This window comes from Papaver somniferum, unplaced genomic scaffold (genome assembly GCF_003573695.1).
Source record: "Papaver somniferum cultivar HN1 unplaced genomic scaffold, ASM357369v1 unplaced-scaffold_163, whole genome shotgun sequence".
Lineage (NCBI taxonomy): Eukaryota > Viridiplantae > Streptophyta > Magnoliopsida > Ranunculales > Papaveraceae > Papaver > Papaver somniferum.
The window spans coordinates 1-59058 of record NW_020625820.1 but is presented as its reverse complement, the minus strand read 5'-3'; the positions used below and the strand labels follow the sequence as shown (position 1 = coordinate 59058).

The 59058-nt window shown below is 35.7% G+C and overlaps 3 protein-coding genes, 1 long non-coding RNA gene and 1 pseudogene across 37 annotated transcripts; 1 reads left to right on the top strand and 4 right to left on the bottom strand.

Annotated features, from left to right (window-relative positions):
- Positions 1 to 73: 73 nt before the first annotated feature.
- On the bottom strand, positions 74 to 533 carry LOC113337618. Its single transcript, XR_003354309.1, has 2 exons — positions 338 to 533; positions 74 to 198 (listed from the first exon to the last, which is right to left on the bottom strand). It is a non-coding gene; the product is annotated as an uncharacterized LOC113337618 (long non-coding RNA).
- A 4037-nt stretch (positions 534 to 4570) lies between these two features.
- Positions 4571 to 4783, bottom strand: LOC113337620 (annotated as a pseudogene).
- A 13762-nt stretch (positions 4784 to 18545) lies between these two features.
- On the top strand, positions 18546 to 21475 carry LOC113337621. Of its 32 annotated transcripts, none has more exons than XR_003354331.1 (5): positions 18546 to 18863; positions 19125 to 19204; positions 19356 to 19442; positions 19608 to 19722; positions 20467 to 21475. XR_003354331.1 is itself a non-coding variant. In XM_026583252.1 (4 exons), the coding sequence occupies exons 2-4, from the start codon at positions 19127 to 19129 to the stop codon at positions 21185 to 21187; spliced, it is 339 nt and encodes a 112-aa protein (XP_026439037.1). In that variant the 5' UTR covers positions 18546 to 18863; positions 19125 to 19126; the 3' UTR covers positions 21188 to 21475. The 32 variants fall into 32 exon arrangements, 1 of the variants encoding a protein (XP_026439037.1); XR_003354329.1 differs by having other exon boundaries at positions 19125 to 19213; XR_003354326.1 differs by having other exon boundaries at positions 19125 to 19236.
- Positions 21476 to 41258: 19783 nt separating this feature from the next.
- Positions 41259 to 46246, bottom strand: LOC113337616. Of its 3 annotated transcripts, none has more exons than XM_026583249.1 (8): positions 46071 to 46246; positions 45818 to 45925; positions 45669 to 45727; positions 44534 to 44677; positions 43637 to 43839; positions 42601 to 43300; positions 42359 to 42523; positions 41259 to 41623 (listed from the first exon to the last, which is right to left on the bottom strand). In XM_026583249.1, exons 2-5 carry the CDS (start codon positions 45900 to 45902, stop codon positions 43645 to 43647), a joined length of 483 nt encoding a protein of 160 aa, XP_026439034.1. In that variant the 5' UTR covers positions 45903 to 45925; positions 46071 to 46246; the 3' UTR covers positions 41259 to 41623; positions 42359 to 42523; positions 42601 to 43300; positions 43637 to 43644. The 3 variants fall into 3 exon arrangements, with proteins under 3 accessions (XP_026439034.1, XP_026439035.1, XP_026439033.1); XM_026583250.1 differs by having other exon boundaries at positions 46077 to 46246; XM_026583248.1 differs by having other exon boundaries at positions 46086 to 46245.
- Positions 46247 to 55298: 9052 nt separating this feature from the next.
- LOC113337619 (putative F-box protein At1g50870) lies at positions 55299 to 59052 on the bottom strand. Its single transcript, XM_026583251.1, has 2 exons — positions 57693 to 59052; positions 55299 to 55732 (listed from the first exon to the last, which is right to left on the bottom strand). Exons 1-2 carry the CDS (start codon positions 58694 to 58696, stop codon positions 55696 to 55698), a joined length of 1041 nt encoding a protein of 346 aa, XP_026439036.1. The 5' UTR covers positions 58697 to 59052; the 3' UTR covers positions 55299 to 55695.
- Between the last annotated feature and the right edge of the window lie 6 nt (positions 59053 to 59058).

Genomic DNA, 59058 nt, shown 5'->3' with positions numbered 1-59058 from the left:
TTTCTGACTATGACCATGGGGTTTCAATTGAAACCTAGAAGTAGCTGTTTTAATATCAACCTCCGATTCATTCTTCTTTTTCTGACTATGACCATGAGTTTGAAACCTAGAAATATTACTAGATAAGTTGTTTCCTTTCACAACCTTCTTCTTGCTGTGTGGACGTCGGCGACGCCTACCACCAATTAGTTGTGCTCCCTGTTAAGACAACTTAACAAATTAACAACTGAAAAACAAATTCAAAAGACAAGCTCAAACAAATTTTGGGGGAAAACCCAAAACGAACTTATTTGATTTCAATTGAAATTGAAAGAGAAAGGAAATTGAGATTACTTACTAAACCCAGTGGAGACGAGAATGCCATTGTTGATCTTCAATACATTAACTTATTATAAATAAATTCGAATTACAGAGTGAACCTAGGGTTTGAGGAAGAGGAACGAGAAATAAGAAGAAGAACGTGATGAGTCTAGGTTTACTGAAGAAGTAGATTGGGGATAGATAAGGTCTAGTCAAAATTAGACCAGGACAGGACTGGTGCGGTGTGGGAGGCTCGTGAAAAACAATTTGGGTTTATTTAGTAAAAGAGGGAGAAAAAAAGAGGGTGCGGTGCGTAGGGCTTGAGAAAGAAAAAAATGGATTTGAAAAAGAAACAATTCGAGAAGGTTTAATTGTCTTTAGGTCCACGTATTTGTTAACACGCACATAAAGTTAATAAAAACCAAATTCTTGTTGATCGATGTAATTATGTATGGTTCTAGATACACTTTTAAAATATTGGATTTTCCGTTATTTAAATCGCGTAATGCAGTACATTTCAATAAGATTATGAAACATTTCGACTTATTTATCTCTTATTTTACATATAATGGATTTAATTGGACCAATACATAATTTTCTTTTAGTTTTTTTTGGATTGGGTCTTATAGTAGGAGGTCTAGGAGTGGCTTGCCCACTAGTATATGTCTAGTCTATAATCCCAGGGATAAACCTTTTTACACTCAAGTAATCCAACCGTGGAAAAAAGGATATGGTGGAGAACTGAACCAAGAATTCTCTTTCTTCATCATCAATCGAATCACTGTTCGCGACCCAAGATTCTATTTTATCATCAATCCAATCAACGTTCACGTTTTTTCTTTTTCTTATCAATGAATAAAGCTTGAGTCCACCGGGTTGGGTTCTAATAAATAATGAAAGATGTTATCATATTCACACAATTCTATTAGATGTGAAATATAGAAACCTCTTTTCTTGGTTGTATAGAACGGGTTTTTCTTCGAATCCTTGAGGATGGTACACTGGAATTGTATTACTTAAGTGCTTATTGTTTGCCAAAAATCATACTTCTACAATTGGTAGGTCGCCGGGTTATTCAAATAAGTCGTGTTTTCTATGGTTTTCCTATGTTGCAACTTCTGTACCAATTCGATCGATCCGGAATGGATCGGATAAACATTCACTAACTGAGATTTGTTTTTTCTAACCTGAAGCACTTGATGAAACTGGCATAACTGACTAACCTGCTTTTATACGCTTTTACCTAGAAGAAGCTAATCCAGCAGCTAAACCAAGCTCGAGAGTACTCTGCCAAGTTACTAGTCCGTTGGTCGTGCTACTCCCTCGTCCCTATCCAGATTAGTCCTTCAAGGAGCAAGAGATTTGCTACCAACTGATCAAGGTTAAAAATGCGGATAATGGTCATGAAGGTGGCTTGGATGAATGAGTATCAAGGGTTCGACTTCCAAACCTAATCCTATTTACTTCTTGGCCCTTCATGCTATTGGTTTTGTTCCCCAATTACAGTGGGAAGCAAGATCGTAAGGCGGAGCGAATCCAGAAAGATTACGGTTATGAAAATCCACGAGAGGTGACTGGGCGTATTGTCTGTGCCAATTGTCAGTTAGATAATAAGCCTGTGGATATTGAGGTTCCACAAGATGGCTTTCGGGAGTCTCTTTGTAGGATACTTGTCCAAAGTGTGACCCGTTAGCCCATAAGTCAGTACTGTGACGAAGCAGCTCTTGCTCACCCGACACGATCGTACGAGGTCACAATTCACCCAGATCATCCACGGTGAACAAGAATTGGGGATCGGATGCGGGCGAAATTCCTTACAATGGCTCCCTCGCTAGTCCCATGTCCTTTTTTGCGATAGCCAACCCTTACCGCAAGCCTCTCCCTCTTTCCAGCGAGTTCATTCCCCCCTCATATGTCCTTCAGTCGATTACCCGCTATCATGTGATCTCAGTTCAAAAAGAGGGCATAGGATAGAAGAGTGATAATATTCAGAAGCAAGGTCCAAAAATTCAGAAGTGGTAGAATGACTGAATGAATACAAGCTTTGGCTTGAAATATTCCTTTCTAGGAGCATTACGATCTGCAGCCAAAATGGTCTCTTATGAAGTCTCTATTGGTCTGATTCTGATTACTTGTTTATTGCTAAAAGCTTTTTCATTAGCAAAATCTCTTTCTACCGGGAAGTCAAAAAGTTTTTTGTGCAACAAACTAATAAACAAGTATTGGAATAATTTAAATCGATATGCCTCGATGAATTTGCTAATTAAATTGATAAGAGGAACGATGCCTTCTAAGCAATGAAAACAATACGTCATCAAAACCTTTCTGACTCGGCCTGGCTTCAGGTGCCTACCATAGTCAACAAGGTTGAAACTTCCAGGAACAAGTAGAGTATACTAGGGCGTTTGAGAGAACCATGTCGAAGGAACACGGAAAAATGGCCCCGTAACTTCGGGAGAAGGGGTGCTCTCCTATGAATTAGGAAACCGGGACTTACTATCTCGATAAGTAAAAAATTGGATTTCTCCAGGAAGGTCTGGAAATGAAAAACAATCGATATAGAATTGGTAAGACTAGTCCTTGTCATGAGGCCACTATCTATGCATTTCTTTTCCGCCTGGACTCTCAATATTTTACTTCTCGGGAATGCTGATTTCGGGAGATGCCCACCCAAATACCATGGACGACCGTTAGGTATTTGTAAAGGAAAAGAGTCATTATCGTAAGCTTCAAGGCACGTACCTTTCACTCATGCTTTGGTCTTCCTGTTCTGAGCCTGGTTGTGTCGTTGAAGCAGCTGTCATCGGCCGATCTCCTTGTGGCGAAAGCAATTTATTCGGCTACATTCATGTTAAGTCTGGTCGCTCGGGTCGTTCTACCTTTTGATTATGGTATGGTATTGTCAGATACGAACAAGGAGTAGCAAACGGGTCTGCAGGTTCGCCAATCATTGACGGTTCTAGAACTGAACCCATCATCTGAAGGATTTTCGCTTTCTTCATTGACAAGCCATGACTTTCTTGACTTTTCTTATTGCATTTCTTCTCTTGACTTGTCTTATTGTATTTCTTCTCTTTTTCTTTCCTTTAGTACTAGATGGTTGAACACCTCACGATGCTTGCACCTCTCGCCTTTGCTAAATACTTTATAAAGAGATTGGAGCTGTTACCTCCACAGAACGTGGCCATTCGTGACTATTTGGAAAATCTCACCTCTTCTTTTCTTCTTGTTCTTTGCGATTCTTCCTCTTTTAGGACTTGTTGGCAGATGAATTTCTGTTATTTTGCTTACAGTTGCGCGCTCAAGAGAACTAATATCCCTTCCCAGACGTGCCAACAAGCAACGACTCCTACCTATAAAGCCGTTGCGCGTTAGCACGTGCATCCGTTTTCTTGGCCCTCTCTGATTCGATCCATCCACAGGTTCCCCTACGGCTACCTTGTTACGACCTCACCCCAGTCGAAGACCGGTGCTTTTTAACCGTAGGCATCTTGCCAGGAAGTTGGTGGGCCCATCATGAATTAGGCATCCTTTGTCTTACCGCGGCTGCTGGCACAGAGTTAGCCGATGCTTATTCCCAAGATACCGTCATTGCTTCTTCTTCGGGAAAAGAAGTTCATGACCCGTGGGCCTTCTATCTCCATGCGGCATTGCTCCTTCAGGCTTTCGACCATTATGGAAAGGGATATAACTCAGCAGTAGAGTGTCACCTTGATGTGGTGGAAGTCATCAGTTCGAGCCTGATTATACCTAAAACCAATGTGAGTTTTTCTATTTTGGCTTTCCTTCCCACCCAAATCTCTATGGAATAAAGTAGATTGTTGCTAGGATTTCATGCATATAGTTGTAGAATTTCAGTATAAATGCAAAACTCTGAGATTTTTTCGTCCTTACTAGAGCGGTACAAGATATTGTTTGAATTCTTGGAGCGTGAAAAAAGAAATTCACGGATGGGCTAAACCGAAGTAACCGCGGAGCTAGAAGCGAGGGCCACGGTGAAAGGTGTTGTTACAGAGAAGTGGATTCCTTCTTGAAGAAAGGGCCAGCGTCACGTGCTTAGCAAGCAAAGTGGGATTCAATTTCAAAGTAAAAGAGTATATGAGAGATTACGCTATTGTTATTATCTTATACCCAATCTAGGTGCTTCAATCCTCTCATCAAGTAGTGAAAGCTGCGAGTCTTGTTCGGTTACCACTTTCCACTATGGGAACTAACTATGAACCTTCTATCTTCTCTCTTTATACATCAACTAGGAGCCCCTACTCTCTAGTTAGCATCTGGCACGAGATGACAAAGAGAGAGTTTCATCTATAGATGAACAGCGGAATGACGTAGCTATTGTTGGAATTGCTTTGTTTTTCTCTCCTTTCCTATTAGCGAGTTCTGATCCTTTAGTTCTCAATTTCTTCGTTCATACCGAACCGCTTGCAGAATCAAATCCTGTATTACAATATCATATATTAATTATACATCCTCCTTGCATATATGCCGGTGACAGTTATATGATTCCAGAAGATGATTCAGAATTGGGTCAATCACGTTTATTAGAAGTGGACAATAGAGTGGTAGTGCCGGCCATAATGGGTCGTTTCGAATTTTGAGATTTGTTTAAAATAGTCACTAACTTCATTGAGAATAATGGTTTAAATGCTTAGTCTATTTGTGGAGGAGCGGGCCGGGAGACAAGACCTAGCTTTAGGTCAATGCGCGGTGCTGCTCATAGAAGGGCGCACGTAACAAATCCTTATTAATTTATGGTCTTTTAAGGGCTTACGGGCCAAGCGTCTCTCTGACCTGATAACTGGGTCAGTTTCTTTTTTTTTCAACCCAAGACGAATGGTCATTCCTAAAAGAGACGATTTGAACCACTGACACGTAATCTTCGGCACAAGGGTCAACCAGTAACATCCAGAACTGAAAGCAGAATGTAATAGCTCGACAGAATGGAATTATGAGATGTTTGTCTTCGACTATGTCTACTGTAAGTAACTATACCAACCATCCTTACTAGTGTATAATCCTTTTTTATAGAGTTCGTTCGCTGGGTGATGCTAGTCAGAATTGGCTAGGTATAATGAAGAAAGCACTATGTCATATTGGTCAGTAGATGCTGAATTGAATGATCATAGTTCAGAAAACTTCGTTAGTATATTAGCTCCAAGACCATATTCTGAAGTCAAAAGTGTAGGAACTCATTAAAGTATAGATTCTTATGGTGAAAGTTAGTGGAGAGGAAAGATCTCCAGAAATTTTTATCTCATTCCATTCCAGCGGCACGCAGAAGGACGCTTTTAGCTTCTCTATTCGATTCATAAAAGGAACTTTGCCCCGCTTCGATCTGTTTGTTTCCCCGCTTATTTACCAATTTATTTTGAAAGGCCTGTCTTCTCGGCTATTACTAGAAAGGTAATTGTTCGCTCGCCGCTACTACGGGAATCGCTTTTGCTTTCTTTTCCTATGGCTACTAAGATGTTTCAGTTTTCCCGACACTTCTAAAGAGAGGAGTGATTCAATCTTGAGTTCAAGGTTTGGTCGATGAAGGATTTGATGATAGCGTTATCAGAAGTGCAAGTGGAGGCCCATTATTCATAGTTCTCGCATTGACAGGTCTGGAATTAGGAGTATCTATTTCACAAGCTTATGTTTCTACGATCTTGATTTGTATCTACTTGAATGATGTTGTACCCTAGCAGCCTATTCTATATCAGCAGATTCAAGACCAGCCGATTAAATTGCAGCTACTTCAAAAAAACTGGTGTGAAAACACAGAGTGATCCAGAACAGTATGAAATCTATGGTGTCACCCAATAGCGCTTACGTAAGAAAGCAATTCTTTCGATTGCCGAGATGAATTTCTTTCTTGTCCCACAAGGAAGGTCTGAAAGAACTCATATGTCCTACATGTGAGGGAGTCGACTGAACATCTCATCCATTGGCGGGAATTTCGCCCGCCCCTAAAAACGAGCTCACTAAATTTACCCTCATTGATATATTATTTCATCGAAATCCAATTCAAATTACGATGTCATTTTCTGCTCTTGGTTCACCACCAAGCCCTGCTGATGCACCTAGCGTTGAACCCATTCCACTAATACAGAGTACCTATCAAGCAAAGAGGAATACTTCCAGTAGTATAGGCCATTTACCCCACTTTCCTTTACATTTCATCAAGTGGTTATGCTAGAGACATAAACAGCCAAGGATAATTTTGAGATGAGATCCTTCCAAGTGGGATATAGAGAATTCACACTATTCTCTCTCTGGGAACAACGGTAGGGGTCAGATTTATCCCGATGGGAGTAAGAGTAACAATACAGTCTATAATGCTACATCAGCAGGTATAGTAAGTAAAATTGTACGTAAAGAAAAAGGGGGATATGAAATAAGCATAACAGATACGTCAGACGGTCACCCTCAGTGTGGTCAGCACCTAAGACTGTCGGGAAGCTAAGCTTACACTTGTTCACTTAACAGTTCATCAGGTCCTCTTTCCTCCTCCCTTTTCTGCTCACTCGTACCCCATAGGGAGGAACTGACTTTCTTTCTTGTCCCACAAGGAAGGTCTGAAAGAACTCATATGTCCTACATGTGAGGGAGTCGACTGAACATCTCAGCCATTGGTGGGAATTTAGTCATTTTAGCCCTTATAAAAATAAAACTTATTCTTGAACCTCTTTCACGCTCATGTCACGTTGAGGTACTGCAGAAGGGGGTGATAGTGGAAAAGTTGACAGATAAGTCACCCTTACTGTCACTCTACAGAACCGTACATAAGATTTTCACTTCATACGACTCCTCGTACCTGTCACTATTTCGTCCTGAAGACTGATGCGACGGGAAGAAATGGAATTGAGAAGCGTTGCTGACTTAACAGTTAGGTTTCTCAATGGAAGAAATCAACTTTTATCATAATATAATAATCTTTCTTTGTTCGAACGAACCCATTCTTAAACAGAACTCGACTCAAGATAAGAACGCGAATAAACTCGTATAGAAAGAGAGGAGAGATTGGGTTCATGCCTAAAAGTGAAAGAAGAAGGTCCATAAGAATGGAATTATCCAGAGTTACCATCCTATTTATTACGATAAATGGAAGAAACAATAGCTGGTCCAACAGCTGCTTCAGCAGCTGCAATAGCTATAACAAAAATGGAAAAAAAAAATGTCTCATTTTAATTGACGACTATCAAATAAATCAGAAAATGTTACGTGGTCAGCAGGTGCAAGTGGAAAAGTGGGATCCGGAGCAGAGCTCACCAATCACCGAAAAAAGTTCTAATTAAGCCTGCTATAACGCGCTTGCCCGGGTGATTAGGTCCAGGTAACGGTATTGATACTACTGAAAGGTGTTCTATTTGCTCGCAGTTCCCGTTTGATACCTGATAAAGAAAATATGGGTTTTCGAATCATTATAAATAATTCATCAAATTGGTTAAATATAAAAGCGTCTGCTTCATAGAACATGAAGAAATAAAGGAGCCATTGCAATTGCCGGGAAAACTAGGCCCACTAAAGGCACAAAAATAGAGGGTAAATCAAAAGTTGTTATAGAATGGATACCTCGCACAATCCTAGTTTGAATCTTGAGAGCCCCGGTTGAAAAAGGAATGCCCAAATAACGTAGATAATCCTTCTCTATTAATAGTAGGTAAGGTCGCTAATGACTTGCTTTGGAAGAGAAAGAAAAGAAAGAATCTTTCCCGGGGAGGCTTACTTGTCTTATAGTTTAGCTGCTTTATCTTTCTTTGGTTTCATCGCTTGTTGTTTTGTATGGTTCAATAATACTGCTTATCATAGTGAATTTTACCGACCCACTGGGCCAGAAGCTTCTCAAGCGCAAGCATTCACCTTTCTAGTTCGATACCAACGTCTTGGGTCTAACTCAAGAGAGGTAGGAAGTCACTCGACCAGGGAAGAGGAATGACACGTGTTGCACTAGTTATACAAGTGGAAGAAAGTAAGTAACGTATACACAATTCCTTTTCGATTAATATCCGAGAAGACATGCCTTTCAAAAAGAAATGGTCTGGGCTTTCAGTTTAATGTTTCTATTCAGCGGCCGCGGCTATTGGCAAGAACTTATTGAATCCATCGTTTGGGCTCATAAAAAAATTAAAAGTTGCTCCTGCTACTCAGCCTAGAGCCTTGAGCATTGTACAAGGACGTGATGTAGGACCCCTGGGCTTTCGCCACATCCCTGTACTCACCTTGGTACGGTTCTTCGCTTGGTGCTTAGCTCATTTTTTTACCCCAGATATCAAACCTTAGGGCATTACTCAGAGAAAGAGAAAAGCAAACTAAACAAACAAGCTCGGCTGGATAATCAATGGTTCGCATGAGGAGTAGAGTGATTAGCGGGAATTGGAGATTTCTCGTTCGCTAAAGTCCTGTCTATATTCAAAATCATTCCAGTCAGAATCCACTGCTTTATCAAAGCGTCGGGCTTCTCTTTCGTCCTGGTCGGAGGAGAAATTAACAAACGTCTAGCATTCCCTCACGCTTGGCTCCAATGAGTTTTTTATTTGAGAGAAAAAAGAAGACTATGCCTTCGCCAGATAAAATATGAATAATAAAGTAATAATAGCATGGCACTCGAACCTGAAAGAATTAGGGGCGACTAATAAGAAAAAAAATAGTTATCCAAATCTAAAATGAAGTCATCTCTTATATATGATATTTCGAAATGCTAAATGTACTCTCAATAATCGGTAAAACTACAATTGATAGTTTATTTATGTAATCAGTAGATGTTAGGATACTCGGTCAGGTAAACTGTACATATGTGGTTTGAAAGTTTTGTTGTGATGTAGTAACCAACAATCGGAGGGTAATTATTTATCATGTCGGCCGATTATAAAGTCGCCACAAAATTGAAAGTTGAAAAATTCTCAAGTTTTTCGAATTTGGGAACTAACATGATCGGTAGATTAAGAGTTAACATGTCTCTCGATTATGAAGTTACCCCAAAATTAAGATTTGAAAAAATCTCAACTTTTTCGAATTTGGGAACCAACATAAGGGAAAATAATCGTTTGGTCCTTTTTTAGGTGGGTCCATGCCAGTTTAGTCCTTTGGTTAAACGCCTTTACTGTTTGGTCCATAATTATTTTAAAAATATTAAAGGGACCAAAGTACCCTTCCGTGTCAACTTTACTTATTTTATTGTAGCAGTTCATTCTTCAAAATGAACTCTTGTTAATTTCTACATATTTATTTTTCAGAAATCACCTATATAAACCAGAGTTCATTCCAGAAATGAACTCCATATAAAAACCTAAAAATTCAGAGTTCATTCCAAAAATGAACTCCATATAAAAACCTAAAAAAACAGAGTTCATTTTCAAGAATGAACTCCATATAAAAAGCTAAGAAAACAGAGTTCATTCCATAAATGAATTCCATATGAAAGCTAAGAAAACAGAGTTCATTCCAGAAATGAACTCCATATAAAAACCTAAGAAAAACAACGTTCATTTCAGAAATGAACTCCATATAAAAACCTAGGAAAACAGAGTTCAGAAATGAACTCCATAAAAAAACCTAAGAAAACAGAGTTCATTCCAGAAATGAACTCCACATAAAAGCCTAAAAAAACAGAGTTCATTCCAGAAATGAACTCCATATAAAACCTAAGAAAAACAGAGTTCATTCCAGAAATGAACTCCATATAAAAACCTAAATAAACATAGTTCATTCCAGAATGAACTCCATATAAAAACCTTAAAAAAATAGAGTTAATTTATGGAATGAACTGCAACATCATCATCTCCATCATCTTCGTTGTCTTCAACAGCTGCAGAAAATGGTGAAGATGATGAACTCTGTAATCAAAACAGCAGCAGTGGTTCATTTTTCTTCGTCATCTTTATTGCAGCAGCGACAACACGATGAACTATATCATCATCAACAACAACAGTTCATTCAAAAATCATTATCTTCTTCTTCTTTATCGTCGTCGTCGTCGTCTTCAAGAAAACATTTGTATTCATCATCACCAACGTGAGCGCAACAACGTATTCAACAGTAACAACATCAACAGATCTAGATTTTCAAAACAAATCAAGAAAACAGAGAAAAAGAAGAGAGAAAAGAAAACAGATCAACAGTAGCAACATCATCGTCTACAAATCAAAGAAAACATTTGTATTAATCATCACCAACATGCGTTCATATTCATCTTCATCAACACACCATTGCTGCAGCAGCAGGAAGAAAAAAAAGAGAGAGAGAAATTCTAGATCTGAAAATATAGGAGAGAAAGTAAATTTGAGAATGATTTCTTCTCTCTTACTTTTCCACTATTTATATGGTCCTTATCCAAAAGGGTATTTCTGCCACTACATGATGACAATTACATCATCCATGACATCACCCTAGGACCAAACTATAATTTCTAGGACCAAACTATAATTTGTATTTCCAAAAAGGACCAAACAGACATTTGACTGGGTCAACTGGACTAGAATCTCTCTAATATATTATTCCTAGAACCTAATGGTATTTCCTACCCAACATAATTGGTAGCTTATGAAATTCACCTTACCTACAGATTTTAAACCCTAAGTCAATCGATAGACAAAGAGAAAATGATATGTCCCATTATTAGGGTTTTTTGTACAAAAGAACTTTGATATAAAACCACGATGATCGTTAGGAAATGTTATAAATTTCACTTCCGATTGTGGACCAGTTTGACAAATTTTTGGAAAATTCAACAGAATCGGTATAGTTCAGGTTCATAATTTTTCTACCGCATAAATTTGAAATTTTTTTGAAAATTTAACACAATCGGCAGGTAAGGTTGATAGTTATCCTCCGATTATTGTGAAAAAATCAGCAGTTTCAGGTAATGAAGTAATAGACATTACTCAAAATGCATTCATAACCCATAAACTTAAGAACATATAATCCAAACACAAGTATCTAAAACAACATAATCCGAAAGAGACTGTTAAAACCACATAATATAGAACATCGAACAACACATTAAGATCTAGTTTTCTTCTGAGCATTCTTCGCTAAAGTTTTGGAACGCTTAACACGACCCGCATTATCACCAGCATCACCTTCATCTTCCTCAATATTTTCTTCAGGAACAGAACTTGAAGAAGCCTGAGATCTTTTGTTCATCTTCGATGTTTTTTCTTGGGATGGTTCTTCGCCACTTTCTCCACAAACTTAACTACATACTCTTCATTATCAACATTATCAATCAGCTCTCTATGCATTTTTATCTTCTCAATTGGCAAAAGCACTCCATCCATTGTGCAATTAGCGCACCATTTCGACAAAGACTTGAACTTTTTCACCTGTTTTTTAATGACAAAACATCAAATGGAGAGTAAAAAAATGAGTCGTAATATTAAAGTGAAAAGATATAATAATATGCACCAGTCTATCATAACCTTCTGGTTTTTCTTTGATGATACAATAGTAAACGGAAGTCGACGAGGTCGTCTTTGCTTTAAGTTCACGGATAACACGAAGATGAGACTGCTCTCGGTACCACTCCATGTATCCTGGAGCATTTTCATCACCTCGGTTGACATGTCTCCCAGTGTTCACCAAGAAGTTCATCCTATCATCCCAATGGTCAATATCATTATATTAAATGGTGTACTAGAGTAAACTACCTTGATGGTGTCAGTATTATACTCAATATGCTACATGTCCGACTTGAACTTCCAGTTACGTCATGTCATGGTACTCCTTTTCCAAAATCGCGTTGTCACATTACCATTGAGACATTGTACATCATATAACCTGTGGGGTGCCACAATGGTTCAAAATTGAGGGAAAACTCGGAACGATCCGCTATATGTCCACTAGCTCGGTCTTCCTTGTATGGATCAAGACATACCTATGAGGACTTCATCGCGTCTAATTTCTCCCTCAAGTTAATCAATTGCTGCTCCTTTTTCCTTGAAAAGTTGTCTTTGAACATGTACTTTTTTTCCCTCGGTGTACCTTTCTCCCAATCTGGCTTCTCTACGGCCAATTCCTGACGAGGATAGTGGTCATAGATCCATGTTTACATAGATGTCAAACCAACTAGTATAAATTGATTCTTGAATTAGATAAAGAAAAAAACATAACGATCAAAGGATTAATAGAGTTGATGAAATACCTAGAATAGACTCATTTTACTGGAAATTTGGATAGTTTTAAGACTCAACGCCTTCTCAAGTCTTCCATAAATAATGCATGGCATGCGCATGCCGTGCCCCAGGAGTAGTATGCGACCTTATTGAGATGATGCAATATTTGTAGAAGGATGGCGGCTGCTCGGTTTCCACTAGCATTGGGGAATATAACACATCCCAATACACATAGGAGATATGCGGTGGCGGAGGCATCCAGTTCGGCATCAATTAACGTTCATTTCTCTTCTTTCTCCAAAGTGCCTGCGAACATCTTCACCAACTGAGTCATGTTGAACTATCTACTTTTGTAACTAAAGCACTTATTGAACTCGATGTCCGATGTCTCTTTATCCCAACCAAAACACTTGACACAAATCATAAAGTTGTGCCTAACTTAACTGCTTTGTGTAGTTATACTTGACTGTTACAGTATGGACATTGAGATTAAGAATCTGCTTCACATCATCCAGAGTAATGGTCATATCCCCAAACGGCATATGAAAGGTGTCAGGCTTGGGATAAAATCTCTCTAAAAAACCCGATATCGTGACCTGGTCATGTTCCAACATTGTATTCTCGACAGCAGTAGATAATTAACCCCGAGTTGGTTATAATTGTCTTGAACCTTTCACATTCTTTGTGTAAAGGCCATTCTTTCATTTTTCCTGGTATGCCTGTGGGTTAGAGTATATGAGCCGTATCAACATGGTACTATTAAACACACAACACATTATAAAATAAATAAAGTATTATTATGAATAAAATGAAAATACGTTAGTAAAAAAGAATATGATTGTTACCTTGGGTTCTTAGATTTCTATGGACCATGAGTCTTTGTAGCCAAATAAAAATGCTCCTCCATCTTTAAGTAGCATCGGTATTTCTTCTTCATCAAAATCCGTGTTATTCAAATGAATGGGGACAAGGTGTTATGCTTTCTTAGCGATTGGCTTCCTTGTATCTCCTACTTCTCCTTGTGTACCACTTGGTTATCCTTCTTCTTGTACTCTAATTTCTGGAGCGCTTGGTTGTATTTCTCCTTTATTTACTTGTAGAGCGTTTGGTTCTTCTGCTTCTTCATTTACTTGTGGAGCGCTTGGTTCTACTCCTTCTTGAGTTCTATCATTGCTAGAATTTCTTTTATGACTCCTTTTTCTCAATGCAATAACGCTTATTTTCTTACCCCCTTGTCGACGAGGCCCCGTAACAGCTGTACCCTTTTCATTCTTACCTCGCCTTTACTTAAAAAATAAAACTGTATTGTAAGAATTACACTACAAACTACACAATCAGACGCAAAAGAACACAAATAAAACCGATTGTACATAATCCGAAGTTAAACAAACTCTAAACAAGCGATTATACACAATCGGAAGTACGGGTTAAAGATTGTCTTTAGATTACTCACAATCATAAGTCATATTCTAGTTTTATTTCCAGAATATGCATCAATTTGGGCTCAGGAATTGATAAGTTGATGAGACAAATATAATCATAAGAAAAAAAAAAACAAACATATCCATCGATTAACTTGAGGAGCCCCAAAACTATTTCAAATTTAAAATCATATAATCAGAAGTAAAGAAATAACGTTTGACTTCTGATTAAAACATAGCCCCGAAATCGGATTTTGCCAAAATCACAAATTTTTCAAATTTTTCAATTACATAATCGGTAGTAATGTGAATTCGTTGTACTAACTATTACTATGTCTCTACAACTTCTAATCCTCTATTATAATCGGAAGATATGACAAAAGTTTACTAATGATTATGTCAATTTCAGGACACGGAAGAATTATCTCATTTATAATCGGAAGTAACCTATAAACATTAACTCCCGATTCTGGTCGATGTTACTGAGGAATGAAGAAAATGGACACAATCGGGATATAAAATGAAATCGAAACCACCGATTCTATGAAATAACCGAAATTCCTAGAAGTTATTCCATGGATTCGTTAAATTGAAGTAACACAAACCCATTAAATGATAGAAACTTACCTAATTGGGGCCACTTGCTGGAGAGTTTGATCATCAGAATCACCACCACCTAAATGAGTAGTTTCATCTTCTTCGTGTTCTACATCATTTGCAACAGTTACAATCACATTGTTCTTTGATTTTTCTCCGATTTTTGGATCGTCCCCATGGTAGACGACGTTTACTCGAACTCTTATGGGTTCATTAGTTATAGTCATCGTTTTATAGAACAATCAAAGATTTTTTGATTCGGCGATGAACGACGACGACGAATTGAAGTTGAAGAACGAGGGTAATTTTTTTTCCTCGCCAAAATCGGAAGGGAAGAAGAAAAGGAGAAGAAAAAATGAAAAGGAAGGAAAAGAAAATGGATTGAAATTAGGTTTTGGGAGGTTTTATTCGTCGAAGAGATGTATATATAATTATACAACCGCTAGTTTAGAGATCCAGTGATTACCTACCAATTGTACTCATGATCGGTTGTGAAATGATGTCCATTTTCTACCGATTACTAACGGGTGCCACAAATTCAATTTTGGAAAATAGGTGATATTTAAGTTATCTACATTAACAATCGGTTGTTATATGATACGTTGTTCATCTACCGATTATTGCAATAGTCCATTCTTGAACAAACTAATAATCGGCAGCTAATATCATTATACTAACTACCGATTATAAAAGGACATTTGGGTACTCTCCGAACCTTTTAGGATATCCCATAACCGTGTTTATGGATTGGGAATAAAAAAGAAATCGCCCCTAATTCTTTCCGGGCCGTCCCTAAAAATGCGAGGTGATTTAGTAGAAGGGAAAAGAAATCACTGTATTAACTAGTTGATTTCCTCAAAAATATAGCAAATTGGTAAGACATACAAATAGGGAATACCTTATTCAGCACACTAGGTTTTAACCCGTGCGTTCTCGTCTATAATATATTAGGTCAATGTTTTAAACTTAATTTCATTAAAAATAATTAAAAAATCGTTATATAGTAATTTCAGTAGATATAGACTAATGCGAATCGTGTCATACAAATAAAAGAAGCCACTAGATGTCAAGGACTTGCAGCATAGCATCTTCTAATCGAGATACTCTAACTAAATTAAACAAAAAAAAAAACATAGATTCATGCCCATAGATGCATAAAAGGGAACTTTAAAATATCACCAAGCAGGGGCGGAACTACAGCCGGGCTTCCGATAGCTGAAGCTCCCATAAGCCCACTAAAAAGCATTTTTTTCGAACCATGTTTTTAAGGAACCATTTTTTGGGACTATTCGAAATTGGTGGGGGACTACTCTTAACTTTTTGGGGTGGATATTAGAAGTAATAATGAGTCACCCCTTATCTAAGTTTTTTTTAATACCAAATTTGCCCTTGGTAATTAAATTAGTCAGTGTAATGATTGATTATTGTTAATATACTGACTAATTAGTGAGGTTAGGTTAATTAGTTGGGTGTTTTTAAAAGAATAATCTTGTGAGAAGAAGGTTTTTTATTTTATTTTTCTTGAAGATGGTTGATTTTGAAATGAGGGTTTTGGGTACTAAGGTAGAATTCAAATCTAGGTAATGTAGCTCGAATTGGCAAAATCTTTCGAAAAATATGAAAAATTTATAAACTGATTTCGACCATGGAAATAGAGTTCGGTTAGGACATCTGAAGAACAGGTAGCCGAACTCATCTGCAAGTGTAGTTCGGCTAATGGTTCTGAAAACACAGGTAGCCGAACTTAAAAGCTCGGTTGGGGATTTTTTTTTTTGCGAGGTAACCGAACTTTTCTCTGAAAGAAAAAACTCCATTAAAGCTGAGTTCGGCTAGTTCGCCAAACTGTGTCACATAATTCCTAGCCGAACTTTTGTCTGTAACTTCCATTTTCAACTCATTTTGATGATTACTTCTCATTTTTTTCAACGGGAAGCGAATGAAAAGTAATGGGTTTGTTATAATTTTGATTTTGATTTTGTTTTGCTAATGATTTAAACTAAGTTATATATAGAGGTGGCGGTGGTGGTGATTTGAGGTGGTCGGTGGTGGTTGGTGGTGGTGAGAGGCGGTGGTGATGGGAGGAGGTGGTTATATATATAGGTGGCGGTGATGGGAGAAGGTGATTATATATATATATATGTGAAGGGTAGGTTAGTCATTTCAACACTTTAGGACACCCCTTATAAGTATAGGGTAGACTTTCCTATCACAAAGTAGTCCCCCACCATTTTTGAGTAGTCCCCAAAAAATGGTTCTTTTTAGGACATAGAAGAAAATTTTATGGCATACAAAACGATCATCCTAACTAGGGTGTGGTGATAAGGGATACTCAAGGATAGATAAATTATTTAGTTACCCTCAATGAATTTATTAATTTATTTATCTATTATTTATTTTGTCATTTAAATTTCTGAACTATATTATTAATTACCTATAAATCTATTTATTATTTAATTATTTGATATTACATACTCTTGGTTGGTAACCTTGTCATAAGCTGGAGAATCCGCGGTGGATTTTCATTCTAAAGATACAACATTCTGGACAACGCTAAAACCACCCCCTCACATGGAGCTAGAAGGGGGTCCACTTTTGGGACCTACAATTAGAAGTTATGTGAGAGGGTTGTTTTAGTGTTGTTTAAAATGTTGTTTGTCTAGAATTATGAGTCCACTTTTGTAGATAACATTATGAGTATAGCATTATATCCCTCGGGCTCGGGTACATCATCTTTTGTCTTCTCAAATATCTATGTGTACCGAGGAACTATATACATGGGATGAACTTTTAAATGATATACAAATCTCGTGAATCAGGTGAATCATACACTCACTAAGTGAGTGTAAATGTGCAGTGAGCCAGTAAAAAAGAAAATTATAGGTTGAACCCATAGGTTGGGAGAGTGTATGCATGGACGTGTAACCGCAAAATTGTACTAAGATAAACCTGCCTATGATATATACATTGAGTGATTTTGTTGTAAGTGTAGTTTATTTGTTTATTTATTTATTTTTTTGCTACGATTGTAAAGGAGAATGGTCGCACACTGTTAATATCCTATCCCTTTAATAACTTAAAATATAATATGGAAGCGTTATTCCACTCACTGCCAATTGGTTGTGAGTTGGATGTCCGTAGCACAGCCAAACCCTGTATGAGACGTGAGACCCAGTAAAATCCAAGAAGGCAGGGCAACCATACATCGGTCCATATAAGTGTGGAGCTACTCCACTTGTTGCCAATTGGTTTTGAGTTGGATGCCCGCAGACTTTAATTATGATAATTGTAGTTTACTAGACAACTTTTAGAAGAAGAGGGATCCGTTCAGAGGCTCACATTTTACAGGTTTTAACAGGGTCGTCATGACCATTGGATGAAGAAGTAGTTACGGTCTAGATCTTTCCATTAAAATGTATACCTACGATAAATATGGGTGAAACACAATTATTCTTTCACATCCCAAGAATACAGGGTGAATTACTTACATGGATAGTTTATGAGTCACCCACGAATCAGGTGGTGAATATTAGTAAACACGAAAAACTTGTTTATCATTGTCCGACGGCATCTCTTTACATCTTTATCAACTCATCCAAATAGTTACCGATGTTATGTAAAGGGCAAGTGGGCAACACCTATTACTTTCTATTTCATTTTTCTTTCTATGCTGCGGTTGTATTATAGGGAAAATTTCGAAAATATAACAATAAATAAAATTACACCGGTCTCAACACGGCCGTGGTTTTGTTCACTAGTCCAAAAAGGGCTAATAATCATGCTTTTAAATGACAGATTAGTTATGTGATTTGGATCTCACAAATAAATTCCGTCATATAACATGAAAATAGTGGGATTCACCATTTAACATGAAAAAACCGTCATTCTTAAACGTGGTAATTTAACAGGTATGTGATTTAACAATGAACCACCAATATCACAGAATAAATCCGACAAATATTTTGGTTTTTTAGAGCCCCACTACGATTTTTGTATCGTGCGCCCAACAATGACTAGCCACATGTAGTACCACGTTTTTATAAGGTTGAGAATGGTTAGCCACCGGCTAATTTGCCATAAGTCTTTCGCGTTGTGCTATATTGGTCATATTCTCACAAACCCCAAACCAAAAGTTTCTTCAAACCTATTTCTGTTTTTTCGCTCAGCTGAAGATGACTCCCACGGCTAGTCCTTATCACCCGTATCATTTGGCTTTCAGTTTGCGTTTATCAAAAACATTGAAAACCCTAACCGTATCTCTCTGAAAACCAACCTACTGGAAAAATCATTCCACATACAAGCTTTGCATCTTCTTTTTTTCAATCTGTAGCATACTATGAACGATCGATCTTCTTTTCTCCTTCTCTTCTTTTATTCTCCTTGTCGTTTCCACAGCTTGCTCCACAACTAGCAAAACCACCACCTCCATCACCACGAGCAACATCACCAGGTCTACCACCTTCTTCTTCTTCTTACTATTGATTTTGATGATTTTAAATTTTAGATAATTGGGTTGGATTTTAATTTCGATTTAGATGTGTTTGTTTTAAGGACTGGGATTGATTCCTTCAGAAATTTGAGGTGGGTCTTTCGTTATTTTAGTGAAAGCCATTTCATAAGTTCTTTATCTGTTCTATTTTGTATATTTTAACTTGATTTCTTGATTTAATTTTTGAGTTTTGGTTTTTGATTTTATCCTATTTGTTTTCAGATATGGCAGGAAAATGTAAAGGGTCTTTTTCAACTTTCAGAAATGTAGATGGAAGAATAGTTACTTCTGCAGATGATGAGGTAATGGAGGTAGACGATGTTCTTCTCGATATGTATGTATCCATTTTTCCAAATTTCGTTCTCTTTGTTAACTGATTTTCCTATTTGATTTCATTCGATTGATTTGGTTTTTTAGTTGTACTGTTTCGTTTTGATGGTGTTGTAATTCTAGAAAGGTGAAACTGTACCTATTGCATAGATGGAAATCAATGGAAAAGATGAGGAGTTGTAATTGTGAAGATTCTTAAACATAAACAGAGTGAGATAGTTCGTTTGGTTATAAGACAATCTAAGGCATTGTAGATCTGTGCTAGTCATAGAGGTTTTTCTTTTTTTTCTTTTTGAATTGATTTTGGGCTTATTTGAGGTTTTGATTTAATTTGTTAGATTTGGTTAAGGGGTTTCTTATGATTTTGATTTGTAGTGTTACCAACAATTTCTATTCAACAACATGCTATGGTGTGTGTTGCACACTACTGATTTCTCTGATGGTGAATTGAAAGAAGAGTTGTTCTGTGTTCGAATTGCATCCATTGAGAGTAAGTACTTGCTTGAGATTTTCATTGATTTTAATTTACTGTATTGGTAATGGTTTTGAAGCACCAGTTACCATTAGGATTGTCTTTGTTTTCTTGTTTGGTTGCTCATGTTAATAGGCATACTAACTCGATGTGTGTCATATGGTTTAGGACATATGCCGAGTCTTATATTTGTGAGTTGGGGCTTTATGGTAGGATACAGTGATTGTTGTGCAGAGATCCGTTTTCTTCTTGACTTTTTAGAGATTCTGTCTTAAGTTAATGTAATACTCTTTGGTTGGCTAAGTTAGTTCAATATTTTCATGGGATGGGCTTACCAATTCAATCATAGTAGCAAAACGCTAAGGGTATACATGTTAATTCTGCTATATGACTTAGTAATACCATTAGTTGCTTAACTGTTTGAGTCTCATAAACATAATTGCAAAATAAATTTTCCAGAATTAATTGACAAGTCTTGATGATTCTTAAATGGTCAAGCCAACATTCGATAAAACTTTTGCATTCTTCTTCAAACTGTTTGCAATTGAGTGTATTCCCCATAAATGCGCATTCTAAGAGTTTCAATTATATAGATGTAAACATAACGTTCTCGAGGCATGTAGCTAAACATACCATCACATGAGGCAATTGTTATTGTTGCTAAAGCCATGGATACCTCTCTCCTTAGTATGTTGCTTTCAACTTTGTATATTTTGGTCGAAGTTTTTCTCATAAATTGATGAATATTCTATTGCTTTACAGTACCGGAATACACCTAAGTTGCTGAATCAATGTTTGGGGTACTGTTTCCTTCTTTGGTGCTGGTGTATCTTATTTGGAAACAAAGCTAGATGCAGGAAGACAGAATTGACACAGGAAGACATGATCAGACCTCCACTAGCTCTTGTCAGCAGGTCAATCCTTCTATAAATTTTATGTAATCAATAGGAGTTCAATGTCCCTATTCCACAATATGTTTTATGAGAGTAGGTTAATTCCAAAAAGGAGTTCAATGTCCCTATTCATGTGCGCAGCTGTACAAATCTGGACCATTCACAAATGAATTTACGATCATGTATGCATAATTTCTTAGCCCCCTCTAGTTGTCATAATTCTACTAGGCGAACTACATAAAAGTTTAAATACTTCTCTTACTTGGAAAATTGAATCCTCCTGTGAGTCTATGAGCCACAGGGGAGGAGTACAAGTTTGTCTCCCTTTCTAGCTCGCACCTAGATTGTTTCCACATCTTCATTGTCTCTCTCAAAAGCTGTTCTTCTTGTTTTCGTTATATACCTTTCATGCTGTAACATTTTATAGATTTGATGTTTGTTGGGAGTGTTTTTAAACTAACTTGGCATCTGCGTACACAAGATACTGGGATTACTCCCCTTGCGTATTGCTTTTTGTCTTTGAGGAACTGAAGGGAGCTGTTGCAAGTGCTTTTGTTGATTTTACTACGTCACCCAGCAGTGCCGAATAGAACTGCCTCGTTAACGAAATAGTGGATCCAAGTGGGATGTTATACGATGTATATGGAATACTTCGGAGATGTTTCCCTAGGTCATATGATTAGGTGGCGAAAAACTTCTGTAAAAAGGAGAGACCTAACTAAAATGCAGATTATGGCAGTTTTAGTAGATTGAATGTTTCAGTTCAGATTTTGAAGTGTGATTTTGAGTTGTAATTGCAAAATGAATGTATCCTCTTTTGGTTGTAATGTAAAACTGTGTTCATCTTTTAAATGCAATGTATACCTGATTCCATATTCTATTTCAGATTCTGCTGATTCAGTTCCAGAATCCATTTCAGATTCAGCTGGTTCAATTCGAAATTTAGCTTTAGCTGATTCAGTTCAAATACAAACTCACCAAAAAAAAAGTAAAAAATAAAAAAATATCTGGCGATGCAATTTATATTAATATATTATATTGGGATACGTGATTTATGACAAAAGTCCAATATCATTCTAAATAACAAACGATTATTGTTATTCTAAATTACAAGTATTGCTTGTCATTTTTAACGATAAACCAGACTCATGATTTTAAATAATAGTTTTTGTTCGTCATTTATAAAGAGTCACACCAAATATATAACGGTTCGAATAACAGATGAAAACCGTGATAAATCATGTTTTATAACAGATTTCATTCGTTATTTATAGCCCCTTCTGGACTAGTGGTTCTTTCATAGTCCAAGCAAATATTGGTTACAATTTTTTATATCGAAAAGAAAAACAAATCTTGTAAAACTGAACCCATTGCCCAAGGGGCTCTAATTCTTTTAAGTCCAGACCAATGTCATAAGCTCCGTATAATTGAATTATAATGCCCATAAGATTCAATAAATAACAAATGATATTGTTTGTTTTGTAAATACATTGATTAAGGTTCAGAGAACGATCCTGAATCGAGAATCTTTGTGAGGATAAAAAGACCTCTAATATAATGATTTGAAATTTCAGTATCTTTGTATGGATTTTTTGTGAGTTATACTAGGTATCACCGGGGCCTTACGGCCCCGGCTCAACCTCTCAGTTCAGTATATATATCCTGGATATATAAATAATGTTTCGTAACAATATTTTAAAATATTATTAATGTGCTTCTATGCGTTATCCAGGATATGGTCCGATTTATGTAATTTTGGTACCACTATTGATGATTATCTAAATCATTTCATTGGTGTATTTTCTTATTGTCCCATTGATTCTTTGAGAACTAAATGATAACCGTACATTTAATGTGAACATCACCTATGAAAGCTAATGGCAGACAATGTTTAATTGATTACTTAAAATGTACAACTCTAGTGTTAATTTGTTTTAATCAATTATTTTGAAGAAAAGGGTTTCTAAGAATTTGAAAACAATTGATCCATTGGGAATTACTCTCAAAAGTGAATGAATATGCATTTGACCCGTCCATGGATTTCAAACTCCTCTCTTTGGGATTATGATATATCCTCGCTTAGTTGTATTTTTGGGTCTAGATTTTCTTTACGGTGGTTTTATATATCTGTTTTAGTTGTTTTCCGAATTTCTGTAGTCGTATGTACGACTTTAATTTCATGTCATGTATTTATAAACTTCATGTTTGGACCTACTTAGTGGTAAAAGATTGACGCATGTTCGTTGTTCAGTGTTCACACACAGTTTGTACAAACCTGATCTCCTAAAGGTGTATGCAATTATATCCTTATTAAATTATTTGATTGTTCCACGGGTTGTTCTCCGAAAACAGAAAAAGAACCTTATTCCCCAAGCAAGTTGGGGTAGGCTAGAGATGAACGCCAAGAAAGACCAAGAGGTCATCTCATAAAGGTATGACAATATTAAGCCAGCTTGCCCGCCACGGGTTCTTCTCAACTTTATTAGACTCTTCGTTCTTCAAATAAGCCTCGAGTATCTTATTATAATGTGATTAAAAGATGAAAGTTAATGACTTGATGAAGCATGTGAATTTGGATCGCACCAATGAAAGAAATATCAGATCTCAATTTAATCTTGCAGGGACCGGGATCTCGGTTTCGTCTCAGATTAAAGTCGGATCATAACTTGTTAATGCATTTGGTTAAACACCATTGATGCATGTTCGTTGTTCACACAGTTTGTACAGACTTGCTCTCCTAAAGGTGTATGTAATCATCTCCTTATTAAATTATTTGATTGTTTAACCGCGGGTTGTTCTCCAAAAACCGGAAACAAAACCTTATTTCCCAAGAAGGTTGGGGTAGATTAGAGATGAACGCTAAGAAAGACCAAGAGGTCATCCTTCTTATTGTTTCATCTCATGAAGGTATCACAGATGTTACGCGGGCTTGCCCGTCACGGATTCTTCTCAGCTTCATTAGATTTTTCGTTCTTCTTCGAATAAGCCGAGAATATCTTATTATAATGTGATTAAATAATGAAAGTTAATGACTCGATTACGCATGTGATTTTGGATCCCACCAATGAGCGGCAGGGACTGGGACCTCGGTTTCATCTCAGATTAAAGTCAGATCATAACTTGTTAATGTATTTAATTAAACATACCAATTTATGTGATACGGTGCATAAGCGACAAACCGAAAACTAAACCAAAATCTTGGCAGCAGCGTGTTCTTTTTTTTTTTTTTGGCAGCAGCATGTTGTGTCAATGAATTATAATAATTTGAATTTATGGTCATTTACATTCGCATAGTTATACTTGGATTTTAAAATATTGAGTGGCTTCAGATTCCAATAATTCTTTTGTTGCATGATATATATAAAGAAGACGTCAAATCAACAAACTCCAAATTGATACTTCTTAACATGAATTCAGCTAAAAATTAGAGGAATGCATGTCCTCCTTGTTTTCGATGCAGAGTCTTACAATTCTTCTTCTTATTATTATTCTCAAGTGGATCGATGAGCACAAAGGCGAGAATATAAAGTTGTAGTAGGAGTTGATGGTAAGCTATATCAATCAATTATTCTGAAAAAATATCCAGAGTACGAATTGTACGCATGATATAATGAGAGTGAAGATATGTAGATTTGTACACAAAAACATATGAAGATTCAATTCTCTCTACATGTATAATAATGGCTGTGTCAAATTGAAATCCGGTACAAAATAAGGACAGAGAACGCACAGGTTAATTGAGCAATAAGAGCTTAGAGTAAGGTCTCTACTGTAACTTACAACGGGGTAGTCCCCTCAATTTCTATATTATGCTAACAAATCAATAATTGATTCTGTAATTGCCAGGAGTTCCAGAATCAAAATGAAATTTATGCAACTTAATGGCTTCAGTCACTAATTGTAACTAACCTAATACTACCAAAACTCATGAGCACAACATGCTTGTTTTGAACTTCGAAAACCCTAAGCTAAAGTTCAGAATTTAAATGGTCCAATGCCACCTTGAATGGTAGCATATTTCCTACCCCAGAACTTTTAAGCGCAATTCGATGAAGGATCAATGATTTTGCATTTATAAACTTCCTACAGAAACTTCAATATCATCCTGCAAAGATTCAGAACCGTAGTAAGTAAAAATATGGCTACTAAAATCAACACATAGCTCTTAAATCAATTGATGCAAAATACCTGTCCAGTTGTTATTCATCTTCATTTCGGTGATCCTTCCGCAAGGTGTCCTTTTCAAATTCATTTATTTTGTTCTTGATATTTCGGGCTCTCCCAAGGGCCACTGTTCTTGGAAAAATCATATGCAGCAGAATCCAAGATTCATAAAAGTGTGAAGTCATTGAACTTCCACCATCGAATGAGAATCTATCTATAATTATAAAAATAAAAATAAATAGTATCCAGTAGTTATTTAACTAATTATATGTACTTTTCAAATTTCAAATTCCAAACTTGTCCGCCTAACTGTATCATTTCTTGAAAAAGTAGCAAGTGACAGAACAACCATCGCGTTTGTAAAGAAAAAAACTAACGGAAAGCAAAAAAAGCAAAACTTCAGCACAAACCAATATTAGATTACCACAATAATAGTATCAACATAAATTTATGAGAGGAGATTACCACAATGAATCAAATATAATATAAAACCCATTCTTTGAATTAGGATCTCTTCACCTACCAAATCAGAAAACCTAACTATTGAAATACTTCCACTTCCAACTATCAAAATCAATTATCAGTCAGAAACTCAATTGTTACATCAGTTCAAAAAATAAAAAATAAAAAGAAATGTAAATGATGCACTCTATTAAACAATGATATATCTTTTCCAATGCTGGAAATTTCACCTTATTTGTTGCCACCTCCTATTTTCTTCCTCATCTCGATTCGATGTTCCTAATCGTACCTTCTAATCATAGAAATAGTCTCTAATTAAACCTACCTCTACAGATTATATAAGTTAGGATACGCAGCTTAGCCACTCAGTACGCAAAATTACGAAGTTAAGGTTACAATAGACAATACAATAGAGAAACTGATGCTCATCTCTCGAAGTGATGAATACATATTAGTTTCATATTAGATTACACGGGGCTTATTTGAAGTAACACATATTCAGCGTAGAGTGTTACTTGTGCTACTGTCCATGTTGGCACGTCTCTAAGTCACCATTGATAAATAACTAGTTCTTCACTAATTCAGATGCTTAGTAACTATAGCAGTGATCTCTATAAAGATGAGTATAATAAGAGGTTCTTCTTACCTCCTTAAAAGAATTAACATCACCCCCACAACCAAGAATCACAATCTGCATCTCTAGCACCCCAAAGATCATTCCTACGATCATCCGAAATAAGTAGAACATCCTCAGGTTTGACCTCTGGTAAATCGAAAGCCTTCAAAAATATTGAAATATTTGGCTTCTCTACTACTACCTGGTTTCCAACAGACATGTTTTAATTGGTTCAATAATGCAATTGATGATAACAAAAACAGATCTTCCAGAAAAAGAGTAACACTCACTTCAGCAGACAGGGTCACTGCATCAAACCTGTGATCATAATTCAAAGCATGTAAAACTGATTGTAGTCGTGTGGGATTTACATCCTCACCTACAAAACGGACAATACCAAATCAATTGAAACCCAAATAACTAATAAAGGAGGAGTCTTTTTTTTATCACAGATAACCAATTCACATAAAGACTACGAAACTATAATCACATTCAACTAATAATAAAACCCCGGAAATTAGAAAAAGCAAGAATTTTTATTACCTGACAGTGGAAGGATCAACAGAACCTTGATTTGGGTTTCAGCTACATCTATTTTCTCCCGAATCCCTTTTCTTTTTCATGGCAAACTAAATCAGAGAAAAAACGGAGAAAATAAAATTGAATACCTTCATTAGATCAAAAATATATAAGAAAAGGTTCAGGTAGTTATTAAATCAAGAGGATGAGGAAGACATACTCAATTACGATAATTGAAGTAAACCTATTTTGACAACCCATGTTATTCTCAGTTTATACAGGCAATTTGAAACATCAAGGTTAAATTGTATGCACAATTGATGCAGAGGCCCTAAATGATTGATGTCAGGGAAGATTCTTATTCTTGTACCAAATAATAACTCTTGAGAACTTCTCATTACTTCCTTGTTCAGATTCTACTCTTTTTAAGTATTATGAAACAGACATTGTCTTAGCTGCAACTATATGGGTCTCATTTAGAGATTACCTTCTTCATATCAGTACCCCAATAAACCCATGACTATATGTAATGAAAAACACCAAGCAAAGAAAAGATAAACTAAAAGAAATATACATGTGAAAAAGAGTACCCATGAGATTAACCATTAAGTGAATATTCAATCCAAAGAAAATCTTGACCAAGATCCACAACATTACCATGAGAACATAAAAGAGTAGAAATATCCACAGGATATCTAGTTTACATAGCAATAAGAAGAAAATAAAACAGATACCAAGGAACGGGTTATTACATTTATGTTTTGTGATGTGTAGTTCTTCAAAGAGAATCATCCAGAAGGCGTGGTCCATATCAATCATTAGACTCCATCATCGTGCACTGGTATAATTGACCTACTCACTACTCCCTAAGCAGATTAGGAATGATACTAAGGTAACCAGGAACACAAACCTGGTGCACAAACATTCCATTAGGAAGCCCAGGAAATCATCATTCAGCTGGCATGGGAAACCAAAATACGATGTAATACTGGAAACTCTAATGCATCAGCAATCACACGCCAGAATGGAGTTTCCAAATCACATTGTTTCATGGTCCCCATTCTCCGAATCAACTCCGATCGCAGCTAGTATTGTGAACAATAGACCATCATGTAAGCGTTAAATCCTGTATCCAATAGTTGAATAATAGACCATCATGTCACCTAATTATGAAAATCTGGATTGTAGCTGTAATCTTAATATTGCACACAGACAAAAAAAAAGGAATACCAGAAGCAAAGATGATAGAGATCAAATTCATACCTGGTTGAGAACTTCTCATTTGTGTATTTGTTAACAAATTAATAAAATAGTGAGTCAAGATAACAAAATACACGATGAGACAGAAAGAGATTGAAAGAGAACAGGAAAAGAGAAAGCAGTAAGACAGAAAGAGATGGAATGGGGGCAGTAAAGATTAAAATAGGGTTAGCTCATATTAAAAGTGAATGGTTAAATTATATAGTACTCAAATTCGATCAGCATTAAATACGTCGTCTTCTTCGCCAAAAAAGAAAATTCAGGATCCTAATTAAGTATTTTTCAAATTATATCACCAAAATAAAATCAGGGATTAAAAGTTATACTAAATAAATTAGATTCTATAACATTCCCTTTCTTTTTCAACTTCATCTTCGATGGTAAATTTAATACCTAATGTTGTAGGCTAATTAACCCACGAAATTTTGCAGTATGCCTGGGAGACTGAAAAGAAGAAGCTCAAATGAAAAAGACATTTTTTTTCTTCCAATCAAGGCATTTAGTTTTAGGATGTGGTTGAGGGGAAGTTGTTCTTCTTAGGTCTTGCAGATCATTTGGAGAATTATTTGGGGGGCTTCATCACCAATTTTTTGTCTGACCATCTATACCTGTGAATCAAGCCTGTGAAGTTTGAGCAGTTTTCTTACAAAAATAGTATACACCAGACTGCCAGCAATAGCAATTTTAATAACAAAATCGACAAAAGAGGACACAATCTAATTATGGAACCAAATCAATAATGCAAAACGTAAAAGATCAAAAAAGGCAAAGCTATTCTTACATAAATAAGTTATAACTACTACCACAATGTTCAAGATCGTACTAATAATAGTAAATGCAAGAAAATCATGAATCTTCGTGCTTAGTACTCATTATTCCATATCTACACTGGGGAGTTCATATGAATAATAATCAAACATAACACAAAAATGTAAGAGAGGAAGGATATATTTACGACCTCAGTAGAAGTAGAAAGGCTCAAACTGAGTAAATAATAATTCGCAAATAAACCTATCTCCCTGTAAACTCAAATTATATCCACCTACATTAAAAGGCATTTACCAAGAAAGGCTCAAACTGAGTAAAAAATGATTCGCTGGTATACCTCCCTCCAGGTAAATTCAAGTTCTATCCACCTACACTAAAATGCATCTACCAAGATGTTCATAGTTAAGTAGAGAAGCCATCAAAACCTAAGGGTCGTGACTCCCTCCGCTAATGTAACTTTAGTAGCAAAAACCTTATCACATAGTGATAAACCTGTGATATGCAAGACTGCATGTGATATCAACATTAACAACATTATTAAAAAACATATAACAACATGCATTAGATTTACCGTATCATTCCTATTTTTCTGAATTAAAATTGAAACCTGTAACAAAATCATAAGGAAATAAACAAAAGTGAAATCCAAATTACTTCTCTATTCTTCTCCTCCATTATCTCCTCGAATTCTTAACTTCGATTCCATAACCCCCTTTCACTCCTCAACACCATGTTCTCATATTTAACCCCAGCTCTGTTACCAACCGATGAACACTTCAAACCTTTAGCCACTGCTGTTTTTTTTTAAATCAACAGCAAATAAAAAAAAAATCCTCCGTAACAGAAACAAATCAACAATCAGAGTTTCTTAACAAATAGAACCCACAGTTTGATAAAATAATTAGTTTATTTCTTTGACGAATGGGGCTATGATTGGACCTTCACAATTCGGCAAATAATTAATGTAGACATACGCATCCTAGAAAAGAGAAGTTTGTAAGAATGCAACCACACATAAATAGTTGTGTATTCAAAATTATGCGATATCTGATATCAGATGGCCCATTGGCTTGGTAGACAAGAGCATATTCCACATAAGCAACCTTCACACATATAGTGTAGGCTCCAAGACAGATTGGCCTTCAATGTATCTCCTTACTTGGATCTGTTTCAGCAATTTCAGCCTCCGCAACCACCTCGTCCTCCTTGTACCATCTTAACAGCTTGCAAACTTGGAATATCTTTGGCACTCGAACCTCATTTTGTCTCCTGACATTACTTGGAGTGGTATTAGTTGAGTCTCTTTCATTACAGAGAACATTCTTACTAGTGCTAGCCTCATGATTGTTGCTAGGACTTGACCTTTGAGAGGGTATATGACTCCATTGAAGACACATTTTGAGTTCGTTCCCTATATTAAGACCAATCAACAGTATGAGGGGAATTATCGATTTTGAATTCATCAGTAAAAGGAGACCTAATAGAAGACAAGTTAAATTCTCACCTCTAACTGCACCACTCGATCACTCAGTGCTTTATAAGATTCCTGACACTCTTTAATCATCACCTTATAGTGGGACTGCGCAACAACCTTTTTACGTGTCGTTCCAAAACCAATTCCTTTAAGTATCCCTTTAGTTTTCTTGTCCTCGCCAAAGGCCTTTTCAAGAATATCATCTGTCACGGATGATCCACAATCAGAACCATGCTTTTCTCGAGCTTTTTCAAGTTTTTCCTGTGTAAGTGTGTAAAACATCAGATATTTTTGTATTTTTCAAGAACACATAAACAAAACAAAGGAACAGGAGAAGATTTCTTACCAAAGCTTCTACAACACCAGGATGTGGTTTCTTTCCTTTGCGATGTTTATGACCAACTTTCCAGATTACAACTCTATCAATCTCTTTGGTTGTGTTTTGCTCTTTTTGCTGCCAAATAAATGTATCAATACATGACAGTCATTAATAATAGCATAACAACATGGTATTAAAGTCTTGATACATGCTAAGAAGAAACTCGAATATTTCTAAGATAAAACTTTGTAGAGAACTTCATTATACTTCATGAATAAGCCACTAGCATGACCAAGACTACTGGATAACTACTCATATATGCTTTTGAACCCAGTGTTAGTAAAGGTTTATGTATAAGCATGTAAGTAAATGTTTGTAACACTTGGTTCCATGTGATATGAATTCCCGAACATTCATATAGATGGGAGATAAACACAGGAGTAAACCAAATTACAAAATTACAAATATCTTCATGTGAGTGCACAATCCTACCAAATTCTATGTGTGACTCACGGAATTTCACATATTACAGCTATTTATAAAGTCGAAATCACAGGTCGTGGTATGAATTATGAAATGATCCATCATAAACGACTTTACAATCCACAACCAGTTAAAAGGACAGAGATCAACCTACACGATATTGCATAAGCATCCAAATGGGGTTAATATCAATTAAAAGGCCAGAGATCAACCTTTATAATCTTCCTTTAGGTCAATGTTACAGCTAACAAACAATTATATTTTTGACGATGCAATAGCTTTCACGTGGTGAATATCAAGAGTGTAGAACATACTAATTTCACCTCCAATCTCGCGTAACCTTCTCGATTTATGGTATGGGGGGTGGTGTGTTTTGAACGATTTTCTTGCATTTTTATTCTTCTGACCTGAATAGAAAAGTAAAGAAATCATTTGACAAACTTTAAAGTTTTCAATAAAAATATATAGTCATTCTATATAATAGAAATTACTTACTCTGAATTCAATAGAGTCTACATGTTTCGCAAACTCTTCCCACTCCCTAACTATCACGGTCCTGGGCATTAACTTCTCCAACCGTTTCTTTTGTTCTTCCCCTTGGAGCTGATCTAAAGCGTCGAGTACCAAACCATCTTTCCTTGACCTTGCTTCTCTAAGATAAGTTCCCATTTTGCTGAATAATAGTCTTTGTAACACTCAGGAACAATGAATCGGTTCTACAAATAAAATTAAATAGGTTGAATTAGAATATGTTATGAATTAAATAATTGTTGACTAATGAAAAGAGTTAAAGAGTTATCAATTACGTACCAAGACTATCTTCCATATGTTTTCTTTGGCTTCATAATCGATATTGTCTTCAGTTTATGTCTCAACATTCATCCTTTTCTTTCATTCAGAGTTATGTTTTCCTGGTTGGTATAAGTGGTTCAGTTTTTTTTAAAGTTCATAAGTGTTCACTTGAAATCATTTAGTTTGCTTACCAAGTCAGAGCCGCATCCTTACCAAGTCAGAGGATCCTAAACCTCAAATCATTTAGACATATATACTTACCTAAGATTCAAACAGCATGATATTAGAACTTTCACATTGATTAAATGTCTGATCTTTTATTTCTTTATAAAGTTACTAATGATAGGTTTTTTCCATATATCTTCCTAGGTTTTATTACTACGGCACAATATTGATGTTATGCATATAGAAAAAAAATGTTTGCGAGAGTATCATTGGTACTATGTTGAAATAAAGTTCAAAACAAATGATGACGTCTAAAATCCCGTGATGATCTGAAGAGTATGGGAATAAGACCATAATTGCATTCACAAGAGACAAATGGGAAAACGATCCTTCCACCAGCACCATACTACCTAAAGGACAAGGAAAAAGATATATTTTATAATAGGATGAGAAATTTGAAGGTTCCATATGGGTATAACTAGGATCTTAGGAAACATTTCTCGAAAGATGGTTGCTTAAGTGTTCTTAAGTCTCATGATTACCATGTTCTTATGCAACAAATATTACCCATTGCTTTGCAATTACTTTTACCTGTAGGGCCAAGGGAGGCGATTTTTAGGTTATGTTCTTATTTTCACGAAATAAGCCAAGGGGAAGTTGGTCTCCAAAGATTAATAGAACATGAAGTAGAAGTTGCTGAGACTTTGTGTATGTTGGAGAGGTACTTCCCTCCGTCATTTTTTGATGTCATGGTGCACTTGACAATTCGCCTAGATCGAGAAGCGCGATTATGTGGACCCGTACAATATCGTTGGATGTATCCATTTGAAAGGTATGCCAATTTAATTATATTACTTCTGTTTTTTTGGTATCACGTAGAAAGTTATGCAACCAATATCTCTTTGTATCTTAGAGATACTAATATTTAACTGGTAACTGTTGCATACGCAACTTTCCTACGTATATGAAGACATTCAAAGAATATATAAAGAATTATGCACAGCCTGAAGCTTGTATAGCGGAGTGTTATCTTGGAATGGAGTGTGTTAGGTATTTTGATATTCTGAAACAGGATTAAATCAAAGGCGTACCGAAAACATTCAAGATGGTTTCACACCGGCAGCACGTCCTCTTTCTAAAGGTGTTCAAGTGCGTATGGATAGTGAGACGTTAAAGATAGCTCACAGATATGTGCTTTTTAACACACCCGAAATTGACCCATATATGACGTAAGTATGACATTCATGTTCATTAAAAATGGTATGTCAGTTAATACTTCATTTTCTAATTTTATTTTTGTCTTAGAATGCATATGGACGAGTTAAAATCTTCTGTTGGGAGGGAAATTACCAGTGAGGACCAACTGAATTCCATACATTCTAACACATTTATAGATTGGTTTCAACAAAAAGTACGTTTAGTCCACTCTTAGTTCAGATTATGCAGCTTAGTATAGTTTAAACACTTGGACATTTTGTTGCTACAGAAAAGTACTACAAAAAACACAAATACGTGTGATTCTGTTTCATTCTGTCACTTAGAACAATCCATGTTAGGCACAACATCACTATAAATCTGACTTCTCATGCTCAGATAGAAAATTTAGTTATATTCTTATATCTTGAGAGTATACATTTGTAGGTTAAGATGCAAATTGAAAAAGGCATGTCAGTATCAAACACGGTACAATGGTTGTCATATGGGCCGTTAGAAAACTACGTATCATATAAAGGCTTGATAATCAATGGTTCTAGGTTTATTACGAAGGATGTTAAGAGAGCACACAAAAAAGTGGAGTTTCAATTGAATCAACAACCTTAGTTGCAGGTTGGACAGAAACTAGTGGGTTCTACGGTGTTTTAGAAGAAATTTTATTGTTGGACTACAATCATATGTTTCAAATTCCAATATTCAAATGTGATTGGGCTCACACTAATTTTGGTGTGAAGGTAGAAGATGGATTTACATTAGTCAATTTAAAGCAACATAAGAACCAATACTGTAACGATTTGTTCATTTTAGCAACACAAGCGCGACAAGTTTTCTATTCTTGAGAGTCAAATACATCTAACTGGTATGTGATGGTGAAACCACCACCTAGGGGTTTCCATGAATTAGAGGAATTTCTCGAGAGTAAAATACATCTAACTGGTATGTGATAGTGAAACCACCACCTAGGGGTTTCTATGAATTATAGGAATACAATGAAAAGCATGACACAAATTGCCAACCAGTGGATACTTCAGCTCTTGTTTTACCGATGAATGACGAGAGCGAGAGTCACTTAATAGAACATGGTGAATATATCGTAGTTTCTCCGACAAAGAAGAAGAACAAAAAGAAGAAGAAAAAGAAGTTTACAAGTTAAGTCAGTATAGTGTATTGTTTTTACTGTATTGAATTTAACTGTCGTTGTCGCTCTTGTTGTATTTTCTATACTAATACTAGTATTGTTCTTGCAAAAAGAAAGTTAAGAGCTCCATTTGTGTGATTATATTATAAAATGTTATCTCTGTTATTTTTATAATGTATGATGTTTGTTCTGAGTAAACACCCTTTTTTAACTCCGCCAATGTAAATGATATATTATTTCATTGCCGTTCTCACGCCCGGATAAAGCAGGAGAGAAAGAGGGACATGTCAGTTGTTATGGTTGCTATGAAATGATATGCATTGTCAGTAGAATGTATGTAATTGTTTACACAGAAGAATGTATCTGATTGTTTACAGAGAAGGCTTCGTGTTGTTTGCGGCTCAGTCATTTGAATATAATTTTTGAACATTGTATTTTGTTTTACAACTTTTACAAAGGCTTGTCATAAGGTTGGTATATTAAAGAACCACAAATTTGACAAAACTTGTGATAGTGTAGGCATGATTAGTGGTGTAGAATTGCAATCAGGAGGCTGAGGATCAAATCCCCCTAACCTCATTATTTTTGAACATTATATTTTTACTTCAACAACTCTTATAAGTGTTGTTATGCATTTCATTAGTATAAAACACATCATGGCTAAGTTTGCCTTTGTTAGTGGTGGTCAGGATTTGTCCTGGCAAAGATAAATCAAGGGTTGTGGTTCTCCTGACCACCCCCTACAACTCGCACGTGTGTCGTTAATTCTAATATTATGAAATAAAAATGAACACTCAAGTCAAGATATGGAATTTCAAAAATTATAACGGGGAGATTCAAACTCATGACCTGTTGTGTCAGAAGAGTAGCCTCCAACCAGTGTTCCACCTTGGTTGGAATTAATAGAAAAGATACATCAACAATGGTGGTTTGTTCAACTTAAATACCATAATTTATTTATTAATTAGTGTTTCACTAATTGCACATAATAAATAATCTATTCATTATAAAGTGATTATAAAGTGCTTTATTAATTAGTATTTCACATTGCTCATAATAAATGACTAATCATGTTTTAATTATAAATGTTTTCTTAATTAGTTATTAAAATAAGTTTAATTATAATATATATTTCTATTAGTAAGAAATTTTGATAAATAATATCTAGACATTTTTGGCGACAATGAGTAGTAGAAGAGGTGGAGGCCGAAAGATTACTGGTGGTTAAGGGCGTAGCCAAGCACAATTATATTTATTTTTGTTCTTTTATCGTAAAATGGGATACAAAGTCCATTTTTCACAATGTATCCAACTTGCCAAAAAAAAATTCTCCCTATTTCCTCAAATTCCTGTCCCCCCTGATTTGTGGTGGAATAAGTAGTGACGGTGAGTGCTGGTTAGTAGTGATGGACAATATTAATTTTATGTTGTCGTTACAACATCGATAACATCGTAGTGTGGAAGATGTGGTTGGTTGTTTTTAACACTTTTGATAAATGAAGGTACCATATTTTTCAGGGATGATATCATACAAGACAATATTTTCATGATCGTAGTTGGATCACCGAAATGGTACCCCTGTTATTTTTGGTACTATATCTTGTAAATCATGATTTTTTTATGTTAAAATAAAATTGATTGCAATACAAAAAAGAATATATACACGGAAAAAAATAATTAAACTAATCAATTGACGACATTTTATTCAATCTAAACCTCATACATGGAATTTGTGATTGAAAATTAGAATTGCGTCCAACAACCTACATGGGGTGGGTGGCAGTGATGGTGGCAGTGGTGGAGTCAAAAATTGATATTGAGGATGCCTACTTTTTTTATATGAACAAAGTACTATTTAGAAAATAAACTAAAAAATTTATGTTGTTATTAAAAATTTTAAGGGGTTAGAGCCAGGTTAGTCAACCCTTGGCTCTGCCACTAGGTGGTGGTGGATAAAAAAATATAGTTTTATGGTGGTGGCGGGTATCGGTGAAAAAACCATATTATGCTAATTTTGTAACGCCAATATGTAACGTTATATTATAAAGTATATAAAACGTGGTTGATCATTCTAAAGTTAAAATAAACTCGATAAAACACATGTCCATTTTAAAAAATTGGTGGAGTCAATTGCCATGTTATGTAATAACTAAACGAATGACACGAATCAAGATCAGAACCTATGAAATTATTTATTATTGATTTGTCTATGTAAAGAGTGGTCAAAATTTGTCCTTGGCAACGATAAATTTACCGCTGGGGTTTGTTCAACTTAACCATTTTTAATTTTTTTATTAATTACTGTCTCATTGATTGTTCATAATGATTAATTAAATTTCTATTATAAATGTCCTTTTCATAATCTAACATAAATACATAATTTTATTAGTAAATAATTTTACTAAAAAGTATATTAATTTTAACAAACGGTGGCGGGTGTTTGTGAATGGTGGAGGCGGTAACATTACTATTAGTGGAAGAAATAGTGGCGGTGGATGGTTTTTATGGTGGTGGGTGTTGGTAATAGTAGGGATAATAATAGTTTTTGCTTTTTAGTGAGTTTTATTGACCGAGTAAAAAAAAAATCTTCACAAAACATGCAACATTGTATTATGAAAGATGTAATTAGTTGTTTTTAGCACGATTGATAAGGAGAAAAAAAACAAATAATTCGAGGATGATACCGGAACGTATAAGACAATATGATCATGACTGTTGGATTACCGAAATAATATCCGCATTATATAAAGTCAATTGGTGTACCCACGTAAGAGAACATTATTTCTCTCTCAAGTACTATTACATTCTTTTTCCTGAAAGACCATCAATGTCGAGTTGTTTCGTGACAACTACCTACAAAGACAACAACGTACTTTCACTAAATTCCCGATATAAAACCTTATTGACCGAGAAAATGTATTTACATTCTAAAATATTTGTTTGAAAATTATGTTTGTTCATCAAAATCATCATAAAAAACTCTAAATCATAAATCTAAATTTTGCCTCCGATGTCTATAGAATATTTTTTATATTTTAAATTCTCAAATCATGTGACCTCTTGATTACAAATCAACAATATCAAATTGCGGATCAATATGTATAGGTTTTATTAACTGAATTAGAAGGTATAGTAGATACAGATGGGTAGATCACACAAAACAGAACATGACTGAGAATAGTTTAATAATTTGGTCAAGAAATAAGGTCAAAAATTTAAGATTAACTTTCTATAGGACTAATTAGATCGGCTTCGGTAGGAGCCGATTAAAATATGGATTAATAATAATAAAACATATTTTGGCTAACTCTGCCTATGTAAAGAGTGGTCAAGATTTGTCCTTCCTCAATTCCTATGTTATGTGAGAAGAATGTGATATCTAAGATTTAGGTACAATTCAAATCTATTAGATTCATACCATTTACAACTGGACGCCTTAAAAAAAACTGACGTGTTGTTATTAATTAAGGAAATAAATATTGTTTCCTTAGTTACAACACATTTCCCATATTCTATTACAATTTTAAAACCCTTATCATCTAAAACACCACAACAACCAAGATTTTTGCAGATTTCTGAAACATGAAGAACTTCATTCAAAGTGAGAGTCTTGCCAGAAGTGATCTTGAGCCCAACTTTGCTTTTTCCTACCCGAAGCTGCAGATGAGTTACCCATATAGAGTTTCTCGCCTTCCCCTACCTTATTATGAGAGGTGAACATATCTCTGTTTCCACAAACATGTTTGGTAGTACCAGAGTCTACCCGCCATTCTCTCACATTTGTTACCAAATTTACTTCAGAAATCGTGCCAGAAAATTCATCTTTTTTATTTTCAACCAAATTAACATTATTTTTCTTTTTAAGGTCCTTATGGTTTCTACAGTGAACCGCCATTTATCCAGGATTTCCGCAAGCATAGATATCACCCTTAAGGCCAGAAGCAGTATCCGGAGTATTTGGATATAGTAACTTAAACCCGATGTAAGACTTATGTTTTTTTTTTTTTTTTAGTTTTTCCACAATCTATTTATTTAAGAAAAATGAACATTGCAAATACATAACATCAACAAAAATTGGACAGATTGCGTTTGACAATAATGGCTACTGATGGTCCGGAAATGACAAAAGAAAGGAATTGTTGTAGAAGAATTGTTGGGATATACAACGGATTACTTGATACGAATGAATGAGGTATAACTATTTCGATTCTGAAATCACTAAAGTTCACAGTAGAAGATGACATCAAGTTTAAAGTTAGTAACAAACATAATATGGCTAACTAAAGTGTTAAAAACAAACAGGATATATAAACTGAGAAAGACGTGGGACTTGAAGAGGCCAATTTTGAAAACTACAATCTTACAAAGCAAAGATCCACAACACCATAATTTTTTTTTATAAATATTCAACGTAGAAGATGTCAACTTTTGGTAAAGGATCTATTGACAACCTATTAATTTGAAATAGGATCAGGGAGTACAATATGTGTTCAAGGTTCTTTATGAGGTAATGTGTCGCCAGATTGTATTCCAAGTGAAGGTAAACATATAGAAGTGACAAAATGTCCAAGACTTTTGAAATTATCAACGCCTTTGTTAAGACGAACTGCTGGGCACAATACTTTGTTGAAGATTCAATGGCAGAGGTTCGCATATGTACAATCCCTTCGAAAAGGTAATGCGTACCACATTTTAAACATTATCATCTAATGGATGTTGAAAAGTTACAGCAAAATCATGTCACATTGGAGAGTTTGTATCATCCGCTCGATGCAAAAAAATAATATTCTCTGCCTATTTGGAGGATCGACAACATGACCATGATAGATGAGTCAGCTGAAGCGAAATAAAATCATGGGAGACTTTTATGGACAATATTAATTAGTTTATTTAACTGAGATGAGCGTTGCTGACGACATATTTCCAAAAAATATTTAAACTTCCATGTTCATGTAGATAATTATCTCATTATAAGCAATGAACCTAAATAAAAAAGTGTATGGAAGTTAAGATTATATTTCTTTCTTTTGAGCAAATCTCCGGCGGTAAAATATTAAAGGAAAAAAACAAGAAAAAAGGAGAGGAAAATCCCAACTATTTTGATGACAAACCCATATTAAATCATAAGTAGTTGATAAATATTCGGGACACAAATTATATAATATATTAAAAATGAACCAACATCATGGCCCGTGCCGTTACGGCACGGGTTATGGGCTAGTTTATTAAAAAAACACAAAAAAACATAACTTGTGAACTGTAAGGATTCATATTCGAATCTCCCCTCTAACACTATTTTTCATCATCATATTTTGGTGTCCTTCAACAACTCTTGTGAATATTTTGGTGTCCTTCAACAACTCTTGTGAATATTGTTATAGGCTTAGTCACTACCTCTCCCCTCTAACACTATTTTTCATCATCATATTTTGGTGTCTTTCAACAACTCTTGTGAATATTTTGGTGTCCTTCAACAACTCTTGTGAATATTGTTATACGCTTAGTCACTACCTTTCTGAAACAGAGTTGTTATATCTAAATGTCGTCACGACTCTTATGCTTAAGGAGTTGTCGTTTGTTTTCTTAGCGCAACACCTTGCTCCTAAGAGTTGGTAGTGATGATATACGACAACTCTTCCATTGAAACCAGTTGTAAAATATAAGACTTTCTAAAATGTTTAGCAAAGAGTTGTAAAACCCCAGTTGTAGATGTATATTTTTCCTGTAGTGATATATCCTTTTAAATGAAGAGGCACAAGAAGATGCAAATCCTGACATACTTCTATATTGTCACCCTGGCGATAAATAACGGAGAAAACATGAGTTTGTTGATGCTCCGGATACTCTTCTGTCAATGCTTTATTGCAATGGTAAATAATATGTAATGTGTTCCGAAGGTAATCTTCACTTGGAGATTGAAAGAGACCACCCTCATGGTTCCGAAAAAGATGAAATACTACGTGTAAGTGATTTTATTTGGGCCGAGGACAACTTTGAAAGTCAATCAGTAACAGGAATATGGTAATGTTGAACAACCTTGGATGGATTCTTTTGATGAAGGTTTTCGAATAGAAAGATATTACGTCCTGAGAGGTGTTCTTCAGAACTGTGTAACCCAAATAATAATATCAAATGTTGATTTCGAACGGTAATAAACCTCAAAAGATCCTTCCCTTCTAGGAATTTACACACCACGGATACATCACCGTCTACAATTTCGTAAATCCAATGCATAATAATGAGAGCTACCTCAATCTCATGAACATCCCCGAGTCATTTCAGGGTTTTAGAATCCGGTTTTCAAAAGGCGGATGATCTCTCATGTCAAAAGGCAAGAAGACATTGTTCTTCTACAATCCCTTCACGAAATCAACTGTCAAACTTCCGGATTTATCAGATGTTCATTACTTTTTATTCTCAGGCATCTCATTCTCCTAGTCACCGACTTCTTCAGATTGCATAGTTTTTGGCATCAGTCAAATAGCGGGGTCTGATGTCGAACGTTCTTTATTAAACGGGGAGATGACCGTTGGACAGATAATTCCTTCGTCTGTAGTTATTTACTTTCCAACAGGAAGATGACACAATTTGAGGCGGATTTTAACAACCCAGTTTTCCATCAGGGAGCTTTCTATTGCTTAGACAATAATAGAGCTTTAGGAATTTCTACGTACAATAGAGCATGGCATTTGTTGGGAAATATTGGTCAACGTGACCCCGCCTAAGTGTGAATTTATCTACAAGACAAAGGAAATTTAAGAAGACTTACTAAACCAAGTGGAGACATGAACGCCATTGTCGTTCTTCTATCACTTGCTCCTTAGATATTAATAATATCACCTTAAAAATAAATAAAACTAAATTACAGAGTCTAGGGTTTGGGGAAGGAAGAGCAATGAATAAGAAGAACTCGATTAATTTAGGGTTTTCAGTGAAGAGAAATGTATTTGGGATATTCGTTATGTCTGGGTGGAATTGGAAGAAAAACAATTGGGGTTGATGTAGTAAAAGAAAAAAAAAATAATGTATATAAATAAATTTACAGGCAGTCAATTTGTCAGGTGAAATATCCGGAGAGGGTGGAGTGACCGATTCTTCGGCAACAAAAGAAATTGGAGTTTGATACCTTTTCCTAAATGAAATCAAAACTATCTATTAAGGCATTTGTCACTCTTTGCAAGGTTCATCTCCAATTTCTACAGCTCCAAGTCTCAAGGATTTCAACTCTCAAGATTACAATACAAACAGGATAAATCACAGTAGCAGAAATTCAAAGAACAGCAGGGTGCTCAACTTGTTTGTTTGTTTACTTGCTTGCAATAATGTGTTTAAAGGTGTACAAAATCACCACAATCGGTCACTATACCAAACAATTAACCATAGACAAAATTGGTCCATTAACAAGATTTCCAAGAAAGACAGACCAAAGTTTATAACTTTCCAGTCAAGATATAGAGAAGTTCATAACCGGTCCTAATCGAAGAACCACAACTGTAGAGGACAAAATAATCTAGATTATAACATAAGACAAATACGACCAATAGAACCTAATGCTGACTGATTCTGACAGCGTAACAGTGAGAGCCCAGATTGATTTGTCTCTTCCAATTGTCTTCAACAGTCAGCTCATCAACTCCCCCAATCTTTGTAACTGCTCATAAATGACAAAAGGGCAATATTAGTTTGACCTGTCAGTGTTTAGGTAAAACAATATAATACTTCCAGAAACATATGATTTAACCAAGACAGAGATAAGTAAGTGCAGGAAATAACGACCAAGTTGGGAATATGATTGCTGAGTCGACTAGGGAGGAAGAACAACTTCCATGTAGTGGAACTGCAGTTATATTTTCCTATACTTGGTTACAGACAGCCAGAAGACAACATTTGAGACTAATATTGTGGGAGCAGTATATCATTTGAGACACAAGTTAGACGAGCAGTACACCATACTGATCTCGTTGTACAAAATAATGATACAAGCGAAACAAGATTTATAAGATAGAACACCTGGAAAGGTAAGAGTACGAATTTAGACAAGAAAAGGTTCGACAGATCTGTGGAGAGCTACGTTTGACGGAATAAATAAAGTTGCTAGTATAATAACTAAGAAATATGTGTTCTTCCTAGTAATTTTCTCCACAAGACATTTCTTTTTGGTCGATCTTAACCTATAAGAGTGTAAACACCCTCTAGAACACATAATAATAACACAAGACTCGCTCTTTTCATCCAGCAGGAACATAATACCATATTAGATTACCTTAAGCATGAGTAACTTATTGGGATTTGGGGAAGATGCGGTGTACAAATATAAACTGAACTAACTAGCACAATATATTTAACACCTAGAGGTTCCACTTAAATATAATGTAAATCGACTTACCATTTTTCTACCCCCACATGTCGTACTTCGCTAAAACAGGTTTTGATGTTCTTTTACCATTAGCATCGTAAAATGCTTTATCTCGTTGAAGCTTTTCCTGACGCAATTGTTCTATATCTTTCTCACAGACATTCGTGATTGTATTGTTGTGGTCAATACAATCAACTGCAACAAATTTTAAACCAATTAAAAAAAAAACAGCAAAAAAGTCTATCACAAGTTACAAGTTAGGGATACCATACTTGTGATCATGCCTCCACTTTGTCCAGACTCGCAACCCTCAACCATAGCTTCCTCCATATGCATAACAGCAATGTCCATAATATGAGTACGATCATAATTACTTTCAAGATAACTTTCAGCCTTGCCATCATCATGACCATCAACCTTAAATCTTTCAACTTTAGTAATTTCTTCGTCTTTGCATATATAATACAATCCTGCTCTTCTTTTGGTAATAAATTTTGTTGATGCAAAATAGTGTACGGGATCAAACTTAGATTTCTGACCTTCTTCTTCAACCTCTTCATGTGTTCTCTTATTATGTTTCTTGCTTGACTTCTGTATCTTCTTTGATTTCACTTTCTGACTTTCTTCTTCTTCTTCAACCTCTTCATGTGTTATCTTATTAGACTTATGTTTCTTGCTTGACTTCTGTAGCTTCTTTGACTTCACTTTCTGACCTGCTTCTTCTTCAGCCTCTTCATGTGTTCTCTTATTAGACTTATGTTTCTTGCTTGACTTCTGTATCTTCTTTGACTTCACTTCCTCCTTCGGCTCATACATACCAAGTGTTACCCCACAAATCATTTTATCAAAGTCTAAAAAATCTCCTGGTACATTATTCTTCAACACCTCCACTGGGATATTAAGAAACCTCTTTGCATATGTTGCACCCTTTCTTGACGTTAAAACTCTCCCCTTCCTATGTTTTTTTTCAATCTGCATATATAAAAGGTAAAAGATATATCACACAACATGAAATAAAATCTGTGTTCCACATATTCTTTGAAGAGAAACCTATGTTGAACAGAGACTCATGCAAAATAATAGAAGACCTGAACACTGATGAAATACGGAGTTATTGGATTATTGGGTTTTCATTTGGTTAACCCTGGCTAAAATCAGTCATTATCCCAGTGTTGACTGATTGTAATGCAGTTTCAACTTAACACCAATATGGCACACTTGAGTTGTGTATATCAGTGTCTGTTTTCAGGTATCTGTCAACAAATAATCCAATGACTCGATAATCCAGTAGTTTTCTCAAAGACTCACCTTATTGATCAAATACTCACGGACGCGCCTGCAATACCACGCGGTTCCACTTGACCATATAACATATAGCTTCGTGGATCACCCCCCAAGCGATAAACCTTTTGAACCGGTTCTTTATCAGGTGTTCCATCAGGGTTAATTGCTAAGCTGTCACCACCTACAAGGATCCCAAAATCATAATCTCCACTAAGTATTGTGGTGCCCTGCAACAATAATTTGTGACTGTTTATGATTTACGCAAATGATTAAAAGTATAACCATTACAGCAAAGAAATGTAGAAATAAAAAATGTTGAGGTCATGCCTAAACAGATAAGCCCAAGCAATGAACATATTGATTATGAAATTGACATTGGATTCATTACTGTTTTTGTTTATTGCGAGAAACTTTTGAACGCATAAAAAAACCAGAGACTGTACAAACGAAGGGCTATCATGAAAGGAGAGCAGGCCAACATACGGCAAATAATTTCACTAGATTTCATATTATTATATAACTACAGTAGTATATTATAATGATTAACAGGTTGTTCTGGCTATTGTATTAGATATTTAGCTATAACAAAACCTCTGTAATTGAGACCCTAGAAGAATTGTTTTGACCAATGTTGAACAGCAAAAGTAACACTTAATATGCGGACTGTACCAAGATGCTCTTACCAAGTAAGTACTTGAGTTATAAACAACTAAAAACCCTATAATTCATTCATTAAGCTTGTGAGCTTGCTATTTTCAACATCTGTATAGCTACTTGTAATATACTTTACCCAGCCAAGAGGTGGAATAAACAAATCGATTCAGAAAGCTATTCATGTTGATAAGGCTGGTGTTAAGGTGCTAAGATTTGATCTTCAGAATTATACCTCAAAAAAATCAACTAAAAGATATGAGAACCTACTGTAACAAGATCAAGAGGTGTTGCCGTAGCCATATCTTCAAGTAATTCCTCCTTTAAACCTTTTATGGGTACTTCAGGCGAAGCCATTTGTGCCTCACTTGTAGCTGGAGGTGGCATCACCGGCATTGCACCTGAAATAGAAACCTGCATTGAACCAACGATGAATGGTTAGATGCCCGTTGACCAAAATTTTTATTGTTCGACTTTATAAAGCAGTTGACCCGCAATGTTATAGTAACCCAATACCACAGAAAAGGAAAGATTTGTTTACAATTCACAGATATGGGTTATATTAACGCTTTTTCCATAACAGCAAGGTGGGCTATGTCTAAGAATATCAAAACTAAAACCATTACAGCCATAAAATGCAGAAATAAAATGCTTAGGTTCCTGTCCACACGTGCACTTCTTAAGAACACACCGCTGAGCACATTACAAACCTCTGAATGCATTCAAAAAAGGAGAGTGTACAAAGGAAAGGGGCAGAGTCTGGAACAACGGAGAACAAACAACCCAAAATAAAAATACAGAGAAAATCAATTCAACTAAGTTCATTATTATATAGTCCAATGCTTGGGTTTGCTCAATTGATCAATGGTGAATAGATACCATTCACTTCACTATACCCAATTCCAGACAGATTATGCAATATTTTCATGCCAATGTATCAGGGCTGAATATGGTTTGGCTTGGTCAGATTTCGGGCCACATCGCACACCATTGATTCAATAAGATTCAAAACCATTCAAACAGCTGTAAGGTTTTGACCTGTTAAGAACTATCGGTTTCCCACAACTGACAGTAGTAAGAAAAACAAATTGTTGGCTCGTGTATTTGACCTGACAGTTGATATTGGAAAAAGAGAATCCATATAGGGTTGATTCAATAATTTACACAAATTAGAACATATCTAAATTTGACAAATCCATAAAATCCTACCCTATCCCCATCTAATACCGATTAAATAATCAAATCCATCATCAAAGAAGATAAAAATGAACATAAATGTGCACAACCATGCCTATTTAAACTACACAGGTAAGTACAAGTTGTGAACATACTGCTGAGTCCAATACAACTCAATTGAGTACATTACTCTTACATAAAAAATCGACTCAAAGATATGAGAGCGCACCTTAACAAGATCACGAGGTGCTGATAGAGCAACATCTTCAAGTAATCCCACCTTTAAGCCTAGAAAGATGAACTATAAGAATTAGAACAAACAATAAAGATGACAAAATCAACCCCATATAAATATATATCCTAAACTAGCACCCTCACCTGTTTTGGGTACTTTAGGTGAAGCCCCAATTGTCTTTCCACCTGCACCTTTTTGTGCCTCAGGCATTTCACATGATTCATCCATTGGTTGGGTGAATCAATTTTAACCTGAAAAGAAAAAAAAAATTGCACAAATCAGAACATACGCTAAAATTGACAAATCCATAAAATCCTAACCTAACCCCATCTAATACCGATTCAATAATCAAATCCATCATCAAAGAAGATAAAAAATGAACATAAATCTGCACACCCATGCCTATTTAACCTTTGACAAAGTGGTGGTGGTGGTGGTGGTAGAGAGGGAGATTGAGAAGAAGAACTGGTGGTAGCAGAAGGAAACTGATGATCCAGTGAACCCTAGATACCGTCTCGTTTAGGGTTCAGCGTGGATAAATAAGAAATGTAGAAGAGAAAATGTGTGTGGAAAATGGGTCATGGAGAAAGGGTTTTGTTATATATTCTACTGGACTCTTCGGGATTTGGTTCTTTTTTTTTATTCGGAGGATTTGGTCACTCCACTTGCCCCACAATTTCTAAAAGGAAAATTTGTTGTTTGGTCTTAGGTCCATATAGTTATTTATAGTAGGGTCTAACCGGTTTTTTTTTTATCCGGAGGTCCAAAATTAATTAAAACATGGAAATATCCATAATGCCCATTACTACCAAACGTGTGTGTCTACACTGCTTACAAATTTGAGTACATCACATACATTGTGATGATTATAATTTTTCTTCGACTGTATTGCCATGCTTCTGGGGGCAAAGCAAGGATCTTCTATTATCGTTTTCTTCTTAACTGCATATAGATTGACTCGCTTTACGTACTGCTAGTGCCAATGCCTGCAGACACACAAAAATTAAAACGTTCCTCATAGGGGCCATAACTTATGCCCAAACATACAGAGTCTAATTTGAGGAACCATACAAACCAATGCAAATAAAACTCATAATGCACGACAAATGGTCTCCACCAATAAATCCATAATTTAATGAACCTGAAAAACTGTGGGCTGCACGGTGATATTACTGACTGAGCCATCCTGCTCTGTCGCGATCTCCACCAATAAATCCTGCAAAAATACATCGAAGTCTGGTCAACAAAAGCGGCAATCTCATAGAAATCCAGTCATAATATAGCTGAAAAACTATATTACTTCTGCTGAAATAAGTCGTGCAACTATGTTTTTTGTTTTTGTTAGTTTCTTACAGTTAATCGACAACCAAAAAACTAAACTGGAAGCACATAATTGGCATTCTTGATGCCCTTGCCATTAATCCAAAGCATCTAATACACAAACAGTTAATACATTAAGAAAAAGAAAAAAAACCCAAACTCCTGAATCAGCTAATATCAATATAGAAGACAATGGTCATGGAAAAAATCAATTAATGTTCCACTGAAGAAGAATTCTTTTCAAAGACATCTAAATCAATTCTTGAGTTCTACGCCATGTCTCCAATTTATGCTCATTTCCTAAGCTTTATCAAAACCATTGTTTCATCTGATGTGTTCAACTTAGTCAGCATTAACAACTGTCCAGATGATAAATAAGAAAGTTAAGTTAACATATTAACTGAACCAAACCTGTGAGAGCAATCATTCTACACCGGAAAATCCCTATTATTGTGGCGATTTTTCAATAGCATTTTTCTCATCTTTGGTCGACTCTTCCTGCAAAGGAAAAATAAAGAAATGGTTAACCATTTAGTTGTATATAGAGTTGATAAAAAAAAAGATCAACATTGGTGTCAGGGAGAACAGACTGGAGCTAAAATGCATTCTTAAAAACGACAATCATTGCAAGATAGGAATATTCTTTGATAGTAATTAACTTAAGGTTAGTTATTTGTATACACGACTCATGGAGACTGTATTGGCTAATGCAACTCCATAGCAGTTGGGGCTTTAGTTCAATATTAACAGCTCAACACCATAGTACCAACTCCATATGCTCATCATCAACGGCCGGTTGTCTCCCATCCAACTTTGATGTCGTTTGATACATATGGTTGAGAAGCAATACCAAAAGGCAGTACCAATGGAGTAACGGTGGTTTTGAGCAGCAAAAACAACACACGGCAAAAGGAAACACCAATGAAAGCCTGTTCTACACAGTAATCTACTTTTCATGGATTTCATAGGTACATCAGCGGGAGAAAAAGAAGCAATACCAAAAGGAGGGAAATTAAACCATGGTTGTACCTGCAAAATGGCGAGTACAAACCTGTATATGAATACGTACCGCGTAAAACACATCAACAAAACTAGAATCTATTTCAGTATTTCACACACGTACTAAATCAAACACAACAAAAAGCACTTACTATCACTATGTGACATATGTACTAAAGATTCTTGAATTACAAATCAACTGCATGACAAGAATAGGTGACAGATCTATGAAAAATAAGAGAATCGAAAGACATATTACCGTATTAACATACTTACTGAAGGATAAGATGACAAAACTATGAATCAAACACAACAAATAGCACTTCATATCAGTATCTGACACATGTACTTGTGGATAATAACATCTGAATCTACAAACAAGCGTGGTTTTGAAGCGAAAAACAAAAAGATAATCAAATTAAGGAAGTTCTTTTCAGTATTCCATATATGTACCTATGATTCATAAGTAAAAATCAACTGCATGTCAAAAAAAACTTATAAATCTACAAATACAACAAAATCAAAACAGTTATATCTCAGTATTGCATATATGTACTTCTAGATCAAGCAAAAAAAAAATTAAAAAACTATAAATACAACAAAATTAAAGCAATTTTTATCAGTATTCCATATATGTACTGCTGATCCAAACAATTTGTAACAACAAACAAGCATGATCTGAACTATTTTCATCAAAAACTACCAGTACATCATATATGTATTGATGGTTCATAAAGAAAAACAAAGTGAAAAAAAACTAAAACTAACAAAAAGAAACTAGTATAGGCAAATCTCATAACAAAATAAACAAAAAATGTGAGGATCCATCTAGATCTGACCTATTTTCACGAGAATAAACTAATCAAACATGGAGATCGAAAAACAAACATCAAAAAGGACCATATTTATGTACAGATCGAAAAAATCACCAAACAATGCAAGATCAAGAAAAAGAAAAAGAAAATAGGTTCCCATTCATATCATCACCATCATCATTCCCAATATTTCCAATCATTCAGATTGTGTCCAGCACACAATACAACAATAATTTGATTGATTATGATAATTTCTTCCTAAATCTCATAAAATATAAAAATCTTTTTTGCTGAATACCTGGGGCTTAACTTGATTCATGTCTATGAACGCGAATTGAAACAGAAATGAGTTAAAGAGTGTGAGAGAACTTACACCGGAGTGAATCCCAGGGCGATTGATAGTACTCTTGAAAGTAGTGAAAAGAGAGATACAACAGATCAAAAGAACAATGAGTGCAACAAATAATCGTTCTAATAATCCACGAAGTCTCAAGAGTTGTTTAAGCTGTCGATTTCCTCTCCTTCCAAACACATCTCCTGCCCTGAAAAACAAGCAAATACTCAGATGAGATGAGATCAGATCTAATGAGCACTAGAATTATCCTAATACAAAAAACTAGAAATTAAAGAATGAAGAAAATAAATGAAGAAAAAACAAGATTTCCCGCATCAGTAGAGAAGAGGAGAGGGAGAGGGGGGGAGAGAGAGAGAGAGAGAAACTGAATCTGAGAAGAAAAAGAATATGGAGAGAAATTGGCTTATGTTTCTGTTATATATAGTAAAGGCTATTTTGGGAATTCTAAAAATGCACGTAATATTTACACACGTGTGCAGGACCTGGGATTAAAAAATTAGGTCCATTTTTCTCTTTTCTTTTAATTATGGACCTACCATTACTGGGATTTAGTGGGTGGACCTGCCATTAACTAAGAACACTAGAATAGTACCTCTTGGTAATTCCTAGTTTCTAAAATTTGTGTACAAATAAGAGGCCTGGACCTACATTTCATTTCATTTCCTTAAAACGGGGCTAGTTGGACCAGGTAAGGCAAGCATAGTTTCCTGGAAAACACTATGGAAATGCAAGATAGCTCATAGGGTGAAACTGTTTACACGGAAGTGTATACATGGAATTCATTCTACAAGAGTTAAGTTGGCCTTCTACAATAGTGAAATGGATTCTCAGTGTGACATTTATGGTTCGGCTGATGAAACAATGGAACATTTAATGTTTGAATGTGGTCACTCTAAGGCTATGTGGAAGCTGTTAAACATCAATATTGAAGTTATAGCAGCTAACTATTCATCATTCTCTGAATGGGTTGAAGAGTGGTTCTCTAATCAATCCTACAGTTCAGATAAGGAAATGCTCTATAAGTTAATGATTGGGGACTGGATTCTATGAAAAGACAGATGTGATTTTGTCTTTCAGGAAGTATCTCTCAACCCTGCTGACCTTGCATAGAATTTGTTATCATCTGCATTCTCATTATTATGTCAATAATATACATACCTCTCCTGCTAATGTTGAAATTGTCTCTAGATGGAAACCTCCCCTTCAGGGTTTTCATAAATTTAACATTGATGCATATTTCAACTATGATACTAATCAAGCTGGTACGGGTATAATTATCCGTGATTTTGCAGGCACCTGCACAGGAATCAAAGGGAGTTTCGCAGATGGAGTACTAAGTCTTGAAGCTGCTGAGTGTATGGCTGTCTTGGAAGCTCTCCAGTGGGTAAAAGAGTTGCAGATTAATAAAGTACACGTTGAATTTGACGCTAAACTTGTTATTCAGTCAATTGTGGAAGGAAACCTTCTCATTCAATGGGAAAACCGAAACATTTTTAAAATTATTAAGCATTTAAGTCGTAGTTTTACTTCTTGTCATTTCAAATATGTAAGTCGCAACGATAATCAAGTTGCAGACAAGGTGGCTAAGTCTGTAAGGGAATCTTCTACGCCTGTTCATCATTCTAGTAATTTCCCTGAGAATTTATGCAGCCTTATGGAAAGGCAAGCATAGTTGCGTACTATGGCGTGGGTGTCCACAAACCCCAAGAGGGCCACGCCTCTGCCTTGGGGTGAAGGTCGTCTTGTACCTTCGCGTTTACCAATCTAGCGGTCTCCAGTTGGGTCCTGCAGAGCAACTATCATGGTGCATTAAGAGAAAATGATAACTTCGCCAACTATGGGAAGAAAATACTTAGAGAGTAGCGCGGAAATTGGGTTGTCGCCGGAGTCAAAAGTTGACCTTGACAAGGCGGTAACCTAATTAACCAGATTTTCCCTTTAAGATAATAATATAAGTTATCGCAAAAATTTCTGGAGAGTTTAAATTGAAAAAAATAACCTTTTAAGTTCTCGTAAAAACTTATCGTTCAAATGGTATACGGTTACAAACTCAACCTAAAGTGAAGTATGTGGTTAGATTTTGTGTTGGCTTTCCGTTTTAACATCTTTGGGAAGAAAATAATATCATTTTATTTCTAAAAGTTATTATAATCTCTTTTGACGAATTACATTTCAGAAGGAATATCATCCGGTAAAAAAATTAATTGGAAGCCGAGCAACAAGCTGAGCTCCAACTCCTTTTTTGATTGACCACTCCTAAACCTATGAAAGAGAGAATATGCAACACGTACATTACACATCGTAACTAGCAATGTAATTACATAAGCGCTTTAGAAAATCCATGGTATCCTCAACAAGCACTCCTAAGGTGGTGAAATCAAGTGCTCCAAAACCATAGTCTTGTGTCGTACACTTCTCCAATTACTTGGCATTTTTCCTAGAGATAACATTCTTGATAGTAATCCCCGCCTCCAGTAAAGGGTGAAATGCCGGTCACATCAAAGCACATGTCACACTCATTATCCCAATTTAACACGAGTATATCAAATGGTTTCAAAGCAGTGTCATTGTTTGAAAATTGGAAAAAGTAAGAAATTTAGATATACCTTTTATTATCTTATTTGCTAACAAAAAAATCGTAAAACTTACCCTATATTATAAGCATGCCTGAAAATTTAATTAGATACGTTTTAGGTAAGGAATCGATCTTCTTGGGAAATTGGACATTTTTAAAGCTGTTTCAAGATAATTTTACGCCAGACCTACCATGGAGGGGCTTCATCTCAAACAAATTTCGACAGTTTTTACCTAAAATGCTGGGAAATTCATGTAAGTAATTAACTTGACAATTTCAAGACAATGAGTACTTGGATTGGAGGTTTACCTTCACATCTCTTACTCTGAAGTAAGAAGCAGTGAAAGAGATAAAATACTTCCGTCCCATCATTTTCATTCATGAGGGCTTACAAGATCATGGCCAAGGCGTGCAATTGCTGCCGGAGGTGATTTCTCAACAACAAACAACCTTCATAAAGCAACAGAAAATTCTTTATGGGGTATGAGCAGGAAAGTTGGTCTCCTTGATAAGTAGTGACAAAGCCAAGGTTTATCGCTCCTGGGATCAAAATCAACAAAACCTAAATTTTCAATTCTCACCTGCCTAATTTGCCCCCATAAATGGTTGAATTTACATGGAAATCAAGTTTATTTGCAGTGAAGTTAGAAAACAAGTGGGGTCTGTAGAACCCATTTGTCTCACTGTGCCTCCGTCCCTGTTGATAAGGTAACATAATTAGTTGTTGGTTGGCTGAAGTTTTTCCTTTCGAGAGCATCAAATTCTTTGTGGATCAAAAAAAAATGTAAATTATGCAATGACGTAACATAATAAGATTTTTATTAGAGGGGAACAAAAAGTGATCCGAGGAGAGCGAAAATCGTAATTAATTTTTTAACTAGGTTGGTTCCTATAATGAGTTGAGTTTCGTTCTTTTCCAACGCAAAAGAGCACTCTTCGTTCAATGAAAGAGTATAATTTAACCGAACTTCTCCTGGCATCAACTTAGTTAACGAGTCAAATACAATTTTCTCGAGAAAATTGATCATTTTTGAAAGGTTTTTCAAGGTATATCTACTGCAAAACCTACTATGGAGGGTCTTTAGTTCAAGCAAAATTTCGTTAATTTTCTACCTAAGATGCTGAAAATTAGAAAAGAAGATTTCATTTCAGTAAGTAGACAATTTCAAGACAACGAGTACTTGAATTAGAGGTTTACCTTCACATCTCATATTCCAAGGAAAGAAGCAGTGAAAGAGATAATATTACTTTAACATCTTTCATGGGGGATTAGGATAAGTCCAATGGGACTACCCAAATTGGGCCTGAATTGTACATGTCTATCCAAAAAGGTGGAAAAGCTCCCTTGAGCTCAGCATGCTCAACAAAGGGATCCACAAGCAACTATTCGGTCTCCACTTGACATATGTAACCGTCCATGGAGACATGAATCCCAACCTTAGATCCTCACACACTCCACATACGATTTCTGAGGCATTCCATGCCTTTTCACGTGACTCATCGTGGTCATTCTCACAAACCAGAGAATATCTCTCTATATATCTCGACCAACTCGGATATAGAGAATATTTTTCTCTCTCAACACAACATTGCAAATGCTAATTTAGCCTCACACCAATTGGAGGGATATCAACTAGGGTTTTGGACTTGCAGTTTACGACACGTGTGAAAAATACCCTGCTTATTTCTTACCTCAGAAGAGAGTAAAGGTGGTGGAATAAAGAGATAAACTCATCCTAGTTAGCTATCTATTCTTTGCGAGACGTGAGAAGTGTTCCGCACGGAAAGCAATCCCTATCTTCACTGACATGATATATTAGAGAATTCAGCCACAATAGATCCTCTATTTCTCCAATAAGCTGATATAACTTTCTCATAAACTCTCAGAGAAATTATAAGATCTCTGATCTCTCTCTTCATCTTCTTCCCTCCCTAAGACTGGCCATAATCCTCTTTCCATATGACGGAAACTGATTTTGAACGGACGCTGTGCGTGGTTTAGGCTAAGACTGTTCGCGCTCAACCTCCCGTAACTCACTTTCAAAATCCTAAAATCCTAATATTATCCTCTCACCGATTTTAGGTAACTACAGAAAGCAATTAAAAATTGAGTGGCAAGTAATGGTGAAAGATATGATCGAATATTACTTCTTCATTACTAATCATTATACTCATTTATTCCTCATTCATCACAGTTTTTCACCAACCGTAGGATAGCAGATAGCTCACTGTTTTCCCAAAAATATTTATATCACTGCATATGAAAGCACTCCACTAGCATACTATATTCGTCCAAACCACGTAATAGCAGATCACTCTAGGAGTAATTTGGTGTAAAGATTTTATTTTTTTTATAAGTTGTGATTATTAGTTAAATTCTTAGCTCAAGGTCCACTTTCCATTGTTGTTTACACGTGATTGCTCCACAGAATCCCTCTGCAAGGTCTTTCGTTCTTTACTTGTGTGTAAGTTATTAGACTATCACTTATCTTCTAACTATTTACTAGAATTAAGTTAAATCAACTTAGTTGGTCATGTCAACAATCATTGACGTTCTTTTTATAAAAAAAAAAAAACAATAATCATGTGAAGAACTTCAAATAATTTCTTATATTTATTCAAGTTGTACATACAACTTAGAATTCATTTACTAGGATTAAGTTAAATCAATTTAGTTGGTCATGTCAACAATCATTGACGTTCTTTTTATAAAAAAAAGAAAGAACTTAGACGTTGTACATAGAACTTAGAATTCATTCTCAATCATTAAGTGTATTGCTATTCATATGGATGTAGAAACACTCATGTATAAGAAAGTAAGAAGAAATTTTTATGATAGTGGAAGCCCTTCAAAACCTTAAATTTCGTCCATAGTACTTGATTTCCTCCTTAAGATCTACAAAATATTATAAAAATGTATTCTTAAGGTCTTTGGAGCATATTTATGTATTCCTCGTGAAATCTAAGGTTTTGGATTTTTTCGCGACCGGATCGTCCTCGTTTTAGAAATCCAAAAACGGCGAATTACACTGTCTATGACCTTGCCATAAGTAAATTAGGGTTTTATAGGATGATTTTGAAACTCGATCACTTACAAAACTTGGCCGTAAATGATTCTAAGAGTATCAGCAAAATGTGGCTCTCAAGTTCTCTATAACTCTCTTCAAGGTTTGAACATCACTTACTCTCAGTCTCAAGGCTTTCAACCCTCAAGTTTCCATTACAAGGTAACAGGTTCTTGTCAAGATTTTCTCCATCATTACACTTCCAATAAACCAAATAAATCAATAAACAATTTCCCGTCCATATTAACAGGTTCTTTTTACCCCCCAAACGGTTTATCAGAACTTGAAAAAGCTCTTTTTCCACGACCACCTGGGTGTTCAATTTGTTTGTTTGTTTGCTTGCCATAATGTTTTTAAAGGTCTGCAAAATCACGACAATCAGCCACTACACCAAGCAAACAACAGTCAGGGTGTAACAAGCAACATTTAGGGTAGCCAAGGAAAAATCTGTACATCGACAAGATTCCCGGAAAATAGAGACCCAACAGAAACCAAGACTTGAACACCACCATTGTACTACCAGTTTATAACTTTAAAGTTTAAAAACAAAAGAACAGCATGCGTAGAGGACAAAATAATCTAGAGTACTTGCTACATATAATTTAAGACAACCATCAGAAGAGAACCTAATGCTGACACACCAAGAGAACATATTGTTGACAGTGAGAACCCCAGACTAATCCAACGATCAATCACCACCAACTTGTCTCTTCCAGGAGGAGTCTTCAACAATCAGTTCATCAACTCCCGAACCGCATGTGTAGAGGACAAAATAATTTAGAGCATACAAAAAAGACATACCAAGAGAACCCAATGAAGACAGTGTAACAGTAAGAGCCCAGATTGGTCCAACAATCAATCGCCACCAACTTATCTCTTCCAGGAGGAGTCTTCAACAATCAAGCTCATCAACTCCCGAACCTCTATAGCTGCTCATATGACAACAGTGGAGGCAGTAATATTAGTTTGACTTTACCGTGTTTAAGAAAAAACAATACTGCTCCAAAGAAAGGAAAAAAATGATTCAACAAGGACAGAGATATGAAGTCAAGATGTGGCTGCTGTTAGTGCAGGTACAAGGAATAACTACAGAGTTGGGATTATAATTGCTGAAATACAGGGTACAGTAGGGATGAAGAACAATCTCTATTTAGTGGAAGGGATACAATTGGTCCATGGTTTGAATTCCCAATATTTTACTATAAACAGCGAGAATATGTCAGTCGAATTTGAAAACTGCAAGGTAAGAGAGTGGCCATGTGTTGATCGTTCTACATTATTAGACTTTCTTTCTGTCACTTCATCTTTGTGAATGCACTTAATATGTCTATGCAGCTACTTCTTTCTGACAAAAATATCACAAATGCTAGGAATCTCATCTATCTTCCAGAAGAGGCTCTATTGTAGGAGGGAACCCTATCTCAATAATTGTCTGACACGCTGTATACGTGGCCCTTGCAACTCTTGTTGAAAAAAAGGTCACGGGTCTTGAAAGATTGCTGCAGTGCCTAGATGACATTTCTATCATGACCGGAGGAATCCATGTTCACAGGGAACTCTGCTATCCTCTGATAACATGGATATCTTAAGCTAATACATTTCTTTGGATTCTTAAGATCATGGCTGTAATTTGTTCCGAGCAACTCTAAATAGAGGTATCCTCTGATTACATGGATATGTTTAAGCTAATATGTTTTTTTGCTTCTAAAAAGCATTCTATAATTTGTTACCAGCAACTCTAGATAGAGCAGTTGGGCCACTTTAGGAATTAGGATGCAGTTGATAAGCATGTTTCGAGGTTTGACTCTCAGAGTATTCCTTCAAACAAAAGATCAATGTCCAAAGTAGACATGCAAACAAACCAGATGCAACAAATTCCTCAGAACAGTAGTAATCAACAGAGATCAGACCACAAAAATTCTGTGAAGTCGCTGCAATTGCTCAAAAAAGGAAGAGGGTCACAAACTATTTTGACAGGGTAACTGGAATATACAGGTTGTTACTTGCTACCAGCTATTATATGTATGTAGTTGGTTTGATAGTTTCACATTGCCTCCATAATCTGGAGTTTTACTACTCGCAAAGTCACTTATTCATAAACTCTAGCACGTGACAGGAAAGCCATAACATCGTTCAAATTGTTACTGGACGCCTAGTGTTTAAATTTTTCTACGGGAATCAAAGACAGAATATACCAACTGTAATAGCCTAGCTTAATATGAAACCAGAATGTGAAAATAGAAATATCATTATTCATCACTAAATGAGCTGTCAGTACAAAAATTGAATGTAGACTCCTCAATCCTTATGAGGATGCATTTACATACGAGTTTTAATAATATTCAATACACAAAAACATATCGATATAAGCCACTACCCAACAGTTAGTACTGAGGAAGTTTGATAAGCCGGTAAGGATTTCACCAAAAGGTCCACCATCTCCAGTTCAACCATAATTAAACATCATCTTGCAAGTAACTTAAGTCAACGTAGTCATATATCAAAGAATAACTACAGTAGAAAGGTGGGCAAAGCATAAATCTAGATACTCTGGTTAAAAAGAAGCTCATGGGTGCCTGAAAGCTTGCGGCAATACTCATGAATTTGGAGAACACAAGAGCCAATATCAAACATCGCTATTTTGACTGGATAGTATTCATGTTCATAAAGCATTCTGCTATCATGTGAAAGCATGGATATGTTTAAGCTTACATGCATTTTCGGGTTCATAAGAGCATTCTGTCAATTTTTCTAATTATAGAAGTTGGGCTATCCCAAGATAAAGTTGACAGTGAAGTTCTAGTACTTTCCGACATCAGAAAACTCTTAAGTATGCAAGTTACAGTGTCTAGGTTGTTGATATATCAAACAAAGAAACTTTCCTCTTACCTGCGCTTTTGGATGGGAAATAGGCTCTCAAAGAAAGATCCAACCGTTGATGCAGAGGAAAAACAAGGAGCTGAGGAAATCCCACTGAAATCAATTGCATTGAACGTCTTCTTTTTCCAATTATACGAATGGCATGTAGATTCAGATATCTTACAGCCAGATGTTTTCAAATAAGAGGTTAAGATTAATTGATTTGTCCCTGGAACTGGATCACAAGCAAAATCACAGCGACCTCCGCCCAAAGTGTAGGGTAGCTGAATGGAAACCTCAGTCCAAGAATTTCTTGAGTTTTTCCTGTTTCTATCTTCATTCAATACCCATAACTTAGGTGTGTAACCACTCTTTTCAAGTATACTAAATAAACCTAAGCGTCCATTTAATTCTAACAGCATGATATGGTAGAAACGAAAATTGTAATTTTCAGGTTGTTCAAAGATGTAGCTAGGGACCCTAATTGCTCTAAACTTCTCACTTCCAACATCAAATCCCACTATGAATTTTTTCTCTTTTTCACCGGCTTCAAACATTCCAAGAAACTTAGTGGTATAATAAATAGAACCATTTATATAAACTGAAGATCCGTGTAATTCTATATCATGTGGTGGTACCTCATCAATCCGTCTCCATTCATTATCTCCAACTGTCAACACCTCACAAACTACATAAGAAGGTTGCGAAGACCTCCATATACCAACCACTTTATGCTCTTTAGAGATGGGATCATATCCTAATGTGCATGTAGCCATTGCAATTTTATTAGACGCTTCAAGGTCTTGTCTACGCACATCTCTTAACAAGTTGCTTACAATCCAAGGCGTCATTTTCCGGGTACTTAAGTTAAAGATGCAAACACCGGGGTCATCTCTTATTTCACCAAAGAACCCAATTAACCCAAATACTGGCTTTAACATTAAATCAGGACCACCAAATTCAATCTCTCTTATTGTGTGAAATTTTGCTGCCGATATAGCTCCTTTATCCCCAAATACTAGACTGGCAGTCATAAATTCATATTTAGAACGATTATCAATTGAATTAGCAACGAGAAGGCATGGTCGTGCTCTAGACCGCTCAAGGTGTAGACTTATAAATCCAACATCTTCTTCAATTACTGAAAACCAATATTTGCATACAGATTTAAATCTTATCAAGCACTTTACCGGTAACCAACTGAGAATTTCCCGTGCTATAACATCTTCTTGATTATCATTAAAATTGAAAATACTAGTACTACTGAAATTGACACAACCATTACCTCTGCCCTTCTTCTCCTTAATCTCAGCTTGAAATTGCTGCTTCCTTTTCTGACCATGGGGTTTCAATTGAAAACTAGAACTAGCTGTTTTAATATCGACCTCCAATTCAT

Coding starts and splice junctions, on each gene's coding strand:
- LOC113337621 (XM_026583252.1), top strand. CDS start 19,127: ATGGCAGGAAAATGTAAAGGGTCTTTTTCAACTTTCAGAAATGTAGAT. Junction 19,205..20,466: donor TTACTTCTGCAGATGATGAG/GTAATGGAGGTA, acceptor ATTGCTTTACAG/TACCGGAATACACCTAAGTT. Junction 20,619..21,078: donor CCACTAGCTCTTGTCAGCAG/GTCAATCCTTCT, acceptor TGCGTACACAAG/ATACTGGGATTACTCCCCTT.
- LOC113337616 (XM_026583249.1), bottom strand. CDS start 45,902: ATGGATGAATCATGTGAAATGCCTGAGGCACAAAAAGGTGCAGGTGGA. Junction 44,678..45,668: donor CACCTCGTGATCTTGTTAAG/GTGCGCTCTCAT, acceptor GGTTCAATGCAG/GTTTCTATTTCAGGTGCAAT. Junction 43,840..44,533: donor CACCTCTTGATCTTGTTACA/GTAGGTTCTCAT, acceptor TTATTGTTGCAG/GGCACCACAATACTTAGTGG.
- LOC113337619 (XM_026583251.1), bottom strand. CDS start 58,696: ATGACTGCCAGTCTAGTATTTGGGGATAAAGGAGCTATATCGGCAGCA. Junction 55,733..57,692: donor TTTCCCATCCAAAAGCGCAG/GTAAGAGGAAAG, acceptor TCATATGAGCAG/CTATAGAGGTTCGGGAGTTG.